Below are 72089 nucleotides of genomic sequence, written 5' to 3' on the forward strand. Positions count from 1 at the left end.
GTTCATTAAACAAGGGGACTCCTCACTCATATATATATTTGCAAGAATACAAATATATCATGTATAAGATATGTTATGATATATACTTTCCATATTGATATACATATATAGTTTGTGTAAAGCAATGCCCTATGATTATCCCCTCTCTTTATTTCACTGGACAAAAAACAGAAAGCGGGAATTAAATTAAAACCATAAATCAGCACACCAACTAAAATCACTCCCAGCATTGCTAATATTTTCAGCCTAGCACATTATTTATGGGGGGGGTGTATTGTAACCTTGGACCCATGAAAACAACATTCCATATACTAACAAGACAACAATAAATACAAGCGCATAGAAACGTTAATAAAGGTGACGTCACACAACGTCACGTTCTCCTTTGGCTCCTATTGAGGACTGAGCCGGCGTCCGTCACGTGATTACGTACGAACCGCCAGTAGACGGCTGTCAGCGGAACTCGCGCATACTCAGACGTCTGCCAATAGCTGTGTGCGCCGGGCGGAAGAGGAAACTGTCTGTCAGCTGATGCTAATTAAAATGGCGGCACCCTCGGTAGGTGCAAGGGAACAGAAACAAGGTAATTGTGTTTATTAAGTAGCAGAGTGAATGTTGCGCTCTTTAAAGTATTAGTTGTAGAGAAACAACATGGCTGATGTTAGTGGAATGGGGTTTGTTCCATGACAGCTGTATTCTAGCAAGCAGTAATGCTTATAACCAGCCGTGCATGCAGTGATGTTTGTCACTAACCATTCCAAATCTGTATATCTTCTAGCTCACAGTGTTTATACTTTGAGCTGTTGCTCTGTCTTTGATAACTTGTCTATCATTCTCATATTTGGCATTCTCAAGGAAAAGCCTAGCCTTTCAGTATAATGAGGCAGACAGCATGGGTATTGATAGGAAATAAGCAACAGCTAACTTTTATGTAGTGTCCATGAACATTATATTATATCCTAATAAATGATCTGATATACATTTACATTTTATTGGAATGTAGATTTAAAAAAGAAAAAAATCACCAACGTACAATTGATACTTATCACCCGCTTCCACCAGTCACCACAAAATGCTGTCAGTGTCAAAGCTGCAACATTTGATTTAAGCATTGTGGCTGGCTGCAATATAAGAAATAAAGTCAATTGCAAAGTGTAAAAACAGTAGATGTTAAATAAGTACACACAGAGCTTTACATACTTAATCTATTTAAACCACAATACTCAACAAGGTGTTTGAATGTTTCGTATGGTTCTTATTTGTATTATGTACTGCCAAGGCTCCATCACATTGATTGTTGTGTATATGGAAATGTCTAGAGAAGGCAGTTATATTGTGCAACCTGCACTTTAAAGGACAATGGTAATGCAGTGCACATAATGAACAACATGTATATCAAAAGACCTATTAAAGGCTAACATCATTTACAAAGTATTTATTTTTAGACTAAACCAGAATTAATGAGCCTGAGTCGAAGAGCAACAACACTAGGGTGTATTTTGGAACAAATGTGCTAATCGCTTACCTTGGACATTTTGGGGGTACTTGAGGAACGGAGTTCATAAACCCTGTAATAGATTTTGTAGTACTATTGAAGGTAGCCTACAACACAAACTACAGGTAGTAGAGGGCAATAGCTTGTGTATTTTCATATAAAAATAAGTGCTACAGTTTCAAATGTCTTAAGGGTTTTAGTTCAAACTGCACTTTGCTTCTGCACAGCAAGGTGACAGAAGTAACAGAAACATCCCATGGAGACGCACTGTGCTTGGTTCCTAAGGGACCTAGCATCTAGTTGAATCTGCATCTTAAAGTGCTATTTTATGCAGTGAAAACTAGAATTACTTCAAGTCTGGATGGTTCTCCCATCTTTATGGCCAGGCTAATTTTTATGATATGACGATGTGTCCATTTCGCAGGGAAAAACTTTTTCTTAGTCTTTTCATGGGAATTTTATATTGTTTATTTTGTTAGAGCCTCCTCTTGGAAGAACGGAGTAAGAATCTATTTATTCTGTATGTGTTATATAGGGAAAAAGCGGCACAAGTAGGAAAATTTAATTATATTTATACAATTGGAGCTACCCCTAATAATAGTACTAAAATGTAATTTCTGATTCTCCTGAATATAGAGATGTTAGATATGTGTACTTTACACAAGGTCTGATATAGTTATGGGTGAAAGTATGTATTTTTGTTTTGAATGCTTATTTTTTACCCTCAAATTATGCTGCTTCTGTAATGGGTAGAAGGTACCCATATACACATAGTTGGCACTTGCCTAACGATGCCAGTCCTTCTGATATTTGTTCTCTCACCTAATCTCCTATCTTAAGAATTTGTGCACATGGGTACACTGTATACATTTGGAGCTAGGCAGAATGGTATGAGGATGGAAAGCACTTAGAAAAAAAAACTACCAGAGTATTTTCATTTTACTACAGTTTATGGTAGGTGTGTAATTAGTCTGGATTCTATTTGCTAAACTGCGGGTTTGAAAAAGTTGAGATGTTGCCTATAGCAACCAATCAGATTCTATTTTATTTAGTACATTCTACAAAATGACAGCTAGAACCTGATTGGTTGCTATAGGCAACATCTCAACTTTTTCAAACCTTCAGTTTAGTAAATATACTCCAGCTCTCAGCAATCTGCACAGAAAGACCTGCTCAGGAATACAAACATCAGTCTTGTGTTATAAACCCTCTCAACAAACAAACTGAATATTTGGACAGCGGTTCAATATTAGCGTAAAAGGGATACCTGACAATGGTTGATAGAGATGTTCTACAAATGACACTGACCAAATGATGCTTTCTAGACCTGATGATACACCGGGCACCAGCTGCCAGACGCTGTTTCTTTTCTTTATCACTAACTGATTTGTCCATGTTAGACACAGGATGCAGAGATGTTTGTTTACTTATGTCCAATCTGCCTGGAATGTTGCTCTATCTGTATACTCCCGTCTCATTGCATTGTAAGGTTGTTTTAAGAGGAGCAGGTTTGTGGGTGGCCATGCTCCCTTTTCAGAGGCGGCATGCACAACCTGTCCTAATATTTGGAAAGTGCATTGTATGCTTGGAGTATGGTTGGTTAAAAATGAGGGAATAAGGTGTTATGTGCTGGCACTAGAGTTTTCCAGTTGTACCAGTTATTGGTATTGAGTGGATATTTACTATTGTGTGTGTATAACAAATAAAAATAAATGTTTTTAATAATCTCCCCCAAATAATGAGCTACAACTCATTTTGGTCCACATAATCTTTGAACAGGTTTGGGATTTATTATCTGGAATGCTTGGAACTTAGGGTTTGTATGTTATTTGGAACCCCATACTAAATTTTAAAAATTAGCTCTGTGTTTCTTCACACTGCCCCTTGCATTCGACTACTCATTAAATTAGGACTGGTTGGTCAAAAGTTAGCACCCACTCTGTTTTCCACCAGTGCCCACTAGTTGTCCTTGCCAGTTCCTCCCTCCTTGTCAGTGCATCTGCCAGGAACCGTTGTAAGTGGTTACCCAATAATCAGAGCTCTCATGCACAGCGTTTATAGTACAGCGTTATAACATTCTGTAATATTATAGGTGTGAGAGCTGCTAGTGACTCCTACCTACAGTAAAGCCCCAATCCTGTCATCACCTGGGCATTAGGACATGGGAGTGCACTCTGCAGCTAATTGAATATGCTCCTATGAGATCTCTTATATCTGGGAACCAGATATGCTTTGGTTGGTGGCTTATGTTTTGGGGTGGGGGGGTGGGGTTAATCACCACTTTGGTGGGATTTGTTTGGCTCTGTCTCTGTGTATGACATTTTATAATGAAAAGTAGTAATTTATTAACTTGTTTCCCTTTTGGTTTTCAGAACTGGACAGTGGGTTTCTGGGTAAATGATTCCATATCTATATTATTTAGATGTGCTTTAAATATGTAACAACTTTGATTGTCCTATAAACATACAGTGACATGCACATGAAGTATCTTATTCTCACCTGACTAGATATTTATTAGAGTACTGTTCTCCTGGCAAAGGGTTCCCATTACACAATATTTTTGCTTGTTTCTAAATGAAAGATTAAGCCATCTCTGTATCATGCAGCAACAACACATTTGTCTTTGATTTTATAACTATACAATTTTAGGTTATGAATAAGATGATATCTGATGTTTTGCAGGGTTAGTTATGCCTGGAGGATTTCAATTGTCTCCCTGAAGACCTGGCTTCTTTGAATGACTCTGGGACTTTTTGTATAGAGCTGCCATGGAGGAGGATGTAAAGTTAAAAAGCACCAGTACTGAGCCCAATTCAGGTGCTAAATTAGACCGGAATATATCTGTCAGCGAGTTCTCCTGCAATTGCTGTTATGATATCTTGGTGAACCCCACCACACTGAACTGTGGCCACAGCTTCTGCAGACATTGTCTGGCCCTTTGGTGGGTGTCTTCAAAGAAGACCGAGTGTCCTGAGTGTCGTGACAAGTGGGAGGGATTTCCTAAAGTGAACATACTACTTAGGTGAGGAGTGTTGCTTATTAAAGTTCTTTAATGTAACTGTTTCTTGACTGGAAGCCCACTCCCTTAAGACTAAGCCACATTTTTGGGGTACATCTGTTTTTTTTGGAACTAAAGTAATTTATTTTTTTTAATGAACAAAATAAATGAATATGAATCATATATATATATATATATATATATATATATATATATATATATATATATATATATACATATACACACACACACATTATATATAAATATTTTTTTTGCCTCAGCCTATCTGCACTATTTAGAAGGGGTTACTTTGCATGGTTTATTGCTCTATTATATCCAGTGTAGTGGGGCAATATTGAGGTAGTTAGCAATTCACCTCCCATAATTTGTATCTGCTTTGCACTATATCGCTCTGAAATTATTAATAGGAATCCATTCTTACCCTATTTCATATATTGAAGGGATTATCGTTCGCATGATTTATTTGCTCCATGAAACCGAGAGCTGGCGGAGTGCTATTCAGGTAGTCGGCAATACACCTTCCATAATTCAATTCAGCCTTGGATTATATTGTGTGGCAGTGATTAATAGGATTATCTCTCCACTTCTCTTATATCAAGTGCCGTTTACACTGAGATAGTATATCTGGATAATATTTGAGGAGCTCATTCACTCCCTATTGATTGTATTTAGATATTGTGATCGTCCATGCTATTACCCCGATATAGATATAGATATATATATATATATATCTATCCAGCTAGTTTTAATCACACAATTGTTTTTATTATGGATATTTCAACATATCTGTTTTTAGTGACCATTAAAAGTTATGTTTTAACTTTGTATCCACCAATACTGAATAATAGATAATCCAGTGAGCTCCAGTGCACTTAATTAATCTCTTCTGCTCCTTTCTTTGGTTGATTATATTTTATATCTTACCTGTACCCGATATAACAAATCATACCCTGGTTGTTGGATATATTTTTCCAAGATGAAACATATGATTGCCGTGAAGGAAGTGTTTATTTTATATTCTCTACCATATTGCCTGTTTTGAGGGAAATGTCATTCATACACAAATGTAGAACAGTATACAGGCCGATTGACACAGGGATGGTAAAATGATTATTGGAATGCAGTAAGATGTTCATGCTACTGTCCACTTTAACAACAGAAACACTTTATTTTTTATTTCTTGTTTACAGGGATGTCATAGAAAAACTATTTCCTGATGCTATTAAAGAGAAATATGGGGACATTGAGCAGAACAGTGACATTGCCCGGGCCCTACAGGCCTTCAATAAGTATGGGAACGAGCAGAACCAGATGTCTTCCAGTGCAGGACGAGCGAACCCACAAAGAGGAGGAGGAGGTGGCTTCTTCTCAGGGGTTCTGACTGCCTTAACAGGAGTGGCGGTGAGTGACCTGCCTGTATAGATCTGGAGGAGTCCCCAGAAGGGTATGAAATAGCCCTTCCTGTAATGTTGTATATTTGTACACACAAGATGCAGTCAAAGGGCCAGAGAACAACGTGGGCCACGCACTATTACCATTGCTACGGTGATAGCTGCGCATTATTACTGTTACTATGGTAATTTCAAGGCTGATTTTTGCTCGCAGCTCTGAGCGCAAGCAAAACTCTATAGATAGATTATGATGATCACCTCACACCTTGGTACTTAATGGGGCGTATTCAATTGACGGCGGGATCGCCGAAAATCCCGCGCTCTAAAAATAATACCGTTAATACGGTAATATCTCGCTGAATTTCAGCTCGCAGCTGAAATACAGCGAGTAAATTACCGTATTAACGGTATTTACGCGCAATATTACCGTATTAACGGTAATATTTTTCGAGCGCGGGTATTTCGGCGATCTCGCCATCAATTGAATATGCCCCAATGAATCATTTACATCTCCAGCACACAGGGCAATACTTTAAGGGCTCGTTCACACCAATACTCTGGTGGAAAAACGAATGCACACTTTACACTTTGACACGTTTTAATGATGCGTTTTTTCATACATGCATCCTGACAATTGTAAGGAGCATATTTTGCACCCATTTTGTGTAGGCACATAATTTGTGCTTTGTTAATAACATTTTTTAAGATTTGTGGAAACCAGAATACTATGTGGATGACTTGATCTGCCTCTCGCAGCAGTATTATCAGTCTGTAAGTGATGTGCATTGCTACAAATTTCGTGTAAGATGCAAAAAATAAAAGCGCTTAATGCACTTGTGTCCAACTATAAAGCAGAACCTTTATGTTTAATATTCAGAGAAAATCCTAAAGAGCATGCATTGGACTGAATGAGCTGACCTATATAATTCACTAATTTGGATCCTATCCATTGATGTGGAGTATATACCCCGAAGTGTATAATAAATTCCATTCTGAATAAAGCTTTTTACCCATGTTATGTTGAAATTGTCATTGATTCTGTCTCAGGTAGTATTACTCGTTTATCATTGGAGCAGCCGAGAGTCTGAACATGACCTCTTGGTCCACAAGCAAGTTTCTAAATGGACTCCTGAAGAGGTGGTCCTTTGGCTTGAACAGCTGGGCCCATGGGCCTCCCATTACAAAGACCGCTTTTTATCTGGAAGAGTTAATGGAAGGTGAGAGTATTTGTGTTACTGATTTTTTTTTTTTTTTTTTTTATTAAATCAAATATTTCTTTTAACATGAAAGAAAACACACACAAAAGTAAACTGTAGTTCCAATACATATAACATCGCAAACCATTTATTGGTAGATCGCACCACTCCTGCAATTTTCTGCATTGTCATTGTGATTTGAGTGCCCAAGGAGTTGGGCTGACTCTGTGCTGATCTTGCAGCACTTTCTTACAGACTTTTCAGAATTTCTTTTATTTTCATTTATTTTATCTGTCTTTACTTAAGATTAGGTGCAGTTGCAGCAGCTGCTACTTACTGGGGCTGTGTTGGAGACACATTTCCTCACAGGACCCTGTCTGCTGTGTTGCTAGAGCACGGATGGATCTGCTACTACAGATCACTATAAGAGGTGACAGGAGTGTGACCGGCACTGCTAGTCCGCATAGAGCGCCGCAATCCCTATGTGTGCCGCCATTTTTAGGATGGTACCAAGTTCTATGGTATTGAGAGAGGAAGACTTGGACCGCACACTGTCATGGATCAGTTAAAGAGCGCTGCAGGCTTATATATAGAAGCCAGCGCATCCGCCAGAGAGACTGTTCGTCTGCTTGATAATAAGAGAAGCACGCCATAACGAATATTGAAAGAACAAGAGGCAGCATAAAGAAAGGACACCCCTACAGAAAGTGTTGACTTGGTGTGTCCCTGAAAAGTGTGGGAAAATGGCAGCTGCCTGTTATCAGTTACTGAGACAAGCTGTACATTCTCCGTACTGCGCACAGACCTCTCTCCTCCTCACGCTGTACATTCTACATGCTGCGCATAGACCTCTCTCCTCCTCACGCTGTACATTCTACATGCTGCGCACAGACCTCTCTCCTCCTCACGCTGTACATTCTCTGTGCTGCGCACAGACCCCTCTCCTCCTCACGCTGTACATTCTCCGTGCTGCGCACAGACCCCTCTCCTCCTCCTCACGCTGTACATTCTCCGTGCTGCGCACAGACCCCTCTCCTCCTCCTCACGCTGTACATTCTCTGTGCTGCGCACAGACCCCTCTCCTCACGCTGTACATTCTCTGTGCTGCGCACAGACCCCTCTCCTCCTCCTCACGCTGTACATTCTCTGTGCTGCGCACAGACCCCTCTCCTCCTCACGCTGTACATTCTCTGTTGCGCACAGACCCCTCTCCTCCTCACGCTGTACATTCTCTGTGCTGGGCACAGACCCCTCTCCTCCTCACGCTGTACATTCTCCGTACTGCGCACAGACCCCTCTCCTCCTCCTCCTCACGCTGTACATTCTCTGTGCTGCGCACAGACCCCTCTCCTCCTCCTCACGCTGTACATTCTCTGTGCTGCGCACAGACCCCTCTCCTCCTCCTCCTCCTCACGCTGTACATTCTCTGTGCTGCGCACAGACCGCTCTCCTCCTCCTCCACACGCTGTACATTCTCTGTGCTGCGCACAGACCCCTCACCTCCTCCTCACGCTGTACATTCTCTGTGCTGCGCACAGACCCCTCACCACCTCCTCACGCTGTACATTCTCTGTGCTGCGCACAGACCCCTCTCCTCCTCTTCCTCACGCTGTATATTGTCTGTGCTGCGCACAGACCCCTCTCCTCCTCCTCCTCCTCACGCTGTACATTCTCTGTGCTGCGCACAGACCCCTCTCCTCCTCTTCCTCACGCTGTACATTCTCTGTGCTGCGCACAGACCCCTCTCCTCCTCCTCCTCACGCTGTACATTCTCTGCGCTGCGCACAGACCCCTCTCCTCCTCCTCCACACGCTGTACATTCTCTGTGCTGCGCACAGACCCCTCTTCTCCTCTTCCTCACGCTGTACATTCTCTGTGCTGCGCACAGACCCCTCTCCTCCTCCTCCTCCTCACGCTGTACATTCTCTGTGCTGCGCACAGACCCCTCTCCTCCTCCTCCACACGCTGTACATTCTCTGTGCTGCGCACAGACCCCTCACCTCCTCCTCACGCTGTACATTCTCTGTGCTGCGCACAGACCCCTCACCTCCTCCTCACGCTGTACAGTCTCCGTGCTGTACACAGACCCCTCTCCTCCTCACGCTGTACGTTCTCCGTGCTGCGCACAGACCTCTCTCCTCCTCACGCTGGTCAAAGGGTCCTGGGCCATCCAGGAGGGCTAAGTACCTTTCTCATCTTAAGACTTTTGTTTTTTGACAGCCATGTATATAATATTTTAGAGATGCATGATTAGAGGTTTATGAACGCTATATACAGGTCACACACATACTGCATCCTAAGGTTACTTACACTGGGACTAATATATATATATATATATATATATATATATATATATATATATATATATATATATATATATATATATATATATATATATATATATATATATATTCCCACCAAATTTCTAAGCTACACAGGTGCTTATATGTGTGCAACCACATAGTGATAGTGACAAAAAAAGAATTTGTATACTCAGTACATGAGATGGCAGCTCCCAATACATTCGACACCTATCTGCAGGTATCAGCCTAATAAAATACAAAAAGAGAAAGGGGCGCCAACATAGTGCATTAAATGTATAACATCTTTGGGATAGTCCACAAATGTGCAATTCCCGTACCAGAAATTCAAATTCAAATAGCCTTGAATAAGTGCTCATAGACCTTCACATGAATGTGGTCTGTAACGGACCGCTGTAATGTAACGTCCTGACTCCAGCAGGGTCTTCTCCCAGAATAATAGCACCACTTCGAATTGGCTAAAACTCAGAAAGAAGCCAATATAGTGTAATACCATCACAACAAGTGAAATGTAATAGAAAATTTTAATACAAAAAGAGGCAATGTAGCCTCAACTGCAGCTTAAATATATATATATATATATATATATATATATATATATATATGTGGACATACAATATGTATAGGGGATAAGACACAGTCAGTGTATGTATGTATGTATATGTATGTATATATGTGTATATATATATATATATATATATATATATATATATATATATATATATATATATATATATATATATATATATATATATATATATATATATATATGGACATACAATATGTATAGGGGATAAGACACAGTCAGTGTATATATATATATATATATATGTACTGACTGTGTCTTATCCCTTATACATATTGTATAGTACTACCTATCTTAACAGAGATTCTTTCTGGGTTTCATTTGATATTCATCTTTTAATATTTCGCCACAAGTTTCTTTATTATAATAAGAACTTTCAATATGTTCTTGTTCAGATTTTAATAGTACATAATAAAGATTTTGATTTTAAATTATTACTTTGGTAATTTGAGTGCCTCACAAAAAATACTCTACTTTTCCTACACTATACCATAGACGTTTCATCTTCCTCTCACTGTAGCAGAGGGTCCTTGACCACCTAGAAGGGCTAAGTACCATTTTATATAGTAAGTTTTACCAGCCATATATATGATAATGGATATGTGCTGCTAGTGTTGCATGGTGGCGGAGCGGCCACCTGAACCTCTGTATATACCTTTACTAAGTTTAAGGTTTTTGCATTCTCGGACGCCAGTTTTGCGTGCCAGTCTATCAGAGCGGTCCTTCACTTAGGGGGCTGCTTTAGAACACCCCCATGGTAGCAGTGTCCCCCAGATAGGAAGACTTTTATACTTACGTTAACTTCTTTTCTCTGAATCCATCTGGGGAACCCTGCGTTCCCTCCCTTCTGCTTTTTTGCCTTCTGCTATTTTCTCGGTTGTCTTACCCTTCCTTGGGGCTTTATAAATACACTGAGGGTGCAGGGGATTGCAGAGGTGAGGAGCCTGTCTGTAGGTTAAACAAATAATCAACTGTTTGACTGCCAACCCCTAGCTCCCCTCATACAACCCATGGTAGCAGTATCCCCCAGATGGACTCGGAGAAAGGGATTTATCGTAGTATAAAAATCCTTCTTTCCAATTCCTGTTACTGTATTTTTTAGAGATGCCCACCTAATTCTTGAGTTGTAAACCACTTTCACCACAACTAGCAGAATGGCAAGTGAGCAGTATCTTCTGCTGTTAAGATGATTTCCCACCCCACATACACTTGGCCATGCAGTCATTGCTGTAGACACATGGGACGTCAGATGCACTGCAGCAGGTGATGATCGGAAAATGAACCAGAGGATTTGAGTGGTGTGAGTGTCCCTGACATTGGACCCCTGCAGTTCTGCTAGTTGAGGAGAGGACATTTACCACCACATGAATTAATATGTCCTATGTACTAAACTGAAGCTTCTCTCAGAAATTGACATAACGTTCATACAAGAATGACTTTATTTTTTATAAAACTTAGTGCCCAGGTGTTGAAAAAAATTAATCTTTCATTGACTATCTCTTTGGATAATGTAGAAAGCTGCATTCTCAACATGGATTGCCATAGACAATCCACAAACACCTGACATTGGTCTACAAGTAACAGCCCACAAATCTGTGTTTGTGTTTGAAAGCTACAGTATTTTTACTATTGATTCTCCTTGTCGGTTATTTGATTCCACTTAATAATGAAATGGAAATATATTTAAAAAAAAATAAAAATAGCATGCGTGTATTTAAACTTTTTTTTCTTATTGTTGTGCACCACCAGATTAAGAGGTAGTTTATTATTATCTAGGTAAAACATTCTTTATGTTTCGCCATCTTTGAAACAATTTTATCTATGGCAAATCATAGCGTTACTAGCATCCTGTCTAAATACCACTTATGTGATACAGGCTCTTGCTGACACTTGCCGAGGATGAATTTTCGAAAGAGCCATACAGTATAGAGAGCAGCAGCCACAGGAGAGCCATAATTATGGAGCTGGATCGAGTTAAAACACTGGGAGTCAAACCACCTCAGAATTTGTGGGAATATAAGGTACATAATTGCTCCCGTTTTACTTATTATTTTTTTATTAATCTTTTTAGGGTGTCACAAAATTTCCGCAGCGCCATACAGGGTAATACAGTACAGAACGGTGAACAAAAATACCCGTACTTCAATAGCTCCAAACATAGCTAGCATGGAAGAAGAAGAAAAGGTAGAGAGGCAGGAGGGAAGAGGGCCCTGCTCGTAAGAGCTTACATCCTAAAGGGAAGGTAAACAGACAGGAGGCACAATGGGGAGTCAGAGGGGATAATCGCAAGAGGGGCGAGTAGCAGTACAGGGTATGACAGGAGAGGAGATCAGGCATGGAGAGAAGGTTAGGTGTAAGGGTGGTATGCTTTGTGGAACAGATGAGTTTTAAGTACCATTTGAAGGTGCACAATTTATGGGACAGTCTGATGGAGCGTGGGAGGTTCCTCCAACGAAGGGGAGCAGTACAGGATAAATCTTGGATTCTGGCGCGGAGGAGAGGTGACAGTCATTGGCCGATCGCAGGGAACAGTATGGAGTGTGAATGGAGAGGAGTTTGGAGATGTAAGGGGCAGTGGAGTGGGAATGGGCCTTGTAGGTGAGGGTAAACAGTTTGAAAAGGATTCTGTTGGGGAAGGGGAACCAGTGTAAGGGGAGTCAAAAGAGGAGCGGCGGGAGAGGAAAATGAGTCTCGTAGCCGCATTGAGTATAGATCAGAGGGGGGTTATTAACAGTATTTTGTAAAACAAAATATGTAATTACCAAAGAGCTCTCTTACACTCATTCCAATTCATTGCTTGTATTGGCATTATCTGTTTCCTGGCTGAACCCAGCATCGTTCTCATCATTTATGAAACAGGATGTTTTTAAATGTTTGGCTTTAGACATTGTGTTATAAGTTAAAGTCAAACTCCTATTTAAACCAGAAGTTGCAAGAATTCTGGCTAAAATATTCCATAATAAAAGAGAACCAGTAAGCCATTATAAAAAAAATGAAGAGGAGTAGTACTGGGGGTAAATTTATCAAGCTGCGGGTTTGAAAAAGTGGAGATGTTGCCTGTAGCAACCAATCATATTCTAGTTATTTATTTAGTGCATTCTACAAAATAACTAGAATCTAATTGGTTGCTATAGGCAACATCTCCACTTTTCAAACCCGCAGCTTGATAAATTTTACCCCTTGCAGTTTATGAAGAGAGCTGCGTACCGAACACCCTTCCTTTTAGGGTGAGGTTATTACTACTATTATACTTTTATTTATGTGGCTGATCTTAAATGACACAGGAAGAGGAGGGGTATGCATGTTAAAATTACTTGAGTAAAAAGATATATTTGCTGGGGTTAACTGGTGCTTTAAAGTCTGCAGTGTGAACCACTGTAGTACTATAACAATATAAACATAATAGTAAACCCTGTAAGGAATTGTTACACATGGTTTTGTATTGTAAACGGTTTAAGAATTAGTGCACTTTCAGTATGTGTCAATACAAATCTGTTGGAACTCGTACATATATTTTTTTGTCCTTCTCATCCTAGGCAGTAAACCCTGGAAAATCCCTATTTCTTTTGTATGCTCTCAAGAGCTCCCCACGTCTCAGCATGTTATACATGTATCTATTTGACTACACAGAAACCTTTTTACCGTTCATACACACAACATGTCCTTTACAAGAAGAGAACGAGGAAGACATTATCACCAAATTTATAGTAAGTGTTGATTCATTGTCTTTGTTCTTATTTGAGGTTGGGGATTATTGTTTTGGTTTGGGGTGGAAAGATTGGCTGTTTGTTCTACGAGTTTTTAACTACAATGTTGTGGAGGATAATCTAGTATTAGAATTTAAACTTAACTTTGCTTTATCAAATATTTTTATAACTGAGATAACTAAATCTTTAAAGACTTTTTTTTCACTTAAGGGAAAGTCATCTCGTTCTCCACATGAGATGTGGAGAACTAGGCACAGAAGTTATATTATCCCTCCAGTCCATCTACCTTTTGTGAAGGTTTGTTTTACGTAGAGGTCCACTAGGTGCAGTAGAAGGGGGCCTAAGAGCACAGATTGTACAGGGAGCTGAGACGCGTTTTGAAGTGGCATTTCCTAAAGTGACAAATGTGCTTATATTGGCCTGTATAAATATACATCTAGCAGACTGAGAACATTCAACATTCGCACCATATTTTGACCAATTAAAGTATGAAAGCTTAGCACCCTTGCCAATACTACTGTATAATATTGGGGAGTCCCTAATGTCTCTCTAACATGCTAGTCCTAAAACTCTGTTAAAATCATACTTGCCCAGCATGTTTCTAGTCACGTGTTAAAGTGGGCTTGTAAGCTACACCCAATGAGCCTTGCATATTTCCAGCTTCTAAATAAAAAAAGTTTTTAAATTTGGGTTTTCTGCTATATATAAATTAACGTTTGTTTAAATATTTTAATAAGGTACATGTGTTTAGTATCCTTAGCAATACATTAGTCTCTAACTCTAAATAAAAGTAGCAGTTTACAGTATTACTAATAGTAACAATACAATTAAAACGGAAGCAATTGGTTAAAATGTCCAAATATTGAGTAGTATGAAATGTAATGCACTATAACCTGAGATGCTGTTTCCTAAGTAGGGACAGTGAGGGATATATATATATTTGTGTAATTCATCTGCAGGTCTCTGTAGCCCTAAGTGCATTGCGCGGCAGTTCCGGAGTGCGGGTAAGCCAGTATTGGCACTAATAAAGTGTATTGTCTTAATTAAGGATCACAATGAATACTAACAAAAACTAACTGGTTGGGTTGTTTGCTGATTTTAATGTGGCTGATGACTCTGTTTGTGATAAGTAGACTTCTACCAACTGCAGTCCCAGATACAGTGCTCCCTCTTAATAACGTTGCTTTCTCTTATCACCAGGTATATTCTCTGCACAAACACATTCATTATATTGTAAGTTACCCTCTTTACAACACCAACCTCGCTATAGAGGCTTTAAACTGTGTATTAATCTGGAACAACACCTCTTCATTTTAAAGCACTAGGATTTTGGGCATGAAGTGAAAATGCATGTGTATGACAAGAAACATATACACAAACAGGATAAATGTCTTTGTACAGCAGGATTAATATAGTCTGTCCTTAGATATTTGTGCTGTGGTAATTTAACTGGCATGCACATTTTTTTTAAATTGATTTTAGCTATTCAGTGCTTCTCAGTTGTATATAATAACTGATCACAAGATAAGCCAAAAAGTGGATAAAATAAGCACAAGCAGGTCTGTAGTATTCAGTCTTGTGTTGGAGTGTAGACTTCAATTTCACAATAAAGCTCTGTTTCTTCTGTATCTCAGGAATAATGTCGGATTGTACATACAAAAGACCATTTTAAATATTACCCTTCAGGTGTTTTAAACATTTGTGTTTGTCTGACAATCCCGTAACTAACAAAATAGACTGTTTGTTGCGGTCTATTTCAACGGTTGGCATAGTGGAAATGGGTTGTATAAGGTGGTATGACATACCGCCACTTCCCCTACTGCCTTTCTTGTAAAACTTCAAATTTTCATAACGTCACATCTAAATTTCCACTTCGACCCCTGCATTGACATATACAAGCGGTTCTTTGTCATCTGGCAAAATTGTTAATTTTGTTGTCCCAGGATATGATGCAGCTACATCCAAGGCAGAGATTTCTGCAGAGACCAGCTTTGTGTTCTACTAGGGCAATGAGAATAAACCACTTTTTTATTTTTGGTTAAAAACATTAAAGCAAAAAGATAACACAGTGCAGTGTAGAGAGTAAAATGTTCAGGAGTGCATGTGTAGGCCAATAAACTCTACTCATCTGGAGGTGAAGGGGCCCTTTTACCCTTTAATATCGCTTTCCTTTGTTAGGAGTTCATTAAAGAGTGTTCTATATTGTGCTTCTTCTTAGGATCTGGAGGAACCAACATGGATGCAGTGGCGAGAATTCATTGTCAAGTACTTGTTTCTTCCATATCAACTCCTTGCTGAGTTTGCATGGGACTGGCTAGAAGTTCATTACTGGACCTCGCGATTTATAATTGTAAATGCCATGCTGCTCTCCGTGCTGGAATTATTCTCATTTTGGAGCTTGTGGTCAACAAGTCAGCTGCGGTATGTACAGTGACCGTTTATTAGGCTTGTGTGCTTCCAGGTTTTGTGGCCATTTGTGCGGTGGCACACAGAGTGTTGGTAGGTAACTGCTTCATAACTAACAATGGCTGGCATAGAATTACATGCATAGCAAAGATGGAGCTTTCACACCTCAATTCTGCTTTGATATCCGTGCAGAATCAAAACGGTGACATAAAATGCAACAATTTGGGAAGAAGGTCTCCCTTCATTAGTGGTAAGACATGATTATGTGAATAGAATATAAAAAGCATTGCCATCAAATAGTGACAAAATTGCATTCAGTAATTGGCATATTCAGTTGTTAGTTGGATATCAATAATAAAGTAGGAAATTATAGACTAGCTTGCAAATGTACATTATCAACCTATACAGATAAATCAACCAGAATGGACAGAACACAATTAGGTACAACAGCGTTAATCAGTCGCACTTGGCCATTATTATCTCTTTGACTTTCTGTTTAGTCCACATTCTTTTTCAAAGTGTAGACCATGCAGTTCTATTGATACTTTAATAAAAAATAATATTGTAAATATGAAAGAAAAATATATTGTGATAACATTTTATTGTTATTCTAGAATAATTGTATGTTAATGGCATTCAATCTAGAGGTGGAAAAAATGTTGTATAAACAACCTATGTAGAACATGGGTATAGATACATTTAATGCTACTTACTACATCCAATAATTGTAAATCGTTTTAGACAGTATCTACATTCACAGGGAGTAATTGCAAAAATCTAAATTACCTTTTTATCTGTAGGAGGAAGCAACCATATTTCCAATCCTGATTTTAACCCTTAGGGGTATATTTACTAAACTGCGGGTTTGAAAAAGTGGAGATGTTGCCTATGGCAACCAATCAGATTCTAGCTGTCATTTTGTAGAATGCACTAAATAAATGAAAGCTAGAATCTGATTGGTTGCCATAGGCAACATCTCCACTTTTTCAAACCCGCCGCTTAGTAAATCTAGCCCTTAGTGTTGCAAAGTATTGACCCTTTAAATCCTGTAAATCTTTTTGTAGAAGTCATCCCTTCAGGCATATTGGGAACAGTTACTATATACTGCCTATAAAATCATCCAATGTCATTCAAACTTTATGCTGCATAAGTTTTGTGATCAGTAACAACAGTGCTCCATTGTATAGTCCCTGTGTTTTTATGCTCAGTGTCCACTTTCTGCCCACTCATTCTCTCTCTTAGTTTGGGTTATACATGGAGAGTGCATAGGGCTGTAAACATCCGCATATAAGATTGTCAAAAGAAAGTATACCTCTAGTACAGCACATAGCTACTCCAAACATTATATACCATCACATATTTTGCCAGCCCTCCTCCACCCCATCCCCCAGTTATTTTGTTAAGGGCCCCATTAACTCTGTATCTCTGACCACCATGACAGCACTGTGTGTTACAATGCTGTGCATGAGAGTTCTGAATTTTGGGACCCAGATGGCTTCCATCGCTTGAGGTAAAGCAAGGGAACACAGAAGTGAGACGTGCTCCAGTCACCAGATCACAGTGGCGAATAGGATTTGTGCAGCCTCAAGCTGCCCTCTGCTTGTGTTTTTTTTTTTTTGTTTTTTTTAGTAAATCTGGCTAAATTCATATCCGGGCATAAAACCGCACTCCAATCACAATACCAAGACATTGTTACTATTTGTTTTTGAGAACACACAAAGCTTTACTTTCATAACTTACTAAAAAATATCTGCATAAATGTTAAGATTGTACATCATAAGTACAGTAAGAACGTATCTTCAATAAATAAGGCATTGGATTCACATTAATTGCATAAAAGGGCTCTGCAGCCTTGTGAAGTTATATGGTCAGAGAAGTCATCAGTGACTTCTTAGATCTATATAATTGACAGTAGGGAGTGCATTAACCCATATATACATATTTATCTATCTTGTTGTTGTTGTAATTTTTGTGCATTATATAGGGGAGAACAGTGTACACCTTGTTTCTTCCCATACACCTTTTTATGCAACACCAGACTATGATCCTAAAATTTCATTGGCTATTTTTCTCAGTATAGTAATACCAAGAATGCATACATTGCTCCAGGGTAGATGCAGTTATAAGGTCCAGAAACAAATCTACGAATTGTAGTGTTTAATGTCTTCCTTATATAAATTATTGTTCAACATTTATTTAAATTGCAATGATTAGGAATTTATTTTCATTTTCAATTTCATCATCATCCTTTTTGTCTTCTCACTGTCCTGTTCCTTTATCTACACACAGAAACTTTTGTTTACTTATATAGGATATAAAAGCAAGAACACACCAGCCTTAATTTGTCATACAGGTTTCTCTTTTTTTCGTTTTAGGTCCTTCCCTCGACTTATGTGGGGGCATTTTTGGAAGATGTCAACACAAGGACTGTTTGTTGCCATCTTCTGGCCTGTAATCCCCCAATTTGTCTGCAACTGCCTGTTTTACTGGGCTTTATACTTCAACCCAATCATCAACATTGACTTGGTGGTTAAAAGAATCCGGAGATTGGAAACTCAAGTAATGTGAGGGCTGAAAGCACTTATCCGAATTGGACGCAAGTCGTGACACTGAATTTAAGGATGAATAATGCCGCCTCTTTGTTACAGTCACTGTGTGATCTGAGCTTTCATTTATTTTAAAGAGACTGTTAAAAATCGAGAGGCACTTTCAAGGTCAAAACATTTTCAGATTTTTTCTTTTTAATGCGTGAGAATGATATCCTCCCCCCCCCCCCCCCCCAGCCCCTTCTGTCATGTAATAGCATCAGCTTGTTTGATTTGTCTCCTAGAAAGGTAAGTATAAGGAGATTTTGAATTAACTTGTCGCTTATAAGCTTACATAGATATATGGTGCAACTGATTTCGATAAATGCAATCATTCTTATCAGCCCACGACCTAGTTCTGATATTGAAGTATTTACTGACTCTTAGCCATAACAATTTTGAAATGCAAACGATGTGCAATAATTTTGGAAGGTACCTAATGTCGCTAAAGGAAAAACAAAAAAACATCCTCTGATAAATGCTGTGCTTCTCAATATTAAGGAAGGCTTGTTTTTTGCCAATTCACCATAATGAGGTTCCTGTTATATAATTATTATGTAAGGAAATCCATTAGACCATCCTCCCTGTTTTTACAGACTCTGGATAGCTCTTGCACCTAGATGCTTGCAGCGTCCCTGCGGTACATAGTACAGAACAACCTGGACTAGAGCCACCACAAATCGGTTGGGAAGAATTGCAGTGTCCTTTCTTAAACTGTATTAATACATATAATTTGTGTCCTGAAATAATTTTGTGACATTTTAGGCCGCATAATAAATGTGTGTGAATAAGTTTAAATGCATCACTCTATCTAATATGTAGTCAGTCTAATTTTTTTTTTAATTTAAATGTTGGGGTAATACATTTTTTAGTAATTTAGTGAAGACAATCTTAACCACCCATCTGCCCACAATGATTTCAGTGTCACCCATAATTTAATAGTAAAATTACTTAATATGTAGATTGGATAAGAATAAAGACAAATATTTAACAATGTACTAGAAAGAATAGCGATTACTTTTTTGGCTTTTATTTTAAGATAGTTTATGGTTATATTGATGCTATGAAAATAATTGAAAAAATTTATGATTTGGCATAAAACATTTTCACTATGACTTTCAAAATTAACTCATTCATTTACCTATTGATAGACTGAATAAGAAAAGATTAATGCCATTGGCTTCCTGGTCTCACATAATATGGAAGTTTTCTTTCAACTTCTAAAAGTGCTGTAACACCATTTTTAGTTTCTCATTTGTATTTGTATATTGACTGCATAAAAATACTCTTGTTATAGAACATTACCTATTTTCAATGATGTAATTATGTCTACTTGCAGATCCTAATTTGTACAATTGGAATTGTAGACCTATATACCTTTCCCATCATCTCATTCCAGAGTGCACGTTATAATCCTCTCACAATAGAATAGCTCGTAGTGAGATAATTGGGGTAGGGTATAAACGCTGGTGTATTCTAAAGTCTGAAGGGATAAACTATACCACCCAACTAGATATAGATGTGGGAGATCCACGTCTATAGACTAACTCGACTTTATAGAGGGATAGCAGAAACTGATGTCTGGCACATGCATTCACCCCTGTATTGACAAAATCAAGCTAAGACCTTTTTGGAGGTTAGTGCCTTTAACAAAAATACCTTTTGTTTGCTGCTAAAACTATAGTTTTGTAATAAAATCTTTAAAACAAATCTGTAGTCTCCCTGCTTAGACATTAATATGATGGTCATTTACCTAATAATACTTCTAATCATTGATGGGCTGACATTTCTGTGGTTTTATATTCTTGGCAATTATAATTGTGAAATATAACTCCCATTTAAGTAGAACTTCAGGCAAATTAAACATTCTTTAAATCCCTTTTGCACCAGCTACTAGAACTGTGGTGAACCGCTGTCTTCATCCCAAAGTGTACAGTCTACTAAACTGCTATCTGTGCAGTCTACTGGACAAGTTATGTACCTGTCCAATCAGCGGCGTGGATAGCTAGTTGGAGTTCTCCTGTTTTTGTCTCACACAACAACTGTTACCTAGGATAATGTAACTCCAGAATCACGCTGCTTCTGGGCATTTCACCCCATGTTAATATTAATCGGTTTGGGAGGGATTTATTGACTTTTTTTTTTTTAAATGCTTTTCAGTGTCAAAGCAAAAAACAACCTTTCCCCTCCTCATCTTTGTAAACTAAAACAGTATATTTTAGACAGACCTGGCCAACCCAGAAGACGCCTATATACATCTTTTGAAGGTTTACTGCTGTGTATTTTAAATATAATTTGTTTATTTTTAAATGTCCTTTTGTTCAAATAGCTAGTCAGTATGGACTATATACTGAATTGCAGACTTGCTGTCCCTCTAGTACAGGCCTGGCCAAACTGGCTCTTCAGGTGTTGTGAAACCACAAGTCCCGGCATACCTTGCCAGCTTTCAGCTGGCTATCTACTGGCAAAGCATGCTGGGGCTTGTAGTTTCACAACACTTGGAGAGCCACAGATGGGCCAGGCCTGCTCTAGTATATGTGGAATGTAGTGAGGAATTGGAGTAACCCACGAGTAATGAAATATGGTTTTCCACTGACATAAACATCAATTGTATTCTGAAACTTGCAGCAATTTACTCAGTCCCCAATATTTGTAAATCTGTGCAATGTATTTTTTGTCTCTTGAATGAATGTATGTAATTTATTTAATGCCAATGAAATGAGCTTGTTCTGGGTGACTTTAATATATGGTCACTGCACATCTTCCTAACAATCTTTTTGTATGCATGTACTGTGAACTTCCAAATTGCTGATTTTTAGAGATTTATTTTTTTTATTTGGTTTAAATGAAATTAAAAACTGAGTTTTTGGTCTTTTTGAATGTGTATGATTGTGATAACCAGGTTAATCAAAAGTGTTTTTTGTTTTTTTGTTTTAGAATGTCTGAAATCTGATAACCTACACATGCACTGATCAGTTGTACTGAGAATAAACATAAACTAGTAAACTCAGATATATTGTGGTTGTTGGTATTAGTCTACACTATGCAAACTGCATAAGGCAACTCTACAATAGCTTTTACATTTTAGGTAATTTGGCAACATTCACTTTAGATTCACTGCTAATCCTCAACTGCTATAGATAATTGCTGCCAATCATGCAGGATGTGTCAAGTCGGGTTTTTCTTAACCCCTTATGATTCTTAACCCCTTGTGACGCTTTGTTGTGTCCTTTTGCACAATACTGTATACGTAGGTGACGTGTAAAGGTAAAACAAGTCCGGCTTTATTTTATTCACTGAAAATGTAATTCCTGACCTGAAAATGGCAATCTGTTTTGGGTTTTTTTTTTTCAAAATAAATTATGCCAACTGGGTAATTTGCTAGTTGTATCTACCAATAGCATTTCTAGTAAGCAAAGCACGCGGGCCATCTTTTATTCCAGTTAATGAATCTTCTGTCACCGTCCGTGTAGGAAGAAATTTCAGTCTGAACACTGTTCACTATTGTGATGAAATCTCATATTGATGAAACCAATGAATGCCATCTTGTCACTGTATGGCTAAATATGGAGAAAATGTGCATGTACAAGCTCACAACACCAGCATGCAGATTACAAACTGGAAACCATATGAAGGATTTGCATAATAGAAAGCTTGTTTATAGTAGACAAACAGAAAATTAACACCTCCAGCATTAGAAGAGACCATGGCCCTTCGGTAAATGAAATGCATAAATATACCAACCAAATTATATTATTCACCTCAGCAAAAGCAATTGCACCAAGGTTATTCAATTCGGTGCAATACAGAGTTAAACAACTTGTTGAATGTACCAATAAAATATATAAATATATAGATTATATAATTTTATTATATACTGATCATTCAAACATATTTTACTGACCTATTGCTTTTTTTTATATTTTATATAATTCACTAAATTACAATTTAGTGCAGGGTGTGTTAATTCAGTCAGCCAATGACTGCTAACTACAGACCTTGAGTTTAAGGCAGCTCAGTGGAGCCAGATATACAGTGTAGTCTGGGCAATGATGTAAGAAGAGGAGGCTACGGGGGTTAGACAAAGAGGGAATAAGGTGGAGGCACCTAGGTGGTGTGAAGGGGTTGCAGGTTGAGCTGTCCAGAAGATCCACACTAGTGTAGCGAACATAAAATTATAGTGTGACTTATCTCTCTTTCCTACCATTGGGGGACACTGCGAGACATTGGGGTATAGTAGGTGGTCAGGAGTTCTTGTCACTTTAACTGTTAAATCCTTGCACTCCTCCCCTGCTATGCCCCTCCTCTCCAGAGAGATCCTCAGTTTTTTTTAAGTGACCTAGAGTTCGGTCACTGGAGTATAGGCTCCTGCCTATACTCAGTTTTAGTTATAGATATCATGTTTTTATTTTTATCCTTTTATAGGTGCAGCGCGGGATCCTAGCAGCCCAGCAGAGTGAGCAGGACTTGGCTCTACACACTCTGGATCCCAGCGCAGGTAAGTGAAGCCTAGCGCTCATGTTACCAGCACCTCTGCCGGCAGTCATTCTTTAGGGCCATTATTTTAATAGGAGATGAGAGAAGGGACAGAAGAATCAGTGGTGAGTGTTGGTGCAGACTGGAGGACATTAGCGGTGAGTCCTAAGCGGCACCAGCGGGGAGTAAGGCGCCAGCACTCTCCTCCCCCATAGAGACCTTCTGACCGGCAGCTCTGCTCCCCTAGACAATGAGCAGAGGGGAGTACAGGACATGGCAGAAGCAGTGCTCACACTCGCTGAGGTGAGCGGCTGCTCTGCCGAACAAATAGCGCTGGGCACACTGCAGGAGGAAAGCACTGACACCAGAGGGTAAGCCAGTTTATTTCTCCGCGGTTTTTTCTCTCCTGGCGGCCATTGGAGGATGGCGCCAGCGAGTACTCGGGAGGCAGAGAGTAACACAGCAGGAAGGGGAGGAGTGAAAGCGCTCCTTCCCGCGCGGGCATAGGAGACTGGCCGCCATTACAGCGTGTAGCTCTGCATTATACCAAGCCTTTACTCTGCCTCTCTTCTCCTGGAAAGAATCTAGATGCCCTAATCGCTACACTGTATCATTAGTGAGCATTGGGGGGGATTGTGTATTGTGGGATTGTATGTTCTTGTGAGTTATTTCTGTTTAATAGAGATTTTCACAGACAGTACTATTTTGAACTTGCTTTTATTTGGAGTGGTGCTCTTTCAGAGACTGCCTAGCACAGATCTCTTCTGTTTGGTCGCCTTGGTTTGTCTGCATTACTTTTAAGAATTATTTTAAGAAGCAGAACAATGGCGGAGAAGGGTACAGTGAAAGGCAAGGGTGCTTCTGTGCCTGCTGCATTGTATTTTACCTGTTCAAAATGTAACAATAAACTTTCTGTTGCCCACTCAGACCGAGACGCCCTTTGCGCAGCTTGTACTGCTGGCGCTCAGAGGCAGGACGATTCAGCCCAGGAGGGATCCTCTGCAATGGTGGAACCGCCCTGGATGCGGTCCTTTTCTTCGGCTATGGAGAAAATGACGGCCGTGATGCTGTGAGCAATAGAGGTACGTGACAACACTACCACACTTATACTTGCAGGCAGCCAGTCTGTCGACAATGCTTCCACATCACAGGCAGGGTCCACTCACGGAGAAGATAGGCCACTATCTATTCCCCAGAGGGGTAAGAGGGCCATTACTGAGGCAGATCTAGAAATAGATCAGCTTTCTGATCATTCCTCAGCCGAGGAAGGTGAGGTAGAGATTGACCCTGAAGGGGAGGCTTTTTATGATGCGGACTCTGGCTCCACAAGTGTGGATAGTCTTATTTTGGGTATCAGACATGCCTTAGGGTTAGCTGACCCAGAACCTGTAGCACCTAAGGGTATATCCTTGTTTAAAAGGCCTAAGGCACAGTTAGCTCTTTTCCCGCATTCCCCAGAAATGTTGGAGATTATTTCTGAAGCTTGGCGCAGGCCAAATAAACAGTTTATGATGCCGGGAAAATTTAAGTCCCTCTATCCGCTGCCTCCTGAGGATACAGTGAAATGGGAGACTTTGCCTAAGGTGGACGCTCCAATAGCCCGGTTAGCTTCATCTTCAGCTATTCTTGTCCAAGAGAGGATATCTCTTAAGGATTAGACTGATAAGAAGTGTGATCTGGCTCTTCGCTCAGCTTACACCGCTGTGGGAAGTATGTTTAGGCCTAATATGGCGGTAACATGGGCCAACAAGGCCATACAGTTATGGATGGAGACCTTGATTAGGGGCCTTAGAGATATTACTCCGCGTACACAGCTAGTTGATCTAGCAGAATATGTACTTGAAACTTCAGAGTACGTAGCGAATGCTGCCATAGATACAGTTTCGGTAAATGCGAAGGCCTCTGCTCTGATTATAGCAGCTCGTCGTAACCTATGGTTACGAACGTGGTCGGTAGACGCAGACTCTAAGAGAGCTTTAGAAAATTTACCGTTTGATGGGCTAACTCTATTCGGGGCAGAGCTCGAAAGGGTTATTCAGGAGACCACGGGAAGTAAGAGTACGGCTCTACCTACGGTTTCAGTCAGACCCCGTCAGGGTAGATTTCGTTCCTTTCTGAGTTTTTCCCGAGGGGGAGGGGCCCTTAGTAGAGGACATTCCTCAGCGTCTAGATCTTCGGCCATTAGAGGCAGAGGAGGTAGAGGTACGGCAAGGAGAGGTTCTGCTCGTCCAGCGGACAAGCCCTCCACGTGACTTAGTTCTCCAGGGGGCACATCTGGTGGGGGCACGACTTCTTCAATTCAGGAATCAGTGGTGGAAATCCACGACGGATCTCTGGGTTCGAGGAGTTGTGTCCCGGGGCTATGTCATAGATCTAGACCACTCCCCTCCCCCCCCCCCCCCCCCTCACAGGTTCTTCGTCATTCCTATCCCCTCTTGCCCCCGCAGACGTGTAGCACTTCAGGAAGCCATACAAAAGCTCCTGGCTGCTCAAGTAATAGTTCAGGTTCCTCCTCGAGAAAGGGGCCGTGGTTTTTACTCAAACCTCTTCCTGGTGCCAAAACCAGACGCATCATTCCGGCCCATCCTGAATCTTCGGTCTCTAAACAAGCAGCTGAAGATTCAAAAATTTCGCATGGAATCCCTTCGCTCGGTTATAGCAAGGATAGAAAAAGGGGAGTTTCTGGCATCGTTAGACATCAAGGATGCATACCTACATGTACCTATCTGGGAGGCACACCAGAGTCTCCTTCGGTTCGCGGTAGGAAAGGCGCACTTTCAGTTCAGGGCACTCCCCTTCGGACTGGCTACCGCCCCCAGGGTCTTTACCAAGATCATGGCAGTCATGGCAGGTCTATTACGCCAGAGGGGCATAACAATTGTCCCTTACCTAGACGACCTTCTGTTGAAGGCACCGTCTGCTGTTATGCAGTTTCTTCAGAGTCACGGTTGGGTGTTGAATTTACCCAAATCATCACTGGTGCCATCTCAGCAGATGCGTTTCTTGGGCCTGCTTTTCGATACTCAGTCTCTGAGAATTTATCTCCCAGCAGAGAAGGTCTTAGCTTTGCAGTCAAAGACAAAAGCCTTGCTGAGGAAGAGGAGTGTCTCGATTCTCAGTTGCATGAGGCTTCTGGGGACGATGGTCTCGGTATTCGAGGCAGTGCCGTTTGCTCAATTCCACTCCCGTCCACTTCAGGGAGAGATCCTGCGGAAGTGGTCAGGGTCGCAGATGAATTTGGACAAACAAAGGATTTGTCTGTCCACAGCCACAAGGCTATCTCTGCTCTGGTGGACGTCCCGATCCAACTTGGAGAGAGGCCAATCCCTACAGATATGGTCTTGGACTCTAGTCACAACAGACGCCAGTCTGTTGGGATGGGGGGGAGTAACAGGAGCCCTGAGGCTTCAGGGTCTCTGGTCCCCTCAGGAATCACGTCTTCCAATAAACATTCTGGAACTCAGAGCAGTGTACAACACTCTGATAAGGGCTCAGGATTTTCTAAGGGGAAAACCTCTTCAAATTCAGTCCGACAACGCCACCACGGTAGCGTACATAAATCATCAGGGGGGCACTCGCAGAGTGGCCGCTATGCGAGAGGCCAGACGCATTCTAGCGTGGGCGGAACATCAGGTCCCCAGGATTTCAGCCATCCACATTCCGGGGGTAAAGAACTGGGACGCGGACTTCCTCAGCAGACACACCCTTCATCCCGGGGAATGGGCTCTAAACAGTCGGGTATTCTCCCTGCTGGTGGAGCGGTGGGGTTGGCCGGAGATAGACCTGATGGCGTCTAGTCTGAACCATCAGGTGCCGCGCTACGGCGCAAGAGCACGAGACCCAGCGGCAGAAATAGTAGATGCCATGTCAGCACCTTGGCAGTACCAGATGGTGTACATTTTCCCGCCCATCCCAATGATTGCACGGTGCTAAAGAAGGTGAAGAGGGAGAAAGTTCCCGCAATCTTCATAGCTCCATTCTGGCCACGCAGAGCGTGGTTCTCAGATCTGCTGTTGTTAGCAGGAGCTCCTGCATTTCGGCTTCCCATGCAAGCAGATCTTCTGGTTCAGGGTCCATTCCTTTACCAAGGTTTGGATCAGCTGGCTTTGACGGCCTGGCTGTTGAAACCCTAATACTTAAGGCTAAGGGTTTCTCGCAAGAAGGTCATAAACACCATGATTAGGGCCAGGAAGCCTGCGTCATCTTCCATTTATTATATAGTATGGAAGACCTATATTGTGTGGTGTGAGTCTAGGGGTCTTCATTCCTCAAGATTTAAGATTTCCCGGGTCCTGGAATTTCTTCAGGACGGGGTTCAGAAGGGGTTGCGGCTTAGTTCCCTCAAGGGGCAGGTATCCGACCTTTCTGTCTATTTTCAGAAAAAGATTGCTGAATATGCAGATATCAAGACTTTCCTGCAGGGGGTGTTGCGTTTGCAACCTCCTTTTTGTCATCCTGTGGAGCCTTGGGACCTTAATGTGGTTCTTCGGGCTCTTTCCAAGCATCCGTTTGAGCCATTACAGTCTGTTGACTTAAGGTATCTTACATGGAAAACAGTGTTTTTGTTGGCCATAGCTTCAGCACGAAGAGTGTCTGAGCTTGGGGCACTTCGCTGTGACCCTCATTTTCTTATTTTTCACGCAGACAGGGCAGTCCTTTGGACCAAGCCGTCTTTTCTCCCTAAAGTGGTTTCTAGATTCCACCTAAATCAGAAAATTGTTGTCCCTGCTTTTAAGGCAAAGAGGGACTCTTCAGAAGGGTCTATGCAGTACTTGGATGTAGTGCGAGCTCTACAAATTTATGTAGATTGTACAGCGCAGGTTAGAAAGACCAGAGATCTTATTATTTTATATGACGCAAATAAAAGAGGCTGGCCTGCTTCAAAGCAGTCAATTGCTCGGTGGATTACGTCCACGATTCGTGAGGCTTATGTTTCAGCTTCTCTAGCCGTTCCGCAGTCCTTAAGGGCACATTCTACTAGGGCAGTGGGTGCCTCCTGGGCGGCTAGGCATGGCGCGTCGGCAGAACAGTTGTGTAGAGCGGCGACTTGGTCTTCTGTCCACACATTCACAAAATTCTATAGACTTCAGGGCTTTGCATCGGCGGATGCAAGCTTTGGGCGCAGGATATTGCGTGCAGCTGGTCCAGAGCATTCCCACCCTTGAGGAAGCTTTGGTATATCCCCAATGTCTCGCAGTGTCCCCCAATGGTAGGAAAGAGAAAAGGGGATTTTTACTCACCGTAAAATCCGTTTCTCTGACTCCATTGGGGGGACACTGCGCACCCTCCCTTGCTCTGTATATAGTTCTGTGTGTGAAAATTTGGATTATGGTTCTTTATTTTTAAGACCTGTCTAGGTTATGTTACCTCCTTAGCTCACTCTTGGTTATTCAAAACTGAGGTTCTCTCTGGAGAGGAGGGGCATAGCAGGGGAGGAGTCCAAGGATTTAACAGTTAAAGTGACAAGAACTCCTGACCACCTACTATACCCCAATGTCTCGCAGTGTCCCCCAATGGAGTCAGAGAAACGGATTTTACGGTGAGTAAAAATCCCCTTTTTTTGGACGAAGGAATCTGGAGGTGCATATATGTGAAATCTTGCCTGTTGCCCGACATTGAGCTTTAAAAATACTCTAAACTTTGCCAACTAGAAAAAATATTTTATTAGTATAGAAGGTAAGTTGATACACAAGTGCTAAGCTTAAGCAATCCTTTATAAAAGTTGAGGAACAGGTCCATTTTTAACAGCTGTTGACTTACAGTGCTAAGCAGCCAAAAATACTATAAGAAATGCTATAACAGACTAGAAATCTGAGATAGGGAACCAAACCAAGTCATATCAGACAATGACTAAATAGGGCATGTAGAATTCGGGGCAATAAATCATGGTCAGCTGAAGTTGGACAACAATTTGGGTTGCATTTGGAGAACCATTGGGTGACTATAGCTAATTATGATTCCCACCTAAAGGCAGACTCATTTTGTTTTACTCTACAGGTGTCCTTTTTAGGGGACTGCTGAAATGCATTGTATGGCCTGGGCATTACCTGCTCTGCTATTAGTGGTTATGAGAGTATATCAAGAACTCTAATTGAATGAAGGGCTCAACAAACAAAGGAGGTTCCTCACTGGTAAATTGAGAGAGTAGGGGAAACAAATGCTTGTTTTATGGTGTCTGTGAAACAGTCTGTTCTGAGATAGACGTGTGCCCCTGATTGTTTTACAGTTGTCCAGGCAGGTTACCACTTGTAGTTGTGCTGCAAGACTCTTTCTGCAGGCATGACTGTGACATAGATGGTAGTGACCCCTCTGAGTTACTCCTATTCTCAGTCTGCATGACTACTCACCTTATCAGATTGAAATAAAGCACTGGGAAATCATAAAGTTACTGGTACACTGAACTTTACTGTTCTTTATTTTTTTTAATAGGTTTTATCAATTGGTCAGTTCTGTAAGTGAATCACTTGTGTGGGCATGTCCTTCCTGCTTTGCTGATAATCTGTAACCCTGTGGTGATGCCTATTAGGGGGATGATGTCTATGACCAAGTTTTAAATCTTTCAAAATACATTGCAAAGCAGCTTATAACTTGTATAACTGTGGGACCGCTACAGAAATAGCCAAGGCTTGCTGAATATGCCACTGAATGCACGGGTCATTTGGATTTTTATTAATCATCAAAACTTTCACTTATCTTTAAAGTACAGTGAATTTAGAATGGACAAGAATTTAGAATGCAAGCTCCAATGACGCAGGCACTGATGTGAATGCTTATATATTCGTTGTGTAGTATCATTACTATTATATAAACTAGAAATAGTATTGGAAAATTGTTGTCTTCTCTATCCAGCAAACTCCCATTTTACTTAATAAAAAGTAAATGGGGCCGGCCAAAAAAATATTATTTTTGACAACTACTTTTTTTGTTTTTTTCTGTTGGCTAATCAAACATTGTCCATAGTAGTATAAAATCTTTTTAGGAAATTAACTCCTAACATAAATATATAATGTATAAAAAAAAAAATATTTTCAAATATAGGTTTTCACTAGATCCGTTCTTAACTGCAATAGCAATGCACAGTGCATCTATTGGCACTCCTTGCAACCTAAAATTATCATAAACTATATAAAAGCATTGCCTGACTTTGTTTTGTTTCTTTGGGTTTTTTTTTTTTTTTTTTAAAGTTCTAGACTGCGCATAGTTAATGGTTTTCTTCAACCTCACTGTGAACAGTTAAACAATCGGCAGTTAGTTATTTATAGTCATCTTTAAATTCCTGTGGCTGCGTGGAAATATAAAAAAATACTGTGGAACTGCATAATGGTTGAGACTTGTTGTGCTAGGTGAACCAATTGGAGCTTTTCCTTCTACGTCAACCATGCATTATATCTTGTATTATCAGCAGGATTGAGTCTTACTCCCACATAAGAAATTGGGATACAGCGCATACTTGGCATTATAGCGTGTTTTCCTAAGGCATATTGCTAATTCTTTGTCACAACGGCATAACTTTCTCTGGCACCAGTCCTTTGTGTAATCTGAAAGACAAAACATTTATTCAATAGTAAAGATCTTAAAGATGCAGTGAACTAAGGCAAAGCATTTTCTTGTATCATATTTGGCAATTATATAGTGGGGTTTTTTCCCCAATATTTTTGCACAACATGCAGCAGAATTACATATGGTTAGGTTGGGAACAACAGGAATAGATTTCACTGCTTGAAACTACTTGAATTACTATAGTGAACAAAAAGTACATCCCATGTCACTACAGTCAGACCACCCCAGGTATACAGTGTTCATTTGTGACGCTATCCTCAGTTAATGTTTAAATGAACAGGGTCTCATCCCTTGGTTACCATCATTTTATCTGCTCACCACAGGTTTCTCAGGTGATAAAATCAACCCCTTAAGCGAACATAGTGAAATCTGCTTTTTCCAACTTGCATTTTAATTTGGGTTAAGTAGGTTTTTTAATCAATGAAAAATAAGTATTTTGAGCTGAAGAGTTTAGGTAGGAAACTGGAGAATGTCCTGGGAAAAATGGCTGGCTTATTCCCCATTCACACGGCCTCAAAAACCCGGGTTATTGCCGGGGCGAGGCTCAGTGTGAACGAGTCCAGGGGCATCTATCTGGGTCGGATGAGCCGGGAATTAGACCTAGGTCTTTTGGAGGGTTATTCCTGGGTCTGACCCGGTGTTTTCAACCTGGGACTCACCGAAACCGATTGTTTTTTGTGTTTTTTTTAACTTTATATCACAAGAGGAGCCAATCAAAGCTTCTCTTGTGATGTTGCCAGGGAAACCCGGGTTCAGTGTGAACACGGTCTACCCAGGAATTTGCTGGGGTATCCTGCTCTGTCACTGGACAATATCCTGCGTTCATAAACCCGGTATATTGCCAGGGCAGCAGTGTGAAAGTGGTATTACATAAAACATTTTGGTTATGTTCACAGACCTGTTGATGTATATCTAAGCCAAAGCGTGAGTTAATAACGTGTTTAAGCAACATTTCTATGCAGTTATTAAACGGTGAATCAAATATGTCCTAAGATTTTGGCAAGCATTTCTTTGTCTGCTCACACCGTAAATGTACATCAAATACCAAGATGTTGCACTTGTGAGGTGTTTTCATTGTCCTCAATGGAAAGGTTGACCAGCAGTGAATAGGACATGCTCTGCTCTAAAAAATGCAGTGCAATGTAGTTAAGAAAAGAAGTAATGCGTTCATTCCTTCATTTTATTTCCCCTTACCACTTGTGCTTGGCAGACTGTGCAGCCATGTCCTTGGTGACTAGGTAAGTAGAGGAAGACGTGTAATGGGGATCTGGGATATAGCAGGGATGTGCACCTGTAGTTTGAATAGTTCAATGTAATTATGTAAACTTCATTATATATTACTCCAAATACAGTCAAGTCCATAAATATTGGGACATTGACACAATTCTCATATTTTGGGCTCTATACACCACAATGGATTTGAAATTAAACTAACAAGATGTGCGTGGCAGAGCATCACCAGGGATGAAACCCAGCGTTTGGTGATGTCTATGCGTTCCAGACTTCAGGCTGTAATTGACTGCAAAGGATTTGCAACAAAGTATTACAAAGTGAAAGTTTGATGTAGGATTTTTTAGTTTGTTCCATTACTTTATGTCCCTTAAAAAGTGGGAGGCACATATAGAGATCATTGTAATTCCTACAACGTTCACCTGATTTGGATGTAAATTCCCTCAAATTAAAGCTGAAAGTCTGCAGTTAAAGCACATCTTGTTAGTTTCATTTCAAATCCATTGTGGTGGTGTACAGAGCCCAAAATATGAGAATTGTGTTGATGTCCCAATATTTATGAGCTTGACTGTATAACATTACACAAACTGTTACTGGAACAGTTAAATGTCTTCCTCTGTGTAAGATGCTTTGTTCTACCTATTTTGAGTATACCAAGTAAAAATAATATTTAAAGGATGAAAACGTGGACTAGTAGGATATCCTACTATAACCACAGTATACAGAAAACTGCATGTTTCACAGCAAAATGACCTGTAATTACTATGAGTGGTTTCCTTTGCTGGGCCCTGAAAATGACACTGACAACTGACCATACGGAAGTATTTTCTATAAACAGTCCACATCCAGATGTGTTTTTATAAAAGAGATAAAATTACTATGAGTATAATTGCTAATTTGCTTTTGAGCTATTGAGTTTGAGTTGACTAAAGACAGGCAGCAATGCAAGCAGAGAACCTAAACATGTGCCCTTCAAAACTTCATTGGGTGACCCCATTTACTTATTGTACCAACAGCGTAAATGTTTCTTTACTAACCTATTTTAAAGTGGCACTCCCAAATAGCCATAGAAATTATTTTTACCCTCTGCTATCTACGACCTACTATCATTTCAGAATTGTTCCTATTATGCATTTTAATGTTAACATTTTCTCATAAAATACTGTCGTTTTAGACTTTTATAGCTTTAATTATGACATGCATGAAGGGTCTCTGGGACTATTTTCATTACTTGTGGCAATTTTGTGTTTGAAATTTTAATTACATGGGTTGAAGCAAATGTAAAGTGCAAAGTGTGTTTCCTGTTATAAGTATAGGGATGAGACTTGGGGGGGGGGGGGTAAATGTATCAAGTTGGGAGTTTTTGGCGGGTTTAAAAAGGAGATGTTTGCCTTTAGCAACCAATCAAATTTAACGATCACCTTGTAAAATGTAAATAAATGACAATCTGGTTGCTATTGGCAACATCTCCACTGTTTAAACCTGCCTGAAATTCGCAACTTGATACATTTACCCCCCACTCTCCAAGACTGAGGTGGTGGTAATGTGAGGCCGTTTTATGTAGGCTGTATATCTCCTGAATACTAGTCCATGGTCTGTAAAAGCAGATTTCAATTTTATACTTGAGTGCAAAAGTAGGTGTGCTTGTATGGCAAAGCCACAAGAAACCCCCCTCAATTTGTTCCCATTGGCCAGGGCACATTTCTGCACCCCTGCAAATGCTGCCATTCTGGCTCGCAGAAGCATGTGCTGGTCTGCCTGTTTGGGGTGTGTAACATCATGAAATGGTGTTTTGGACTTGGGGTCTTTACTTTTGTACTTTGTAAATTACCTTTTTTAATGTAGTATACCTTCATGATTTATATCTGAAAATGTGAACTTTTGGGTTAAGTGGTCCTTTAAGACATATAAGTGAGCCACTTTTAGTAATTAAAAATACAAATAAAATAACGTAATTAAAAGTGTCAGATTTTCTGCATAATTTTTATAAGGTGTTATTTTTTTTATTTTTTTTTAAGTCCTTTTGTGAGTTTTGTATCAGATGATTGTCTGACGCGTCCATTTCCTTACCACATTTTATAAAGCGATTGCTGCAACTCCAACTGTATCCATTGGTCATTGTCTTACAACCACCATGTTGTGCATCTCCGTAGCAACAGTCATGTTTTTGGCAGCACCTTGTAGAAGCAAAGTATTATTCAGTTGTGAAAAATAGGTTATTGGTGTCATTGCAGCAAAGAAAAATAACAAGGGAAAACTAAAACTGCAGTCATTATTTTTCTTATGCACATCTGACCCTAGCGTTATAAATTGGGAGCGGGTATGGTATTGCAGACTTCAGCCACAAAAAGTTACAGGCGATGTTCAGAAATATGATAGTGGTAACTGAAACTCTATTGTAACAGTGACACACAATTCCTTAGTCAAAGCACCCATCCAGTCACATGCTGCTTTCGTAATTAGACGTCTTTCTCTATTTACATATTTTTCCCACAAGTTTCCAAATGTCACCAATAGCTGATCCCCTGTCTCCTGTTCACAAGTTTGTTTATACGCCCCAACCTCCCTGATTTCTTGACACCAAGATTTTGGGAAGTACAAATATGGTCCATGACCGCTTTAGTAAAGAGGAAGTAGAACGCTACACAGAGACATGGTGAAATTCCAGAGGCGGACATAACAACCATTATAGAGAGTGCCCCTGGCACTTTAGTCAATAGTATAAAATAACGTAAAAAAAAAAAGCAGTGCTGGATATTGAAATACTGCTAACCTTAGGCAAATGAATGTGTGGATATATGTAAAAACATGAAACAACCATTTATTGAAACTAAAAAACATAAACAATACAAAGTCTCTAAATAATCCTATATGCACCACTATTTGACTTCTGATACATTCTAATCAGTGCACTGATCTAAGGATTAATTTAAAACCTTTATCTGAGAAACGACAATAATAAAATCAGTAACCTTTCTCCTAATCGGCAACTTTATAATAAGTTGTCACCCTTCATCAGACACAGTTACAAAATTTGTCTCATATACTAACAGAGATTTGCACATACTGGCACATTAAAGTTGTTTTATCGATCTGTCCATCACTTTATATTATTATCTTGGTATCCAAGAACCTGATGTTCTCAGTTTAACAAATTTGGAACAAAGAGATGAAAGGCACAGATTGTCCCAAACGCAAAATTGCTGTTATAAGTGTATGCCAATCACTGAACCAATTTAGAGTACAGCTAATTGTTCAATCATGCTCGTTCTTAAGGCTGGCGTACATTACTGTATGTGTTATTTTTCAGCTCGCTTCACGGCGCAGGTGTGGAGGGATCATACAAACCCATCCTGTCATATGATGCTATTTGCACTTATATCCTACAGTAATTCAGGAGCTAAATACCAGCACTCTAATTTACCTACAAGGAACAAAGCATTAAAATGCTTTAAAAACTTTGTATTGTTTGTTTTTACAGTTTTAGGTGCTAGTTTTTATGAAAGGTTGTTACAGTTAATTTTCCTATGGTTACCGGTATTTCAACACACCGTGCTGTGTTGTTAGTGTGATTTCTTTTGTTTGTTGTATCAATTGAGGTTCTCACAGGTTCTCTTGCAGCTGCAGAGGTTGATCCGCCAACTATCCGGTGATCACATTCTAAAATCTAGTTTTCCCAGTGCCAGGGATATATTTTGTGTACTCTAGTCAATAGTGTTGACTACAACTTGCACTCTGGCACCTTAATGGTATCTATACAGGTTGCTAGGATATCCGCACTGCTAGTGAGTACACAAATTAGTGGGGATAGCTGGTTTTCTCAAGAAGGGTATATTTTGTAGGGACCTTGAGAAGGAAGATTGTACTAACTTTGTAAAAAATAACAAACCAACACTTTCTGTTCTAAAGTTGTGGCTCATGAAATCAACCCTATAATCTAGCAGCACGAGCTAAACTGAGTAGTAGGTAGGAATCAACAAAGTGAAAGGAATTCAATTAGCTGCGAGGTGCCACGGGACGTCACCTTGATGTCAGGCTGCACACAACGCCGTCCAATGTGGTACAGAATCTCTGCTCCTTTTCTCCTTGCATCTCTAAGGGATGTGAGGCAAAATGACCAGAGTTTTGAGAAAAATGTTTTTACTTTACATCCTCTGAAATAATAACAGTTGATTCAGTGCATTCACTTAATTGAAATTGGTATAACTAAGTAACAAGTAAAACCTTTTTCATACTTGGTTGCATAAATTGGTCTTAATGAAAGGTCAAGAATGGGTGATGGCACATTCAAAGGCTTATAACAAGATACACAAAGCAAATAATTGAAGGCTGTTTAATATTTGTCTTTGAAAAAGAATTATCTTCTCATATCCATAGAGATCATATATACACATGCATTAGAAGGACACTGTAGTGTTTTACAAACTCCTTTATGTTCCCAATATTACAGCTATTGGTAAAGTTGGAGCATATATCCATCAGATTTTTGCTCTTGGCTCTACTTGGTTTTGAACCATCCTTGCCTATACATGCCCCCAATGTTATTTCTCCTTTTTAGTCCTTGTATTCAAGTTTATGACACAGTTACTTATTTGTGGTTTTATTTCAACATTATATAATAAACCTGAACATAAAAACATGAACAGAAGTGAAGATACCAGGTTTATGTGACCTAATTATTACCCACTTCACGCTGACTGACCACCCAGGGGTGCCTTACTATGCCAGGGAACCTACCCAGTACCGTCTCTGGTTCTTATAGTCACTCAAGCAATGCAGTTAGAAAAGTGCAACAGTACATTTATTATAATAAAAACAACACTAGAATACTACATACAAACAGTAAATAAAAGCCAGACAGGTTCACCCCGTTATCTGTCCCTTACCTCACTAGCTTAAGAAGCTTCAGTCACCTGGGTGTCCTGACTTAGAGAATCCAAGACCCATGGAGTTCTTCTGAGCGGCAGATGTACCAGCTCAGTCCAACAGAAGCCTAGACTTCAACGCTGATGTTCTTCCCAGGATCAAGTCACAAAAGACCCCACAGAGCATCCCTTGCTCTCACTCTTTTCCTCTCCCCCCCCCCCCTGAAGATTTCCCCCACTCCAGGGGTGGCCTAGTTTTCTGAGAGTGGCTGTCTGTTAAAAGGGGGTGTTACAGGGCTGTCCCTTCTCTTCTCAATACCTCCCTTGGTCCCCTGCTGGGATTAAACCCAGGTGTCTGGTGGAATATAACCTAAAACAATGGGGATATTCTCAGGTTAATTAAAGGGCAAGGCCAAGATGATAAAATGGCACTCCCAGTATTAACCCCTTACAAGTTTTTTTCAGCCAGCACTAGCTTCAGCTGATCAGGACTTCCGGTAGAGCAAAGAGGGGGAGAATGAATGTAGCTACAGCCCACCCACCTGTATCCTGGAACTGGACCCACCCCGATCCTTATCCATAACCCACCTGGCTTCAATTTGTGAACAATGCATCACTGCAATAACAGCAAACACATTTTTACAATGGGTGACATAGAATGACGAAGTCTCTACTATATAGGCATGACTACATTGTCCATTTATTCATATCATCATCATCAACATTTATTTATATAACACCAGTAAATTTCGTAGCACTTTACAATTGCTAGCCCTATAAATAAAAATTAATAATAATAATAATAATAATAATTGGGAAAAAAACATTTATAAAACAATACTGGGTAATACATACAGAGAGGTAAGAGGGTCCGGCTCACAAGCTTACATTCTATCCACATGTAATTATACACTGCAGTTGTACTCTGGTGAGCTTAGGAACATTAATAGGGTTATTAAAAGTACATGTTTTTTATACTCGACATGTTGTAAGAAATGTGAGTCTGACTGGTTAAGGTGATTGCAAAATCCTTGCCCTAAGAGCCTCCCAGGCCCTAGAAGGAAGTCTGTGTTGCCCAGGGGATCATCCGACTCTGCCTTCAAGTCTTGGGCCTCTCTCCTAAGTCCATGTGTACAGCTACAGTTTAAGACAACACAAGTGCCATGCCAGGGTAGAGACCAAGGCTGGGAAACAATATTGTTGGGACTGTATATAAAAACTCTCATACCATATATACAGAATAAAAGGAAATAATTAAATCCAACATACAGAACAGGAGAAATGGTATAAAGCAAAGTTACCACAATATAGGAGGCCTAAGTATTCTTCAAAGAGCAGAAAATTCTTTGTCTGCTGGTCAGCATTTCAGAGAGGTGAAAAGCTATAAGCCAGGGAGACAATAAGGCACAAAAAAATATGCCTACCACTTCCAGTCTTTTTGGGGTTTTAGAAACAAGGAAAGTCACATCAGGAAATTCCACAATGATATTGAAAAGATCAGCCCCCATCGACAACAGCAAGGGGGTAGAATCTCATGGTATACAGACGATGTTGAACATTGTAAGAAATGGATATGATAGAGTTTCATCAGTATCTCAAAATGAGCTTCTTTATTTTGTCTAGAGTAGAATTAGTAGCCTTACAAAACAGCATGCAATCATTAACAGAGAATCATGCAATGTATCCTGTTTCTACAGGCTTCTATTCCAGGCACTTCCTTGTCAGAAAGTCATCAAGGACTTTTCGCACAATTGCATTTGAAGAAACTCAAGTTTGTCCATATCAGATGTTTCCACATGGACTTTCTGAATTCCATCCTCACGGTCATTGGCAAAGGGGACTATCTCACAGCCATACACCTTCAGCATGCCTATTTACATGTCCCTATTGTGGTTCCTCACAAAGTTTCTTTCTTTCTCAGATTCTGTGCCCTGGGCAAACACTTTTAGTTCACTTGTCTGCATTTCTGGCTGGCAAAATCTCTAAGTACTTTTACCAACAATCTTGTGGCAGAAGTGAAGAAACTAGGACTGAAGATATGGGTTTGTCTGGATGACATTCTAGGCGGTTGGAGAAGTTTTCATCCACTTTAGGGGGTCATCCCGTGTGCAACATGGCACATGCAGAATCTCCAGTTGGTTCTTCTAAGAAAGAGGAATCAGATAGACTTCTCTGAATCATACCATCACCCTGTCAAAGGCCACCAGACAGTCTCAAGTGGTGGTTAAGCCCAAAGACAAAAGGAGTACCACATTTGGAGCCAGGATGGATTATACAACAGAAGTCAGTACCACACGCTAGGGAGCTCCTCTTCTGGGACAAGTAGCACAAGACAATTGGTCATGAAACAAGGAACGTTTTCTCATAAATGTCTTAGCAATGAGAGCGGTATGAAAAGTAGTTCATCACTTTTATCTTTATGTAAAAGGGAATTATCAGAATGTTCTCAGACAGCAGGACAGTGGTAGTCTTCATAAATCAGCAGGGAGGTACCAGACGTTGGATCTTGATAGTTGAATTAACAAAGATCATGTCCTGGTCGGAGAGAAACCTTAAGTCGCTTTCAGTGTTACATGTAGCAGGAAAAGATAATATGATTGTATATTGAGAGTGTTCCCTTCATCATGACGTATTCGAACTATTGATAGGAAGATTCAATCTTCTTCAAGTGGGCATCATGGCGACAAGGAAATATTTGAAGGCTGCTGGGTTCTTTTATCGTCACGTCACATAGACACAGAATTAGCGTGAATAGATTCTCTGACCGTTCCATTGACATTGCATCTGGGATATGTCTTCCCTCTGTTTCCACTTATTACATGCTAAGGAAGATCCAAAAAGAAAGGGCAGAAATTATATAAATGTTTCCATTTTACCTTTGCTGTCTTTGGTTTCCAGTTGCCTGGGAGATGTTCAAGGAATAGCTTTACCCTCTGCCTCTTTGGTCAGATCGAATACATTGAGGCCCAGTTCGTCATCCAGATCCATAAAGCTGGTTATGATGGTATGGGGATTGAGCAGAAACTGATCAGAAGAAGAAGAATTCTTCAGATATCTATTACAGGATTTGGAAGAAGTTCATCATATGGTGTGGCTCTTGCAGCAGCTACCATTCCACAGATCTTTGACTTCCTCTAGGATGATTTCAGCAAAGGTCTTGCTGCATCTATACTTAAGGTACTTAAGTGTCCACTGTGAGTGTTTCCCTAGATACCAAGTTAGATTTTATTATTTACTTTTTCCAAGCAGTGAAGAGGATTCAACCATTTGTGGATCCATGGAATCGTAATTTAGTGCTGAACATACTGATGTCTGACCCCTTTGAAATCTGCAAAAAGTTTAATTGAGATTGATTGCACTAAAGGTGATTTCCCTGATAAAGTTTTGTCTGTGCACATAGTTGGTGAAGTAGTGTCTATGTTCCATATTAATTAGAAAGTTGAACTGAAACCTTTCTGTCTAAGGCCAAAAGAGAATGAAAAAAATCTGGATTTAATGAGAGCAATTTCCATATATCTGTCCAGGACAGAGGGATTTAGAAACACAGAGCAACTGTTTGTGCTTCTGACTGGACCAGGAAAGAATATGCTCCATCTAAACAAACCATCTCAAGATGGCTCAAATAAGTTATTTTACATGCATACAAGAGTAATGGGTGTACGGTGCCAGAGATCCTCAGTGTCCACTAAGTACAAGCAGTGGCCACATCTTGGGCAAGCAATTCTCTGCAGTGGAACTTTGCAAAGCAGCTGGCTGGACCATCTATTCATACTTTTGCTAGTGATTATCATCTGGATATCTTATCCTCCTCGTTTTCTCAGTTCAGCAGACATCTTCTTCTCTGTTCGCCCACTAAATAATAACTCTTGATTTGCAGCATATTTGTCTGGTTTAGTTTATCTTGTGTTCACTTTTTAAGAGTAGTGTCCTTTAATGATAACATAATGGTTTTACATTTGTCTAACAAATTTATTTTCCTTCTTTCAATAAAAACAATTTGTAATAGTAAATAAGTAAACAAATTAGTAAATAACTAACAAAGTGTAAAAGTGCAAATGTGCAACTACTGAGACTATTAGATTTAGTTGTCTGACTTTTACTAGAGCAATGAAAGCTAATTGACGATTGGTTACTGTGTATTTGTAGTTACACACTTTGCTAGTCAACAACTTTCTCTAAAGGTTATTTACTAAGATTGGTTCAGTGTAAATATCCCACATGTGTTGTTGCTAGTCTATTTGTGGAGCATGTGCCTATCTCTGTGAGACCTGGGAGGATCATGGATCATTCTGCTGTGAGTTAGGTGTAATAATGCACATATTACTATGCACCATTACTATGCGCAAAATCAGGACAAAATATAGGACTAGAAAATGTAAAAGGGCTGGAATGGGTTGATTTCGAGAATATATTAAGTCTTCATGGTTTTACGTTGCAAAGTGACCAGAAATTTACACAAAGCACATTAGCTCAAAGCAGTGCTTTTTATTACATCTTAACTAAATGTCATGTGCCAGGCAACATAAGCGTAGATATAAAGCCATATAACCAGTGACAACCAAAACAGCAATGGGACCTGGGCATTGATCAATCCATGGCCCCCTGCTCTGCATACTTTTTCATACCCAACAGCCAACTTAAACACCCAGAATTCTGCAATTCAATAAAAACAAAAAAAAATACAAACAATGAATGTGCAAATGGACCATGAGCGTGATCATTGTTGGCACTAAAAATCTGTATGTGCTGACATGGGGGCACGTGCGCATACATAGGTGTGTATCAGCGGCTCTTTACAGATATATTTGTTTTTTGGGCTCATGTATAATATTTCTATAGCTCGTAATACAAAAGTTACTTTCCAATACAATGTTAACATAAATTCTATTAGTGAAGCGCATTAATATGTAAAATATCTATGAAAATACCTACCTGTCCGAACTGTCTACTGGTGTTCCTCGTCCTCCTAGTCCACAATAACATCCATATCCAACATACAGCAGAGATGATTTGCCAGTTCCACATCCAATAACTCCAGCTAGCTCAAAGAGTCCTCTTTTTTGTCGTGTATAAGTTTTACCCAATTCTCCATTTAAAGCTGTAATCCAGAAACAACATTTTAATTGCAGAAAATAAAATGATGCTATCTGCACTTATGCTCTACTTACCTGACAACCAACCAGCATGCAAATAGCTTAATGCACATTTTCAGTGCAGCATGTTACCAAAGTTGGGGAGACAGCCAGACAAAGCAGGAAGGCAAAATAGAACACACAAAAAATAGAAGAGGTTCTTACAGGTCCTTTTACAAAACAACTAATCCTATTTTTAATAACAAATATATTTGCCGTATTTATTGAAGATACAGATGGAAAAATTAAGTAGTATCACGGTATATGTCCCGCTTCATATGTTGGTCCCCTGTGGCGGACGAAGGTGAGGAGAGGTGTTAGCTTGTATCATACCCTTGACAGGATTTGGTGGCCTGTAGAGCTTTCTTTTACGTTTTCTCAGTAGCTATCTTCTTTTTGCGTTGCTGCATCTGCTAGTCTTGGTGAGCTGGAGAGAGTATATTTTCCTCTTCTGCATATAAATTGTATCCTAGTTGTACTTTCAAAAGCAGCTCCAATTTACTGAAAAAGTAATCAGTGTCTGCCAGACCCCTCAAAATAGCTGATCTGCCATCTTTGTAAGCTATGAGGGTAAATTAGAAGCCCCATCTGTAGGTATTTTCTTATTGACGTAGCACTTAAATTAATGGCTTAAGTGTCCATCTCTGCTTAAAGGTCGACTTAGAGAGGTGATACAACTGTATGACCTCATCCTCAAATGCTATGGTCTTCATAACAGTGGCAGTCTACATTACCTATTCTGTCAATGGGAAGTATTGCAAGATGAAGATAGCATTTCTATTAGTGTCCCCCAATGTCCCTCTTGGCCTAAGTGCCAGGTGTATCATCAGGTCTTGAAAGAATCATTTGAAACATTTAGTCAGCGTCATTTGTAGAACATCTCTATCAAACTTGTCAGGTATCCCTTTTACTTTTTTTTTTACTAATATTGGACCGCTGTCCAAATATTCAGCATGTTTGTTGAGAGGGTTTATAACACAAGACTGATGTTTATATTCATGAGCAGGTCTATCTATGCAGATTGCTGAGAGTGTGTGCTCTCTAGAGGGACTGTACCCTGTCTCCCACTTCTTTCCATGGGGTATATTTACTAAACTGCGGATTTGAAAAAGTGGAGATGGTGCCTATAGCAACCAATCAGATTCTAGTTATCATTTATTTAGTACATTCTACAAAATGACAGCTAGAATCTGATTGGTTGCTATAGGCAACATCTCCACTTTTTCAAACCCCATGTCTTGCCTTATGGCTGTAATCTCTAACTTCAGTGACAGTCAGTGAGCATTCTGCTAAATGCAGCCTCCCTAAATTGTTTAGTTGGTAATTGTGTAAGGCAGAGGTGCTCAAACCCAGCTACCAACATCTCATGTTTTTAGGATTTTTGTCTGTAGAAACAGGTGGGATAATTACTGATCCAGCCAAATAGATCTACTCACCTGTGCATGATTGAAGAAATGCTGAAAACATGAACTGTTAGCTCCTGAGGACTGAGTTTGGGCACCTCTGGTCTAAGGTGTGTTGTAATGATGTATCTCCTTCAGAGCCAGTCTCCTCCTCAGAGGAGTTGGGTGGTGTGCTGTCAGCCAGGGTTTTCTTCTTCTGTGTGTCCTCTGTAATGTCAGAGCCAGTGTGGTGTGAGGGTGTTATTAAAAACTCCAAGGCCTTCTTGTCAATATGTCTCTCAGTAGGAGTGAGAAAGCTGTGGGTGCAGCTGGGTTCTCTGTGCTCCTAATGTCCTGTACCAACTTACTGATTGTTTGTTGCTTTAATCAAGTAAGATGTTAGGGACCCGGTTCAAGAGGTCCTAAGTCAAGCAGCTATCCTTCTTTGTGGTGAAAATGTGCATGAGCACCCAGTGCCGGATTAAGGGAATGGAGGCCCCTGGGCTAAGGGGGCCTCCATTCCCCCTTGATCCAAACTGCCCGCCCCCCCTTCCCCCCGGCACTTACCTCCTTCCCCGGCGTGCTGTACGCTCTTTACTGAGGAGATCTCGTGAGAGTGAGACTCATGAGGTCTCCTCAGTAAGGAGACTACAGCGCGTCGGGGAAGGACTGCAGGGAAAGTGCTCAGCAGCACTGATCTCGTCGGGGGCGCTCCCGACCGATCAATACTGCTGCTGAGCATTTTCAAGGGCCCCCTGGATGCCATAGGCCCCTGGGCTGTAGCCCAGTTAGCCCTATGGTTAATCCGGCCCTGTGAGCACCTAAGAAATGTTATGCCACGGTCTTGTACTTTATATTGCTATGAATAAAATTAGGTGAATCGTCTTTCACTGTTTCAGTAGCCACAAGTTCTCCATTGGTTCCCTCTGAATTGTGCAGGATTGGTTATGTGCTGACTGGTAGGTTCTATATAAAACCAACTAAAATAAGAGTGTGAGCCTACCACTGATGAGTACATTTTGTCTGACCTTGCCCATTCATGTTTACGTTAGACAAATATTTTGGGAAAATAAACAATTACAGTTGTACTACTAGGAAGCTGTCTCAGTTGAGCATTTTAAAACCATATTCTTATGAGCACTATTTCAGGAATTGCTACTGAGGAAATGTTTTAAAAACCTACTATTGAATGCTTAATGGAATCCATATCCAATCTTTCAGTTCCTGTTTGTACATTAAAGGGAACATTGTTAGTTGAAAACCAAAAAAATCCCATTTATCAAAGGTCACTCATAAAACTTTCCTACAGTAAGAGGAACAAACTATTTTCAAACATAATTGTCAGCTTTTAATACATAATTTCTGGATCACTACACCCATAGGGAGTAGTCATTAGTCATTAAGGCACGCATACTGAGCGTGGGATATGTTTGCTTTAAACTGCACATAACTCGGCTCTGCATACTGAACAAGGAACGGATCTCAAGATACGTGTGGTGATGACTACGGGTGTAGGTTTACTTTACTCCACTAGACCAGACACGGCAGGTTACGTACAATACCTATGTGATATATAAAATCTCAAGAGAATGCTTAGAAAAAAAAATATGTTCAATTAATTTTACATGTCAATATTAAAGTCATTTATGATTATACATGGCAATTTTTAAAAAAAAAAAAAAAAAATTCTTGAAAAACATTTATTAGGGTGTACTTAATGTCTACTGTACATATCAGACGTTTTTCAATTGCTCTTGATTGCAAACACGTTTTAGCATGTATTCTCAGCCGTCCGCACTAGTATCTACCACTTAGACTAGACCTCTAGCTGGAGCAAGAGATACGGCAGAAAACCAGTTTACTTCTGTGTGCACCTGAGTTTGACTTGGATGTGGCTGTATTTGAACGCACTTACTATACATTGTCTATGTGCATCCGTTTATTGCCTACCCCATCCCCTCCCCGCAATCGTTAGCTGTAGTGTCGTTTGCGTTAGAAGATGACCAGGATATGGCTGCGTTCTGTTGCGTATCGTCCGTTTCTGAGCATGCATGATTTTGCATACAATAAAATCGGCACAAACGTTCCTTAATGACTCGGGGCCCATAAATGTTAAAACCTGACTGTGAGAGCCCAGCGTAATGCACCAAAATAATGTTATGATATTAATTAGAATCTCTTAATAATCTCTAATAACTTATCATTGTTAATGCAACACAATGGGGGTTATTTACAATGAGCAAAAAAAAAATTAATGCAAAAATGTGCATTTCCATTGTGGAAGCATACATGTGTGCACACCTACAAAGTGCATAAAAGAAGCATCCAATGTTCGCTATTTTATTATCCTATTCTTTATTGCATTGTACAGTGGGGAGATTAAAAAAAAAAAAAAAAAAAAGCTACAGTGCTTGCAATGCAGGAACTATGGACCATCTATGGGGCAAAGTTGTTTCACAGCATTTTAATGTGCTCTAATCCCAACCAATATTTCAGGAGGTAGCAGTCCAGCTTGTTTGCACTGTGGAAAAGTCCAGGATTCATTCCTAATTTATGGGTACGCTGATCACATCCTACTTTACACACTCATATATACTGTATATGGCTGGCATAGCTGACATTTTCTTGTGTAGTTCGTGCTGTACCAGGTACTAAAACTGCACTGACCTGGTAATGCCCACATCCCGCCCATTGTTAATTTTAACACTGCACACCTGAAAAGTTACCATTTTTGTCAGAGGTCACTTATATAACTAAGATGACTATTTTAGACTCTTGCATCAAGAGCTTATTTTATGAGAAGCCTAACAATGATGCTATCCTCTCTTTACCATGTCCCTCTCTGTTACAATCATATAACTCTTAGGTAAGGTCTTTCTCTAGACGTTGCAGTCTGGACAATGTATATATACACATTATTATAAATAACGGTGTGTGAGTGGGTTATTTCCCTGGATTGCATAATCACAATTAAATGTTTTTCAGAGAGCCCCTTAAAGGCAGATTTCTAATAGCGCATGTGAGTTGGGACTAAATCTTAATATCTGTTGTCAGGGGAGGGCTGGAAAACTTTAGCCCGGGGGGGGGGCAAGACTCGACTCAGCAGCCTATTTTAAATGAACAAAAATGCAGGTGGCCTAGTGATCCAGCCCAACGTAGCCTACTATGGGACCGGCCCGGGGGGCATATGCCCCCCTGGCCCCCAGCCCAGCCTGCCCCTGTCTGTTGTTCAGTATTTTATCTAGTGAATCAGTGCATGTAGTTACTGAATTCACAGCCAAGTTATCATTTAAAATGTTGTTTTTGGGCAAAGCTGACTTCTTAATCTTTCGTTTTACAAAATATTTATCTAAAAGTGGTTTAAATGACAAGAAAATTGACAAATATACATTACAAACAATTTTTTACACCTAAAAGTATTTTTATTAACTACTTCTTTATTTCAAACAATAATAAACAATTTGTGAATTAATTCCCAGCTCAATATCAGCTAAATATTACAAACTGAACTACGGAAATCCACTTTTGTCTGGTCATATTATCCTATATGGCTATATGTCTTTGGAATTTGATTTTTGTTTGGATGGGGTAGAACATATAATATCTGTCTTGTCATAATCGGATTTGTACTGCATGCATGTCGGTGAAGAAATGTTTTTACATGACTTATTGTGTTTAATATTGTTTAATAGTGTGCAGGAGTGGACACTGATTGTTTGCTGTGATATGTTGCATGTTGCACGAAAGTTGTGAAAGATGTCTTCTGCACTGATGGTCCTGCGTTGGCATCAAGTTAATCAACATAAGTACTCATGAAAGCTCGTATTATAACCTAGGCTAGTGATTTAATTAAGACATCACTTAAACCCCAATTTTCATATCTACACATTAGGGCAGATTCAATTAGCCATGAGGTGCTAACGGACATCACCTTGCCAGCCAATACGGTAGAGAAATCTCTGTTCATTTTCCCTAGTATCTCTATGGGACACGTGAAAGTAAGCTGGTGTCACACGCCAGTCTCCCACGGCCGTCACTCGGGGACCGGCGCACCTATCTGCTCCCTTATCCTACGTTTCCCCCCCTCCGGCTCTCGCGACGGTCCTGCGCCTGCACAGTCCGTTTCACCTGTTCTACCTGTCGGGCGTTCCTTTATAATCCTTTATAAGGCTCCTCTCCTCTCATTCCTCAATGCTGGTTCTTCGCGTCAGTCTCCTGGCCTGGAAGCAGCTCCCTACTCCTCGATGTGTTCGATCTCTACATCTCTCTGTACTACCGCTGATCTCCACTTACCTGCTCCACTTGATAGTGGTAACTGCCGTGGATCATCGCTCTCTACCTCTCTGTGTACTACCGCTAATCTCCGCTCAGTAGTGATAACTGCCGCAGATCATCACTCCCCATATCTCCAAGTGTGTGGTCATAATTCACCTTTACCTACTCCGTCTATTGATGGTAACTGATGTAGTGCTCCACGTGTTATCTATCCTTGTGTACTGCCTCCACGTTCATCATCATCCACTCCTTAGTGGTTACCAGGGGCAACTCTCATCTGGAGGGCCGCAAACTGCAGAGTGGAAGCTGTGAAACCCAAATTCCCCTGTGGGATTTCCTTGTGAAAACCTTCCGCTCTGCTAGACTCCGCGACCTCTAGGAGGTGTCCTGCCAATCCCAGTCATCCTAGAGGATTCGTGACACTGGGATTTTAGTAGCAACTCAGACGCGATCTGTCTCCTTGGATTGTTCAAGGGACACATTGCATCACTTTGCGGCATATTAAATGTGTCCCATTGACTAACACAATAATACAAATTAGAAGTCGCTATTGAAAATCCAACTGTTGAAAATACTCTTTTTTTTTTTTAAACTCTTTATTTTTGACAGCATTGCAGAAATAACAACCATGAACAAAAGATGAAGAGGGGAGAGCAAAAAGCAGTACAGTACAGTGCGATGAACCAATATACATTGAGCTTAAGCCCTAGCGAGAAGTAAATCCCACTCTTCCCCTCAACCAATGCTCTGCAATCCTTTTTTTATTTTTTATATATTTATTATAAAATTCAACATATCTGTTTGCTTTTTTACTTAGGGAAAAAAAGAAGAAAGGGGGAGTGAAAAGAGGAGGGAGGAGAAAAGAAATAACGAGGAGGGGGAGAAGAGTTTCAGTCAATTCCCCAGAGGGGGAGCGTCCAGTGCAACCACTCCTCGGGGGAGCGTCCAGCGCAACCACTCCTCGGGGGAGCATCCAGCGCAACCACTCCTCGGGGGAGCGTCCAGCGCAACCACTCCTCGGGGGAGCGTCCAGCGCAACCACTCCTCGGGGGAGCGTCCAGCGCAACCACTCCTCGGGGGAGCGTCCAGCGCAACCACTCCTCGGGGGAGCGTCCAGCGCAACCACTCCTCGGGGGAGCGTCCAGCGCAACCACTCCTCGGGGGATAACCGGATAGAAAATATTCTTTTAATGACAAAAGGTTTTATCTGAAATATTCTGTTCACATATTGTTTCACCAAAGTAGTACAAATTGGTATATCTGATGTTATTGTGTTCAACATATAAAAAGAAAATAGTTTCACCCATTTCAATAAGTAATTATTTAATCTGTAAAAATCATTGCATCCACAGGGATTAAATTCACATTATGTTAATTCAGGTATATCATAAATTATGAATTCTACATATATAATTAGTTAAATGGGTTGGTCATCTTTGAACAACCCCAGTTTACTTAAGGACAACCCCCCATGTGCCCCTTTAGTTTGGACCTACCAAAAACCTACAATCACTGGAGTCCCCCAACGTAGAGAGGCGATGGTACTGGTGTATTCAACCAGTTCAGAATGATGTGTGCAATAAGCAAGTCTCATGATTAAATTAGCCACGGCTTCTGTTCAATCAAGAGGCACATTGACTACACAATTAAAGGGAGTTTGAATTTGTTGCTACCACTGGCTGTAGAATAGAGAGGCACATTGGGAGAATAGCAGTAAATAGTTTGGTATTGCCCGAAGAAAGACAATTATTTTACAAATTATAAATTGCATGCATGCTTTTTATATATGTGTGTTTTATTATGAGTTTATGTATGTATTATGTATTTGCTTATTTGAATGTTCACATTTTGTCTCTAATGTGAGAATTTTCATCTAACAATTGTTACTATGGAGATGATTTGAATTATGTTGCAGCAATAAACAGCACACAGATGTCCATGTTAACATTTGGATACATTCTTCCTCTTTTTGGATATAACCTATCACTGAGCTGTGTAACTTCTTTTGCACTGTTCATTTTTTTCAGAAATTACAAAAGAAGTTATTTTTGCAATCCAACTATTTAAGAGAAGCATGCATAGACATGGATTGAGTTCTGGCCACAAATCAACATAAACCAAATTTGTCTATAAAAAGTCACAAACAGTGCAGAACACTACGAGGTAGTGTGCCAAGTTTAAACTGGTGTTGAAAAACTAGGGATTTGTAGACAGCAAGTTAACCCGTGCATGATACTCATGCATTCTTGTCAAATCAAGCTACTTAAGGTGTTAAAAAGGTTCTTGTCATGCATTTGGGGCTAGGCCAGGCCTCCTCAGGGGAAGAGCGTTACTTCCCGACATAAGCGCCCTTTTTTAACGTGGTTTTGTCCACATGTCACCACCTCATCTTTCTTCTCCATCACCTCATCCTTCATCTTCATCGCCACATCCTTAATCTCCATCGTCTTACTGTTCTAAAACCTCTCGATACACAACGTTTCTGCTAAACACCTTATCGCTGTGCTCAATCAGTCTTCCTTGAAGGGCAGTATTCATTACCTGCACTTTCACATCATTGCCTCTCCGTACTCGTGAAAATGCGACATACAATTGCTCATGACCAAACACAGGCTCTGGTAAATAAATACCCACACGGTCAAGTGTTTGAGCCCTCAACTGGTAAATTTAGCCTTTACTACCCCTCCCACGGGGGGAAGGGGGGATTATGGAAGTTAACTGACTTCAGTATTATAATTTTTTTGTCAAATAATATCAGTATACCAAATTTCAGGTCAATTGGATGAGCCCTTTTTGAGAAAATAGTTTTTTACACACACACACACACACACACTAACACACGCCGCTAGGCTTATATATATTAGATTTCACAAACAATACTTTTGGGAATATGAAATAGTAATTCCAGAGATAAAATAAAACGTTCTATCATTAACTTTATGAAGATAGTATCCGAAAGACAGATCTTTACAGCATATTCACAAGTTGTGTAACTTGATTTGAACTCATTACCTCCAGGTTTATCTAAGGTTTACTATACATTTTGGAATTTTTATTATAGTGGTGTTAACAATTTTTTTATCTGACTACTTTTTGTGTGTGAGAGAGAGAAACAGAGAGAGAGAGAGATGAGATATATAAATAGTAAGATATGAGGTAGAAATGAGATATATAGACTGATATGAGAACAATAGATAGATATGAGATATACAGACAGATATGAGATAGATAGGTATGAGATATGTAGACAGTTAAATAGATATGAGATATATAGCACATTGGGTACGTGATACACCATTTTAAATGTATTTAAGTACTGTAAATCACAATGCACACCTATATATGAAATGTTCCCTTAAATGAGTGAGGTTCATCCCAAAATATACATGATTGTTTGTTACTGAAAGGAGAAGCAAAGTAAACGGTCAATGAAGAATCACTTTTGATTTGATGATGTTTGTTGTGTATGTACATATTTTGGACAACATCATGGTAAAAGAACTAAAAAAGAAAAAGTAAAAGAAAAGTACTAAACATAGGGTATTACAGAATGGTCTATATATGTATTATTAACTCTTTAAAGCATGTACAGGTTAAGAGAAAACAAAACATAATATGTCACAACATTTAAAAGTTCTGTTTTAGCAATCTTTTTAAAAGATACATTATGCCCAAATGTATATCACACTATAATATTACTTACTGTTACAAAGGAAGAACAGGAGCAATATCTTTCGTTCCATGGAGGAGATGTAAGGACCACCAGCGTGATGGATGTTTGCTCCCTGAAGTCCTTCTAATCATATGAAGTCTGTATCCTTGAGTTCCCTTTTAAACAGCTGTTCTGCAACCTTATAACATAACTGAGATAACTTTTTGCTTCCTTCAGTACTCTATAACAAGTATCCTCCAGTCACAGGCAGCCTCAGTCTCTTCCTGTGTGTACCCTGTCTGCTGGCATTCCTGGCAGGTGTCCCAGGAATCTTGTGAGTTTAAGTTATAGCTGGGCTGCTGAAAGTTCCTTTTGTATCCTGCACGTAACATTTTAAAACAATGTTTGCAAAAAATATACTTATCACATTAGGTGTAATTTATAATCACTTATTTAAAGCATATATATCGTTATCCATTTTATTAGGTCTGTGGCAAAAAGAAACCATGCATCTATTCCTTTTGCTCAGGTGCCTGAGACTACACAATGAAACAGTGTTCCAAAAGCTGTGTAACACTATTCCGAAGATTGAATCCTAAAAGAAACACCCCTCTCTCTTTTCTTTTTTTCTAGCCCAGTGACACAGCCCAAGGTAGCCCACTATGGGACCAGCGCAGGAGCAGATACCTCCAGCGACCCAGCCCAGCCAGCCATTGTTGTCTCTCCTTCTCTTTCTCTGTCTCCCTACTTTTTTTTATATCTGTCTCCCTCTCTTTTATCACACTCTCTCTCCCTCTTTTACTCTCTCTCTCTATCCCACTATTTGTTTCTATTTCTCTGTCTTTCTCTCTGACTCTTTGTCTCCATCTATTTCTATCACTCTTTCTCTCTATCTCTCCCACTATTTATGTTTTTCTCTCTGTCTTTCTCTCTGTCTCCCTCTCTTTCTATCACTCTCTCTCCCTTTCTTTGACTTTCCATCTCTCTCTTTTTTCCTCTCTTTCAATCACTCACTCTCTCTTTCCCTCTTTCTCTCACTCGCTTTTTCACTACGTTTCTCTCTCTGTCTTTCCCTCCATCTGTCTCCCTCTCTTTCTATCACTCTCTTTCTTTTTCTCTCTCTCTCAGTCTCTCTCTCTTTCCCTCTTTCACTATTTATGTTTCTCTCTTTGCCCTTCCATCTCTCTCTTTCTCCCTCTCTTTCTATCACTCTCCCTCATTCTCTCTTTCCCTCTCTATCCCTCTCTCTCTCTCTCTCTTTCACTATTTATGTTTCTCTGTCTCTCTCTTTCTCCCTCTTTTTCTATCACTCTCCCTCATACTCTCTCTTTCTTTTTAATTTTCCATTGGGATATACTATATTAGTCTACAGTAATTACACATTGATGGGAATTATTGCTAAATTACAAGTGTTCCTATATGAAAGGCTCCAAATTAACATTCAGTTTTCCATGTAACTGTTTCAACACTTTGGCAAGCTCATTATTCATTATTCATACAATATATTTACAACTGAAAATGATAGTTCCAAACAATGTGTAAAAACATTTTCCTTGGCACTGCCCATTCCGGGGCATGCTAGAGTTGAATATTTTCTTGTAATCCAGACCCAGCTTCCACCAACGCATATTATACAGTTTATGCCAAACTTTGAAAACAATTAACCACATCCATTCCGCTTACCACTCAGTTAACCATTATTATTAAAGGGGTTTCCAATGTGAGATTATATTTTTATTGGTATACACATGTCCATCAACATTTACTAATTATATTGCTTTATTTTTTTGGCTCCCTTTTGTGTTTTTCAGCAAAACTTTTGTATTTAATCCAGACAGAGCTGTTTGTTTTTATTGACATTTAATATCACAAAGTTCAGCTTTGCTCTGTGCTCTGAATACAATTTTACTTTGCTGGCTTTAAGGACCCATAGTGAATGCTGGTGATTTTGGTCATCATACATGTATTACAGCTGGGTGGATAATAAATATTCATGCATTCCTGGCCACCCAGGATTTCCAGACTTACTACTGCCAATGTAATCTCGTACATGCCCATTGTACAGCATCACATTGGGTAGACTTGTCCTATACTGTGAGATTAAGTGGGACTTGTTTCGTGAGAGAACAGCATCTCAGTTCAACAATTAAGCAGAGTCAGTCATTATTATGCTGCTAGCTAGAGGCAAGGCTACTCACATTATTGCTTATGCCAGGTAGTGCAAGCGCTACATTAGGTGATCCAAGGTTAGGGTGCCAATGGTAAGGGTGCACTTAAAAGGCTAAATGAGCTGAAATAAGCTGCTGACATGGAGGAGAAGCAGCTGACAGCTTGTTACCAGTGAAACTATTGCCTGCTAATCCACAATGTCATTGTATATTAGGAGTGTGGGTATGATGTCACACTCCAGTCCCACCTCTAAGGTAAGAAGCAGAAGGGGCAGTGCCACCTATGAGGGAAGGAGCACCGCTTGCACAGGTTCTGAAACCAAGTGGCAAACTTGCAGCTGAATAGATGGGCAGGTGATTGGTATAATATAACCTAGTTATAAAAAGATAACAACATTGGAGGATTTATAGCATTTCAAATAACACTTTATGTAATACTTGACAGGTCCTCTAACTAAAGTAACTTGAATTGCTGTAGATAAATGTAGGGTTATACACCTAGGTCATGGTAATATTTATGCTATTAACACAGTAAATGGAAAACATGTGGGGAAAGTTGAGATGGAAAAGGATTGGGAATACTAGTTAACCAAAAACTGAGTGGCAGAATAAAAGTCCTGTAATGCATGAAATGAGTGATAAATGAATGTGATAATCTGTGAGGACCACTGAGATGGTGGTGAATTCAAAACTGTTGTAAAGTGAGGAACACCCATGTAAATGTGTTTTCTTCAACCATTTATCATATTTAAATAATCCCAGCCCTACCCAAAAACTGACCTTTGATCCATCCCTGGCTGTCTTGCGTTAAGCTCAGTGTTTCTGAGTCAGTACTTTGTCGGCTTATCCAACATTACTGATCCACTAACCAGTCAGGAAGGATTTAGTGACAGAAACCAGAAAACAGGTGGCTGACAGTTGGGGGGTTATCCTGTATAACATGTGGCTGCCAGTTGGGGGGTTATCCTGTATAACATGTGGCTGCCAGTTGGGGGGTTATCCTGTATAACAGGTGACTGGCAGTTGGGAGGTTATCCTGTATAACAGGTGACTGACAGTTGGGAGGTTATCCTGTATAACAGGTGACTGACAGTTGGGGGGTTATCCTGTATAACAGGTGACTGACAGTTGGGGGGTTATCCTGTATAACAGGTGACTGGCAGTTGGGGGGGTTATCCTGTATAACAGGTGACTGACAGTTGGGAGGTTATCCTGTATAACAGGTGACTGGCAGTTGGGAGGTTATCCTGTATAACAGGTGACTGACAGCTGGGAGGTTATCCTGTATAACAGGTGACTGACAGTTGGGAGGTTATCCTGTATAACAGGTGACTGACAGTTGGGGGGTTATCCTGTATAACAGGTGACTGGCAGTTTGGAGGTTATCCTGTATAACAGGTGACTGACAGTTGGGAGGTTATCCTGTATAACAGGTGACTGACAGTGGGGAGGTTATCCTGTATAACAGGTGACTGACAGTTGGGAGGTTATCCTGTATAACAGGTCACTGACAGTTGGGAGGTTATCCTGTATAACAGGTGGCTGGCAGTTGGGAGGTTATCCTGTATAACAGGTGGCTGACAGTTGGGAGGTTATCCTGTATAACAGGTGACTGGCAGTTGGGAGGTTATCCTGTATAACAGGTGACTGACAGTTGGGAGGTTATCCTGTATAACAGGTGACTGACAGTTGGGAGGTTATCCTGTATAACAGGTGACTGACAGTGGGGAGGTTATCCTGTATAACAGGTGACTGACAGTTGGGAGGTTATCCTGTATAACAGGTCACTGACAGTTGGGAGGTTATCCTGTATAACAGGTGGCTGGCAGTTGGGAGGTTATCCTGTATAACAGGTGGCTGACAGTTGGGAGGTTATCTTGTATAACAGGTGACTGACAGTTGGGGGGTTATCCTGTATAACAGGTGACTGGCAGTTGGGGGGGTTATCCTGTATAACAGGTGACTGGCAGTTTGGAGGTTATCCTGTATAACAGGTGACTGACAGTTGGGGGGTTATCCTGTATAACAGGTGACTGGCAGTTGGGGGTTATCCTGTATAACAGGTGACTGACAGTTGGGGGGTTATCCTGTATAACAGGTGACTGACAGTTGGGAGGTTATCCTGTATAACAGGTGACTGGCAGTTGGGAGGTTATCCTGTATAACAGGTGACTGGCAGTTGGGAGGTTATCCTGTATAACAGGTGACTGGCAGTTGGGAGGTTATCCTGTATAACAGGTGACTGGCAGTTGGGAGGTTATCCTGTATAACAGGTGACTGGCAGTTGGGGGGTTATCCTGTATAACAGGTGGCTGACAGTTGGGAGGTTATCTGGTATAACAGGTGACTGGCAGTTGGGAGGTTATCCTGTATAACAGGTGGCTGGCAGTTGGGAGGTTATCTTGTATAACAGGTGGCTGACAGTTGGGAGGTTATCTTGTATAACAGGTGACTGGCAGTTGGGGGGTTATCTTGTATAACAGGTGACTGGCAGTTGGGGGGTTATCCTGTATAACAGGTGGCTGACAGTTGGGAGGTTATCTTGTATAACAGGTGACTGGCAGTTGGGGGGTTATCTTGTATAACAGGTGACTGGCAGTTGGGGGGTTATCTTGTATAACAGGTGACTGGCAGTTGGGGGGTTATCCTGTATAACAGGTGACTGGCAGTTTTGAATTTTTCCTGTATAACAGGTGACTGGCAGTTGGGGGGTTATCCTGTATAACAGGTGACTGGCAGTTGGGGGGTTATCTTGTATAACAGGTGACTGGCAGTTGGGGGGTTATCCTGTATAACAGGTGGCTGGCAGTTGGGGGGTTATCCTGTATAACAGGTGACTGGCAGTTGGGAGGTTATCCTGTATAACAGGTGACTGGCAGTTGGGGGGTTATCCTGTATAATAATACATTTATAGACTATAGCAGGTGCTTAAAAGGGTGGGGTTATCCTAAAAGTAACAAACACACAAAATTTCCCCCCAGCACACTGCTATAGCCAGCAAAAGACCTGACATTTCTACTGTAGATAAAAATGCAAAAGTCTTAGTATATAGTGGTGGCTAACTTGTGTCCTTGTTTTTTTTATTGTGAAATCTAAATAGTGAATCTCCTGCAAATCATATTCATAGGTAAATTTGATGGTGGAGTCAGAGATATTGATAGATTTAAAGAGGTCTTCAAATGTGTTGTTGCTGCCGATCCATATTATGAAGAGGACACAAGTTAGCCACCACTATATACCATAAACCTACAGATAGAAACACTATATTGTTGGCTAATAGTCACCATCCTATAGCCCTTAAACAGGGTTTACCCTATACATCGCATCACAGGTTCAATAGAGGATACTCTAATGGAGATGGATTTGATGATTAAAAAATTTCTCAAACGGGGATATTCTAAACAGCTGTTAGAAAACATTAAAGCGAAAGTTTTGAAGATTCCAAAACTTGATACAATTCTGAATAAGAAGCTGTCAAAATCGGTTAATAAATTACCGTGGGTACAGTGTTATAACACAAACAGCCCAAGCACAGCTAAAACAGTCAAGTCTTTGTGACCATTAATTCAAACGGATCCAGAACTGTCGTCGTTAAGAGAAGTCTCCATTTTGCCCTGTTATAAACGTGGGCGAAACATCAAAGACCTAGTGATGCGCACAGATGTTACAAACATCAAATCATCTGAAATTATTGATAGATTTGCAAAAGTACGCATAGGTTGCTTTACGTGACCAAACTGCATAACGTGTCGGTATATGGAGACAGGAAATACCTTTAAACATCCCCATTCAAGCAAATAATACAAAATTAATTTTATGCTATCCTGCACCAGTACATACATAGTGTACATCATCATGTGTCCATGTAGCCTTTACTATGTGGGCAAAACATCTCGGCAACTCAAGGAAAGGATGGCTCTTCACAGATCAACTATAAGAATGGCCATAGAAAAACATAACAGTGAACAACCAGTGAACAACCAGTTGCTAGACACTATATGGCTATGCTCCGGTATAAAATTATTGACCATGTTCCACCATTGCTTAGAGGTGGAGATAGAGGTAATAAATTAATGCAATTGGAATCTACTTGGACACATCGCTTGAATACAGTGGCTCCATATGGGCTTAATGAGAATTGTTTCTTAATTGTTTCTTGTAGATCTGGATGCATGCTCCCTGTGAGACTTCCCAGGCTCTTTTATCTGAGCCTTGGTGGTCTCCTATGAGCATGCATTCGTCAGAATATATGATGTATGGTTAGTGGTTTATAGCTGCTTTATTTAGATATGATCATGCAAATAATAGATGATGTATTTATTAGAGATGGGCGGGTCCGGTTCCCCGAGGACCGAACCCACCTGAACTTTGGGTATCCAAGTACCGAGCTGAGTAGCTTGGTACTCTCCCGCCCGCTCCGAATCCAAATCGAGGCCGAACATCATCATGACGTCGTCGGATCTCGTGGCTCGGTTCTCGCGATACTTGAAGATTATAAACACACGCCTCCACAGCAATCCATCGCCATTTGACAGAGGGAGAGAGCAGGGTGTAGTCACAGGCTGATTAGAGCAGGGACAGAGAATACAATATTCTTATTCCAATTGCTGTAACAAAAATTGCTAGAGAAGAGAGGAGGATCGAGGTTTATTTTATTTTTTTAATATTTGGCACTCCCCAGTGCTTTTGGGGTGTCCCCCATAATTGTGTATAAATATTTCTGGCTGTCAAAAGTCATATCTGTCAGCAGTATCTACCAAATAATTTTTAGCACTCCCCAGTGCTTTTGGGGTGTCCCCCATAATTGTGCATAAATATTTCTGGCTGTCAAAAGTCATATCTGTCAGCAGTATAAACCAAATAATTTTTAGCACTCCCCAGTGCTTTTGGGGTGTCCCCCATAATTGTGCATGAATTCTTCTGGCTGTCAAAAGTCATATCTGTCAGCAGTATCTACCAAATAATTCTTAGCACTCCTCAGTGCTTTTTAGGTATCCCCCATAATTGTGCATAAATATTTCTGGCTGTCAAAAGTCATATTTGTCAGCAGTATCTTACCAAATAATTTTTACCACTACAAGTGCTTTGCGCTCAGAATGGATTCAAAGCAGTCCACATATGATCAGAATGAGCAACCAGGTTCTGTCACCAGTCCTGATGTTAGTGTTCCCGTACGTCATCTGGGCAAGGTGATGTCAAACTACACAGTGTTTCGAAATCAGTCCAAAAAAAAAAAAAACCCAAAAAATTGACTGTATTGAAGCGAAAAAGAAGTGTAACTGAGGAAAAGTAAAGTGCCGATAAAAAAAAAATTGCCAAAATGCCATGCTACACACGCAGTGGCAAAGAGAGAATGAGGCCTTCACCTTTGGCTATTAGTGGCAGATCCAAAAATGTTACCGAGCCTACAAGTGGTGCACAACTACTGTTACGCGTCAAAGCCGAGCTGCAAGATAACAGTAAGGCATTAGAGGATAATGTTTGCTCTGAATCAGAAATGACAGCAATCCCTGTAGAGAGTCTATCCAACAGTGGAATGTCTAATCATGAGCATTCTGTTAGTGTACCCATAAAGAAGGGCCCTTTGAGCAGTTCTGCTGATGTGTGTCTGAACAGCCCGAGTGTAGCCGGTGATACACCAAGTGAGGATGACACTTTGTCTTTAGAAGAGGATGTGGGGGAGATTTGGGTATCCGACAATGAGGATGCGGTTGATTGTGTAAGTCCTGCAGCAGTGTGGCACCAGTGGGAGCAGGGTGGCACCAGTGGCAGCAGTTCTGGCATGTGAGGTTCTGGCACCAATATGCACTTTCCAAACACAAGCAGGGATGACGCAGGTGGCAGACCACAACAGTTTGACATCTGGGCTGGTTTGAAGGATTTGTCAAAAAAATGTGTGACCTTGACCATAACTCCAACCAATCCTACTATTAACATGCAAAGGATGGTGGAGGGCCTATCAGGGATTAAACTGTATTTTTCCTAATTATCACTAATAATGTTTGGGTGTAATATACACCCAAAGTCGAGTGCTCAATTGCTAAGAATCATTGATGAAGAGGAAGACAAGCAGGCTTGTCTGTAGAATTTGCAGGCAAATTGTGCTGCGTTATATAGGTAACACCCAAAGAGAAGAGCTCCATTGCTCCATTGCTAATTGTAATTGCTGAAATAGAAATAATAGGGCTGACAGTCTTGGTCTAAATCTGCAGTTACATTTTATTGTACCATAGCTCACTGCGAAACTGGAGAGGTGGCAGGGTTTAGTGATAACCTTCCTCAAACAATACTAATTCATCCCACCATCATAGAAGTCTGTGTAGTATGATGTAATTGCCGATAATGGCCTTCCAAAGGGAATGACTAGTTGATTTTAGGGCAGAGCTGTCACGATTTTTGGGGAATTCTTTTACAGCACAGCAAATATCAAAATGTTGAGCGGACTCATCTGCATCACCACTGGGTGTCTTGGGAAAGCAATTTATTTTACAACAAGCAGTTGCCAGAGAAACTGAAGGAGAAGACATCCCAACAAGATGTTGATAAGTCTGGGATTCTTGCAAAGAAAATTAAGTATTTAATCTACAATTAAAATATAGTTAGCACATTTACTTTGTTTTATTGCACACTATAATTTTCTGTAGCACCTTTTCAAAATGTATTATTAAGGCAATCACTTGACTCAAGCTAACCGTGTTTGCACTTTCTTCACAGGTAACTACTTTGCTGGACTAAAAAATACTAGGTACTGCTATTTCAAAGTCAAACTACTTCACTGTTGCTGCTGTACCAAAAAAAACTAGGTACTGCTATTTAAAAGTCAAACTACGTTCTCTGTTGCTGCTGTACCCAAAAATACTAGGTACTGCCATTTAAAAGTCAAACTACGTTCTCTGTTACTACTGTACCCAAAAATAACTGCGGCCTTAACAGCTATGTTGGTGTTAGAAAAATATAAAAAAATTATAAAAAAAATTATACAAAAATAATTGAAAAAAAATATAAAAAAATTAGTTAAAAAATACTAGGTACTGATATTTCAAAGTCAAACTACGTTCACTGTTGTTGCTGTACCAAAAAATACTAGGTACTGCTATTTCAAAGTCAAACTACGTTCACTGTTGCTGCTGTACCAAAAAATACTAGGTACTGCTATTTCAAAGTCAAACTACGTTCACTGTTGCTGCTGTACCAAAAAAAAACTAGGTACTGCTATTTAAAAGTCAAACTACGTTCTCTGTTGCTGCTGTACCCAAAAATACTAGGTACTGCTATTTAAAAGTCAAACTACGTTCTCTGTTGCTGCTGTACCCAAAAATAACTGCGGCCTTAACAGCTATGTTGGTGTTAGACGTGCATCCGGTGTCCGCTATCTGTGCAGTGGAATTCAGACCAGTTGGAGGAGGTATTGTGGCCCCGATACCAAATTGGGTACCGGGGTCACTCCACTACGCAGTCCAGATAGATGCGTATCAGATATTAAACTACATTCAGTGTTGGGGCCAAATCCAGAAATGATTAAAATGCACTGTCATGATCGAAAACAAGAGGTATTGACGCGCTAGAACTCCACCCTGTATATGCTGCAGAGGATGGAGGAGCAGCCATCTGTGCAGTGGAATTCAGACCAGTTGGAGGAGGTATTGTGGCCCCGGTACCAAATTAGGTACCGGGGTCACTCCACTACGCAGTCCAGATAGATGTGTATCAGATATTAAACTACATTCAGTGTTGGGGCCAAATCCAAAAATAATTAAAATGCACTGTCATGATTGAAAACAAGAGGTATTGACGCGCTAGAACTCCACCCTCTATATGCTGCAGAGGATGGAGGAGCAGCCATCTGTGCAGTGGAATTCAGACCAGTTGGAGGAGGTATTGTGGCCCCGATACCAAATTGGGTACCGGGGTCACTCCACTACGCAGTCCAGATAGATGCGTATCAGATATTAAACTACATTCAGTGTTGGGGCCAAATCCAAAAATAATTAAAATGCACTGTCATGATCGAAAACAAGAGGTATTGACGCGCTAGAACTCCACCCTCTATATGCTGCAGAGGATGGAGGAGCAGCCATCTGTGCAGTGGAATTCAGACCAGTTGGAGGAGGTATTGTGGCCCCGGTACCAAATTGGGTACCAGGGCCACACCACTATGCAGTCCAGAAAGCTACCTCGGTGCAACGTTTTGGACTAAAAACAATATTGTGAGGTGTGAGGTGTTCAGAATAGACTGGAAATTAGTGGAAATGATTGGTATTGAATGTTATTGAGGTTAATAATAGCGTAGGAGTGTAAAAAACAAAACAAAACTGGATTTTAGCGCTTTTTATGCTTTTTTAAAAATAAATCAGAACCCAAAACCCTAAATCAGAACCCAAAACCTCAAGCTAATCAGAACCCAAAACACAAAAAGTGCCCGTGCACACCCCTAATATATATATATATATATATATATATATATATATATATATATAATATACACAGTGACAGGAACGCAGGGAAAGAAGTGAATAGCAGGTATATAAGTCATTTGCATTTTAAAACATTGGAGAGGTTGCTAAAGTGTGTGGGAAAAGCTTCCCAGTGCAGGTTTCAGAGAAGAGCAATTAGGAGTTGCACCTGCGTGCTGCCTGTAAATGGCTGCAGCTCTGATCACTGACTCCCACTGTCTGGGAAGGGGGTCAGATGGCTCCTGAGAGAAACTGCAACTTTGATCTGTGAGTTCCATTGATTGACTTAAGTGTGGGACACTAGAGAGGGCATACCTCTGTACTAGTTGCCAGATGGCTAGGATTTTGTACTTTGTTCTGTTTGCAAGATGGTGAATAAAACTAGCTGATGCTATTGAACCTGAAACACTGGATTTTTTTTGGTTTATCCGGCTGAAGTGCAACCGTCTAACCCAGAGGACGGCATCCCCAATACGATCTTGTCAAAATATATTTTTATATATATATATATATATATATATATATATATATATATAATTTCTGGAAAATCACAAGCAGAAGGAACAAGAGGGAGCCTAATAGTGTAGTATCTTCTGGAAAGTATCCCCAAAAAGCCCAATGGTGTATTATATGCGTACCAGATATAGGAAGTATAAAAGCTCATCACACAATTCTGGATGTGTCAATACCAATGCCACATATCTTCCATCATCTACAACCATATGTGAACATAAAGGTATAAGGAAAAAAAACAAAGAATAGTGTAGTATAGTAATCACACCAGTGAATATTCTATATAAAACATTGTATAGCAGCGTAAAAAAGAGAATACAAAAAGCAGCTTATCTGTTTAAAATTCTTTGAACACACAGCATCTATTCATCCTGGTAACTCCAATTGCTCTTTCCGGAACCAAAGATAAAGGGGAACAGTCCCATATAGTGTAGTAATTTTATAAAACAGCAGTTTATTAAACATATAAAATGCATACTCACATGTCATGTAAATATAATAGGCTAATCTGTATCTCAAAATACTGAACTCCAATGGTAGTCTCTGGAGCAAATCACAGGTTCACCAAATGCTGACATGGAGAACACAGAGGAGATAAAAACCTTAGATACATATCCTCAACGCGTTTCGTCATATAGACTTCATCAGAAGGGTAAATATTATGTTCCAAAGTGAGATCTTCTATAGCAGTGGTGGCCGCCATTTTGCGCATGCGCAGTGCACGGCGTCTAATGCGCATTCGCGTCTGCCAGTTGTCGCTACCTGATGGCAATATGAGTATTCTTAGTGGAGTCATAAGAGGCATACTTCGGCTAAGTAATAGTACTATATGTAATGGAAATTACTCACTTCTACCTCATTATATTTAGGTTATTCAGTTCAGTAGCGTCAGCCATTTTCCTTAAGGGCTAAAAGTGAAAACCTATCTCAAATAACATACCTGCAGCCTTCTTTAAAAAGAGCATATGTTCCGTATATAGGGCAATAAATATTAATACCAAGCAACAAAATGATATTATACACATATCTGTTCACCATTAACAAAGGAATATAAAAATGATTAAATATACATAAGAGCTAGTGACCTCATTGAATATAAAAAAATTCATATTCAAAAAATAAAGATGTATAAATATACACCTGTATACAAATAAAATCTGAGGCATAAAATAGGTTATAAAAGACAATGAATATAAAAGATAGATCTAAAAACCTGTTATACTATCCTATACAAGTACATATATGATAAAAATAAAGAACGAAAATATATTGACGTATATATAATATATCTAATAATCATATTTAAGTATGACATAAAACTAAAAATATAAATAACTATCCTAGTAAAAATCTATTTAATCCAGGAGACGTCAGACAAATCATAAAATTACATAAGCCTAATAATACAACAAAACAGGTGGATACAGGCATTTACCTCCACTATAATAGTGGTCATGTTAAAAAAAATGGAATAACAATATAATAATTATGTAGTAATAACACTTGTGCATAAAAACTGAAAAAGTAAGGTATATTCTGGAAAAGTAAAGTTAATGGGAATAATTTCTGTTTTTATGTAGTTATTTATTTTGCAAGCTCTTCAAAAATGTTTATTTTATACTACAATACAAGATAAAATATGCAGAGAAAGGAGAGGAACAAGATAATATTCTACAATTCTAACCTTGTGATGTGTAGCTATAATATTTACATGTTAACATATTTACTGGTAAATAGAAATTATTAACCATGACTGGGAATAAGATTTGCTAACCTGGTTCAATGTTCACATTCTCTATGAAACAAATATAATGTGTTTTTCTTTTTATAAATATTATTTCAAAACTTATATATTCAGTTCAGTAGATCTGTTATTGTTACTTCAGCAATTTTGTTGTATTAACTTGATTTGATCCAATAAAAATAAGTGTAAAAGAAGACATAATATCTAACAAAAGTAATGTAAATATAGACATACAGGAAATAGTAAGGCACACACATCGGTCAGTTACACACATCGGTCAGTTTCACACATCATGCAGTTATACACATCTGTGGGCAGCCTTATCTGTGTGGAGTTTGTATGTTCTCACTGTGTTTGCGTGGGATTCCTCCGGGTGCTCCGGTTTCCTCCCGCACTCTAAAAACATACTAGTAGGTTAATTGGTTGCTATTAAATTGCCCTTAGTCTCTCTTAGTCTATGTGTGTCTGTGTGTGTATGTTAGGGGATTTAGATTGTAAGCTCCAATGGGACAGGAACTGATGTGAATGAGTTCTCTGTACAGCTCTGCGGAATAGTGGCGCTATATAAATAGATGATGGCTAGGTACATACTGGAGAATTTTCAAACCGACATGCTATCAAGCGAAGGTCCAGTCACACGGACGATTAATGCGTACACACTAGTCAGGTTTTAGACTTTTCACAGCCATATTGTTGTGAGCAATAATTAGAATTTTGTACAGACTGAAACGACTTATAAGGTCCATCTGATGATATCCAGAAAAAAATAAATAAAGGGCAGTGCATGTTCAAGAGTAACTACCCCAAACCTCATAAAAAAGCGAAGGTAACACGTTTTCTTCTTACATTCGTTAGCACGTGTACAGTATACGTTTGTTCGCAACCGCACATCAACAATTTTCTGTACTAGTATGGATACTGTTGATGAAGAACAAGCAACTGCTCTTTTTCTGCTTGCTGTGGCAAGAAGACTGTATGTACGGACCCGAAGGGAAAGAAGAAGAAAGAATAGATCTTGTTGGACCAAAGAGTAGTTCAAGAGGAGAGACTCATTCTCTCATATGCCCCTGCTACAGAAGATACGGGACAACAACCCCAACCCCGAGGACTTCAGGAATTTCCTGCGAATGAATGAACCCACTTCCAGCAGCAACTAGTCACCCCCATCATCCAGATGGAGGACACCCGTTTAAGGAGCCCCATATCTGCAGAGCAGAGACTGGTTACTACCCTAAGATTTTTGGCAGCAGAAAGGACACTCACTGGCTGATCAAGTAACAAGTAAATAAAGGTTTGATTTTAAAACATGTTGAATGTACATGTAAAGGGTTACAGAAGACAGGTTGAAGATGCATTACCATTCACACAAGTGTACTAATATTCACCAGACATATAGAATACACATCTATAGGAAACACAAAAACGCGTTATAAAAAAAATAAATAATTGTGCAGACATACAAATGTAATACACATATTTTGCATTTTTATGAATGTGTATTGAGTGTACAATAAAGGGACAAAGGTTTGTAATTATGGAGGCCAGCATAAGCAATACACATATAAATAAAACGTTGTTTTTTTTTTATAACACTACACTGACAAAGGTTTACAATTAAACTGGCAGACATATGCTGTACACATAATTGCAACAGACACCTGCTATTGCTTTACCGCTAGAAGCACCTAATTCCCAAATAAGTGACGCGCGGACACCGAACCACGTGCCACAGGTACAGGCATCAGAAATTAACATACACACAGGGGCAACGCAGGATTTTTAAGGGGGGATTTCCAAATAGTTGATTTTGGAACAAAGCAAACATAAAACATAAAAAATAAAAGTGCCACAATAAGCAAAATAGCATTGATAACACACATTAAAACTAGCAATGATACTGCACACTAAAACTAGAGATGGGCGGGCTCGGTTTCATTGAAACTGAAACCCGCCCGAACTTCCGGGATCCGGGTACCGAGCTGAGAGCTGAGTCAGCTCGGTACTCTTGTGCCTATTCGGATTCCAAAACGAGGCAAAACGTCATTGTAATATCATCGGATCTCGCGAGTTTTAGAATGAATAAATAGCCGTCTCCACGGCGATCTAGCGCCATTTGAGAGAGGGACAGAGAAGGGTTAGGTCGCAGGAATAGAGCAGTATAGAGGAGGCATTTTTCCGAATTTACACTACAAAGTGTTTGCGGTGTCATATTCCCCCCTTCTAAGAAAAAACAAAACGTATTTGCTGAGTGCTGAAATAGTAATATAGCACTGTATATTTCTGAATTTGCACTACAAAGTGTTTGGGGAAATGGATTCACAGCAGTACACATATGAGCAGGAGCAGCAAGCTGCTGCTGCCACCAGACCTGATGGTAGTCTTCCCTGTACGTCATCTGGTAAAGCCTATGTAAAAGGACAGTCTTTTGAAGTCAGGGAAAAAATCCAACAAAAAAACACCTTTTTCCGTGTTGGAGAGAAAGAGCTGTAATACAGGAAATGTTAACTGCCGATAAAAAACAAAAATTGCCAACATGCCATTCTACACACGCAGTGGCAAATAAAGAATGAGGCCTTTGCCTTTCTCTATTAGTGCGAGATCTAAAAATGTTACTGAGGCTTCTTCTTATAAGGTCACTCATGACCAAGTAATTCGGAGTCCAAAAGTGGTGCACAACTACTGTTATGTGTGAAAGCCGAACTGAAAGTAAGGCATTAAGGCATTAAAGGAAAATAAATGCTCAGAATCAGAAATGACACCAATCCCTACCACGAGTGGTATGTGTAATCGTGACCATTCTGATGGTGTACCCATAAAGAAGGGCCCTTTCAGCATTTCTGCTGATGTGTGCCTGAACAGCCCGAGTGTAGCTGGTGATACACCAAGTGAGGATGCCACTTTGAAATTGGAAGAGGATGAGGGGGAGATGTGTGTAGCCGAGGAGGGGGCTAATGAGGATGAGGTTGTTTGTGTAAGTCCTGCACCAGTGGAAGCAGTTCTGGCACGTGACAAGAAGAAGGTCATTGTCATGCCTGGACATAAGACCAAAAAAGCCACTTCTTATGTGTGGAATTATTTATACCCAAATCCTGACAACAGTTGTATAGCCATTTGTAGTGTAAGTAAAGCGACAGTCAGTCGAGGGAGGGACCTTAACCATCTTGGAACCTCATCCATGTTACACCATTTGAAGAGAGTTCATGGCAAGGTGTTGGGAAAAGATGAAAGTTATGGCAAAAAAATAACAAGCAGTCCATCATCAGCTAGGACCCTTCTCTCACCTACATCCCGATGCCTGCAATCTAAACCCACAGCACTGTCCTCATCAATATCGTCAGTAGTGATCGGAGTTAGCGCTGCATCCCATTTGGTAAGGCTCAATGACTCCTGCACTATAATTGATTCCTCTGAAGAATGCTTGAGTGTTAGTCCCACTGCTGCTGCTGTTGCTGCTGCTGGGGGTGAGTCTTCCTCCCATAAGCAGCCCAAGAAGAAGAGTACTAGTACTTTACAACAATTAATTGTGAAACAATCTTTTGCTAGAGGAAGCAAGTATGACAGCAGTCACGCAGTCGCAAAGCGGATCACAGACGCCATGGCGACTATGCTAGTATTAGATCTGCGTCCAATATCCACTATAAACGCAGCTGGTTTTTCACAGTAAATTTATGTTTTGTGTCCCCATTACAAATTTCCATCGTGATACCATTTTTCACGAAAAGCTATTCTGCAACTGTACCAAAACGTTCGTAAAAATGTACTAATTGGGCTCAAAAATGCCATTCTACCCACTGTACACTCAACCACAGATATGTGGACAAGTGGAAGTGTTACAAAAACTAAGGGATGTCATTGATACATGGCTTATACCACTTGGCTTATACCACTTGGCTTATACCACTTGGACTCTCCCCAGGATATGTCATTTCTGATAACGCCAACAATATTGTGCGAGCATTACAGCTGGGTGAATTCCATCACATTCCCTGTTTTGCTCACACAATAAACTTGGTGGTGCAGAGCTTCTTGAAAAATAACCAGGTGGTGCAGGAGATGCTTGCGGTGGCCAGGGCCGGATTAAGGGAATAGAGGCCCCTGGGCTAAGGGGGCCTCCATTCCCCCATGAGGCCCCCCCCCCCCCCCCGTGATCCGAGCCACCCCCCCCATGATCCGAGCAGCCCCCTAGGCACTTAACTCCTTGTCCTGGCATTGCGGTCCTTCCCCGGCGCGCTGTACGCTCTTTACTGAGGAGATCTCGTGAGAGTGAGACTCACGAGATCTCCTCAGTAAGGAGACTACAGCGCGCCGGGGAAGGACCGCAGTGAAAGTGCTCAGCAGCATTGATCGGGCCGGGGGCGCCCCCGCCCCTGACCGATCAATAATGCTGTTGAGCACTTTCAAGGGCCCCCTGGATGCCCGAGGCCCCTGGGCTGTAGCCCAGTTAGCCCTATGGTTAATCCGGCCCTGGCGGTGGCCGTAAAATTTTGGGACATTTCGGGCATTCTGCCAGAGCATATAGCAGCTCCAAGAACAATTTAATTTGCCCTGCCACCAACTTAAGCAAGAGGTGTTAACAAGGTGGAATGCCCTGTACATGCTTCAGAGGATGGAGGAACAGTGCAAAGCCAGACAAGCATATTGCATGACATTGGGAAAGGAGTGGGAATTTATTTCAGTCTTGCACAGTGGAGAATCCTTTCTGTGCTGTGCAAGGTGCTGAATCCATTTGAAGTTGTGACATGAGAAGTGAGTTCAGACTCTGCTAACTTGAGCCAAGCCATTCCTAGAGCATCACTAACCTGATGTCAACTGGTCCTTTTATGGCAGGTCTGCAATGCAGTGGAAATGTTGTTTCGGGATAAAGTTCATTGTCATGGCTAATTGCATTTTATCTGATCACTCTTCATGACATTCTGGAGTAAATGCAAATTGCCATCATAAAAACTGAGGCAACAGACTTTGTGAAAAATAATATTTTTGTCATTCTCAAACCTTTTGGCCATTACTGTACATAGCTCATGTTTCATTAATAATTATATAGTTGATTTTTTCAATGATTTTATTGAAAGGTTAGGTCTGTGATCTTCACTGAATAGTTAATGGCCATGTAACAGCAGAACAAAATTGTATTTGGAGTTTGTATTTGAAGACTAGCCTTAAAAATGGTGCATGATGTGATTTTTTTTTACCAGTGTTATTTACTCTCAATTAATGCTCTTAATACATTGTGATACTCCTTCAAAATCTCTTTCTATTCAAATTATATTTAGTAGTACAACATTTTTTATACTGTTGTGACAAGATTTTATTGTAGTACTATACATAGAGCATAAACATCATTTGACCTGTCAAAGTTCCCAAAAAGGTTCCTTTATTGTTCTCTATCTTTAGAGATCTCTCAAAATGATCCATGTTACCATCACCACGAGTACATTTTGTACGTGTTAAATCCATCTTTGAAATGTTAGTGAAAGAGCTTCATGATAGACTGCATAAGTTTCTGAAGGCAAATACACCTAATATAAAGCTTATTATATAGAAGACTTGTAAAAGGATTTCTAGGGTGATTATGGGGTTTTAAGCTCCTTAATAATAAGGCAAATGTATGGATGATCATTTAATACCGTCAATTCTGCAACCAACTCCTCGCAAAGGTATTTCTGATTTAACCTGAGAAATATAATTCTTATTTTTCCTTAAATCCACAGGACCAATATTCATATAATAGCTTATGCTCATATCTTCAAGAAAAACTATGCACAAAATATATTTTCATTTAAAACGTGATGTATTATTAACATTCTAATTGTAAAACTTATGTATACATAATAAAACAGTAAACAGCGTAACAATATTTTACACAAAGTATACATTTTGGTGCAATACATTACATTTATTGTCTGCTATATAAATATACAAGTCATTGTGTGTGTGTGTGTGTGTTTTGACTAACTGTTGTCTAAAGGTGTGTAAATATTGTGTGTTAAGCTTTACCGATTGTTCCAGGTGTTTAACCTTCCAAATATTCTCACATACTCTACCACATTTATCTATCTAACCATCTATCATTTCATTTCACTTATCTCAGTCAAAGTCCAACAGCCATAATTCACTATCCACATTCCCTTCACTACTTCTTAACAATCTGACCACTTCCTGAACAACACTATCAATGAGCAGGGCCCAGTTTTTAAACCTCTAATAATATACTTGTAAATCCAATACAAATATCTATTTTACACAAAAGACATCTATTCTAAATATCTTTTGCAACAGTCACAAATGCTACCATTTGAACCAACAGTCCATCCTAAATATAACAGGAACTCCAGAAGTTGTATAGTATTACAGGAATCAACAAATTGTCAGCCATCTTAAGCACATGTGCTTGTAATGGCCTAATTTACTGCCAATGCAAATTTCACAGGGCCCAGTTCTTATTAGACTACATAATCACATACAAATCAGACTAACAGCATACCATTACCTATGTTATATCTACACAGCATTGCAACACTATTACAAGGCATGCATTTATGTAAGACTATCCATACCAAACCAAAGTCTTCACTAAACCCATTTTATCTAAACTCCAATTCCATTGAAATAGCTTAACAAACCTCCATTACAACATTACACCAACACAGAACACACAAAACTATGTATTCAACTAAATTGCATCTGAACTCAGACAATTCCATTCAAATAACCTAACAAAACTCCATTACAACATTAGTCAACCATCTTCCATTCACAAACACATTAAACTATGTTTCCAGACTCACCTTTCATTCATTCCATTCAAAACTCCATTATAACATTTTCCCTGCTAGCCAGGTTCTAATATATATGGCCTCTCCAGACCCCTTATACAAACCACCATTCCATTCCAACAGTTCGGCCATGTGTGTCTGTTACGATTTTGATGCCTTAGTCAGTATTAGCACAGGCTTACCTAGGGCGCGGAGTCTAACGGCCTTCCGGTCTTCACCAAGAACCACCGCAAGGTAGTGTGGGCTTAGCTGCCGAAGAACCGCAGGTCGCGGCCCCCAGATTAGCCTACTGACATAAGGGAGAAAGTTCTAAGTGATGGCAGGCAGACAAGAAAATAGACAATGAGGTGCAAGTACAGGCACTAACCGTTAATTCCAGGCGTTGTAGGTCTGGAACAGTAACCGGTAGATGCACGGAGGCAATGGGTGCGTGGCAGGATCCAGAGAATAGTTGGTAACACAGCCGGGTCGGTACACAGAAGGTATCAGGTATACGGTGCCAGAGGGAGATCCAGAGAATAGTTGGTAACACAGCCGAGTCGGTACACAGAAGGTATCAGGTATGCGGTGCCAGAGGGAGATCCAGAGAATTGTTGGTAACACAGCCGAGTCGGTACACAGAAGATAGTCCAGTTGCGTAGTGCCAGGGATAAGCCAAAGAATAGTCAGGTCACAGCCAGGTAGGTACACAGGAGTAGGAGGAATAGAGGGGTTAACAGGGAGCAAGTTCACAGGAGTCAGGACACAGGAACTGTAGCCAGGAACAGGAAACACATTGCTCTGACACAGGCAGCGTGTCAGAGCAGGGGAGATATAGGAGTTTGAATTCCCCGCCCAGGAGTCACATGATCAGCAGCAGAGAGAACCCGGAAGTGCGGCAGCGCTAACAGAAGAAGCGCTGAAGAGATGGACACCGCTGTCAGCTCCCGCTGACAGCGCAGCGGAACGGGAACAAGGTAAGTTCCTGACAGTGTCCTCCTAGGTAGAAAAACAGTCAGTAAGTGCTTTACTTCCCTTGTTACATGAGATCAAAAACCTTTCTTGTGGGCGGAGTTTACCTTTCCACAGGAAACAGACCACAGCCTTTCACATGTTAATCTGACCAACTGCTCAAAACTTGTTTCTCTGATATTCAAGTTCCATAGTAACATGTGGTGGAA

The 72089-nt window shown here is 40.2% G+C and overlaps 2 protein-coding genes across 4 annotated transcripts; one reads left to right on the top strand and one right to left on the bottom strand.

Moving 5' to 3' along the window:
- The first annotated feature begins 492 nt into the window (after window positions 1-492).
- Window positions 493-21716, top strand: BFAR (bifunctional apoptosis regulator). Of its 2 annotated transcripts, XM_075179797.1 has the most exons (9): window positions 493-583; window positions 4178-4517; window positions 5705-5915; window positions 6953-7122; window positions 11885-12029; window positions 13545-13715; window positions 14675-14719; window positions 15934-16136; window positions 18497-21716. In XM_075179797.1, exons 2-9 carry the CDS (start codon window positions 4264-4266, stop codon window positions 18687-18689), a joined length of 1392 nt encoding a protein of 463 aa, XP_075035898.1. In that variant the 5' UTR covers window positions 493-583; window positions 4178-4263; the 3' UTR covers window positions 18690-21716. The 2 variants fall into 2 exon arrangements, with proteins under 2 accessions (XP_075035898.1, XP_075035900.1); XM_075179799.1 differs by lacking the exon at window positions 14675-14719.
- Window positions 21717-28821: 7105 nt separating this feature from the next.
- On the bottom strand, window positions 28822-51633 carry LOC142097715 (phospholipase A2-like). Of its 2 annotated transcripts, none has more exons than XM_075179792.1 (4): window positions 51330-51598; window positions 41770-41935; window positions 34043-34149; window positions 28822-30720 (listed from the first exon to the last, which is right to left on the bottom strand). In XM_075179792.1, exons 1-4 carry the CDS (start codon window positions 51367-51369, stop codon window positions 30581-30583), a joined length of 453 nt encoding a protein of 150 aa, XP_075035893.1. In that variant the 5' UTR covers window positions 51370-51598; the 3' UTR covers window positions 28822-30580. The 2 variants fall into 2 exon arrangements, with proteins under 2 accessions (XP_075035893.1, XP_075035892.1); XM_075179791.1 differs by lacking the exon at window positions 28822-30720 and adding an exon at window positions 35997-36066 and having other exon boundaries at window positions 51330-51633.
- Between the last annotated feature and the right edge of the window lie 20456 nt (window positions 51634-72089).

The sequence above is a fragment of the Mixophyes fleayi genome, chromosome 7 (assembly GCF_038048845.1).
Source record: "Mixophyes fleayi isolate aMixFle1 chromosome 7, aMixFle1.hap1, whole genome shotgun sequence".
NCBI classification, from domain to species: Eukaryota; Metazoa; Chordata; class Amphibia; order Anura; family Limnodynastidae; genus Mixophyes; species Mixophyes fleayi.

Coding starts and splice junctions, on each gene's coding strand:
- BFAR (XM_075179797.1), top strand. CDS start 4,264: ATGGAGGAGGATGTAAAGTTAAAAAGCACCAGTACTGAGCCCAATTCA. Junction 5,916..6,952: donor CTGCCTTAACAGGAGTGGCG/GTGAGTGACCTG, acceptor ATTCTGTCTCAG/GTAGTATTACTCGTTTATCA. Junction 7,123..11,884: donor TCTGGAAGAGTTAATGGAAG/GTGAGAGTATTT, acceptor TATGTGATACAG/GCTCTTGCTGACACTTGCCG.
- LOC142097715 (XM_075179792.1), bottom strand. CDS start 51,369: ATGGAACGAAAGATATTGCTCCTGTTCTTCCTTTGTAACA. Junction 41,936..51,329: donor CCTGTTCTTCCTTTGTAACA/GTAAGTAATATT, acceptor TCTGGATTACAG/CTTTAAATGGAGAATTGGGT. Junction 34,150..41,769: donor CCAGTAGACAGTTCGGACAG/GTAGGTATTTTC, acceptor TGCTTCTACAAG/GTGCTGCCAAAAACATGACT.